Source organism: Salvelinus namaycush, chromosome 32 (assembly GCF_016432855.1).
Source record: "Salvelinus namaycush isolate Seneca chromosome 32, SaNama_1.0, whole genome shotgun sequence".
Classification (NCBI taxonomy): domain Eukaryota; kingdom Metazoa; phylum Chordata; class Actinopteri; order Salmoniformes; family Salmonidae; genus Salvelinus; species Salvelinus namaycush.
The window spans coordinates 3,237,577-3,309,665 of record NC_052338.1 but is presented as its reverse complement, the minus strand read 5'-3'; the positions used below and the strand labels follow the sequence as shown (position 1 = coordinate 3,309,665).

The 72,089-nt window shown below is 44.6% G+C and overlaps 1 protein-coding gene across 1 annotated transcript; it reads left to right on the top strand.

Annotated features, from left to right (window-relative positions):
- The first annotated feature begins 24,569 nt into the window (after window positions 1-24,569).
- On the top strand, window positions 24,570-56,972 carry LOC120026757 (sodium bicarbonate cotransporter 3-like). Its single transcript, XM_038971476.1, has 25 exons — window positions 24,570-24,735; window positions 27,688-27,834; window positions 30,869-31,007; window positions 31,757-31,917; window positions 32,315-32,503; window positions 33,827-34,207; window positions 40,030-40,112; window positions 44,221-44,378; window positions 44,614-44,701; window positions 44,936-45,082; window positions 45,562-45,674; window positions 49,928-50,102; window positions 50,781-50,914; window positions 51,601-51,846; window positions 52,099-52,204; window positions 52,311-52,472; window positions 52,870-52,983; window positions 54,296-54,457; window positions 54,741-54,866; window positions 55,178-55,303; window positions 55,527-55,595; window positions 55,844-56,017; window positions 56,235-56,402; window positions 56,584-56,684; window positions 56,909-56,972. Exons 1-25 carry the CDS (start codon window positions 24,570-24,572, stop codon window positions 56,970-56,972), a joined length of 3,699 nt encoding a protein of 1,232 aa, XP_038827404.1.
- The last annotated feature ends 15,117 nt before the right edge of the window (window positions 56,973-72,089 follow it).

Sequence of the window (72,089 nt, the reverse complement as noted above, 5' to 3'; positions counted from 1 at the left end):
CTAATTAAATTCCAGTCATGAGAATTTGATTGAGTTTTTACTGCACTGAACTTATTGCTTCGTCTAAGCACGATTTGTAGGAGTGGGGTCGTGAAGTAGGTACAATGGGGTATAAGCCTAAAGGAGAAACAGACCAAAATGATGGCTGGTGATTCTGGTCTCTACTCCCTACCACTGAGGTGTATTGTTCAATCTGATTTCATTGGGCTTCACCTATATCTGCGTGTGTCAGGATAAGCAGGACAGGTTATCAAATGAAAGGAAACCTCGAGAGCCCATGAAGCCCAGTAGTTAGTAAGCTTTGCCGGTTTGTGGAGACTTGATTCTGCAGTCATATGAATTTACAGGAGGTAGCTTAGTCTGAGGAGTCTGTATACTAGCTTCTCCATGTCTGAACATTCATACTGGAGTCTGGACAATAGCCTGTCTGTCTACGAGACTCAATTAGACTGAAACATTTCCTGCTCTGGATCTTTCCCAAGGTCAGGTGCTGAGAGGAGCCTGAGGACGGTGGTTTAGCCGTGAGCTGGAGTGCAGAAAGTCCCCCATCCCCACTCCAACCCCCCAAAGCAGTCAACCCATTGGTTCCAGTCCGACACCTTCAGTATACAAAAGTATGGCCCTATAAATGTGCGATACGGATAACATGGACGGGATCACAGAATCCGACATTGAAACGGAATTGTACAATATTCAAAAATGCATTTAACTTAGGGAATCAACTAAATGTATTGAAATGAATTAACTTGCCCAAGTTAATCATAAGACATGGACAAAATGCATCATTGATTCGTATTTCCTGCAACTTTCTAAAGAGACAATGAGAATTCCCCGTCTGTGTATGTGCGTTTACCACTTTGTGTAGCCGTTAGCGATGATGCTAATGAAAAGTCTTCTGGTAGATGGAAAGGCATTCAATTAAATGTTCACTACAACGTAGCCTATGCTTACCAGGCATAATGATACAATGATTATTTGCATCTATCCAGTGGCTATTTGTTTTGCAAACTCTACCATCACGTGTGCAATACAAAAACACAGCTTCACAACAGCCTCTTGCTGGTGCTCACTGGAATTTAAAGGGTTACTACACCTCAAAATCTAATTTCACAAATTTTTGGACTCCTGATGTAGTTTAAACATTGTTGTGGACTTAGAAAATCGAATTTAGTTGTTTTTCTACATAAAAAACAGGGGGAAACGGAAACCTGGAATAACTGAAAGAAATGAATTTTAGGGGAAATTACGGAATCAGGCAAAACATTTTTACTGATTTTATAGGGCCCTACAAAAGGCAGTGTTTTTATGATTTGATTGTTGGACCTCATGTTTCGTAAGTTCAAAATGTCATGTCTGTGCAAATTATGTTTTTCGGGCTATGATAAAGTAACATAGTTGTACTAACATAGACCTAGTTCAGGCATTTGTCACATCCTCCAGAACTGGAGGGGTGTATTTCAGTTAGGGCTGGCACAATTAGTATAATCGTGGAACTGCCAATTATGGATGAAAATAAAATGACTTTAACCGTTTAATTTTTGTTTTTGTGGGGGACATCTGACTAAAGACGGGACAGCCGGGCATTTGTTCGGTTGAGTCCATTTCTGCGGTAACATAGGCTCTTTACATTGTGATGAAACTTTGTTGCTCCTTGCTGAAAGGAAAGTGTTGTAGCAAAGTCTTCTGTTGCCTAGGCATAAGCCATGAGAAAATTAGTTTTGATCAGCCTTGGAAACAAAAGATATGAAAACAAATTGGCTCCATATTTAAAAAGAAGATGGAGAAAAAACGAAAGAGAAATACAGGAGTTTTCGTGCAGGTTCAGCAAACTAGCGCAAAAATAATATTGCGATATTGTCAAAATGATATATTGTCAAAAAGAATAACCCGATATGTAACTACCTATTTTTTCCCCGCATCACTAAAAGATGGGGCCAAATCTGTGCTCCTGGCACCAGTTTTGGATGGGTACCATAATCTTTGCCACCTAAGTGACAAGGTGATTGCTGCTTAGTTAGATTAAGAGCGTAGCTAAACAAACAAGAGTAGGCTACTCTTCCATCTATCAAAAACATCCAGTTGAAAACACACATTTGGCTGATATTAGAGAAGTAAGCTACCTTTCTAGTTTAGATTATTTTAAGTCACGCAAGATCACTGTAATAGTGATGTCAAGCAATTGACTTGAATTAAAGTTGGGTGAAATGGCCAAAATATCATATCACTGTATTTTTATTTTTAAATGACAGTATTTTATGTTTTTGAATAATAAAAGTTTGACATTTGCTTTATGAGTAGTGCGTGAATCTAGGGTGCCAACACATACATTCTAAGTGATTTCAATGGGTCTTCCTCCATTCTGTGTTGTTTGACATGAAAATGCCAGGGAGGAGTTCTTGTGACAGGGTAGGATTCAAAGTGATGGTCAGTGTTTCCTAGGGGACCCTATAACCTTTGGCTACATTGAATGTTTCTTTTTAGTGTAACAGTATAACTTTAGTACGTCCCCTCGCCCCGACACGGGCGCGAACCAGGGACCCTCTGCACACATCAACAACAGTCACCCACGAAGCATCGTTACCCATCGCTCCACAAAAGCCACGGCCCTTGCAGAGCAAGGGGCAACACTACTTCTAGGTTTCAGAGCAAGTGACGTAACTGATTGAAACGCTAGTAGCGCGTACCCGCTAACTAGCTAGCCATTTCACATCCGTTACACTAGCTACTTCATGTAGGTAACATATTCATGCTTTGCGTATTCCTCTTTGATTTAGAAGATATTGTTGCACAAACAACATGCTGATTTAGGTCGCACCATCCTTGGGATTATCAGGCTGTATATAGCTAGTTACGTGTTCTCAGACTCAGTACATTTATTAGCTAGCTAGCCAGTCAGCTAGCTAGTGATTAGCTAACTAGCAATTAGCACGATTTAGGCCCAACTCACTAAGAAAAGACAAACTAGCTGTTTGCAGATGTAAGAAACACAAACTAATAGTGTAATTATAGAACGCTAGTCTAATGTATTTATATTACGAAGCAAAGTGAAAACATATGTTGTCATCACTTTACCTTCTATAACGGTATTTGAATGTTTGAAGTGCTTACTTACACCTGTTGTATTCGGCGCATATGACAAATAACATTTTATTTGATTTGAAGTGCTGCATTGACCATGCAGACTGAACGCAAGGAGCTAGGTCTGTGTGGAAAGCAGCATGAGAGATGACAGATGACTCAAATAGCAGAGTAAACTATAAAAATGGGCGTTATACATGGCATATCACATTTAACAAACAAAACATTAAAATACTGTTATAGAAGGTAAAGTAAACCGGTCTGTGCATCAATACGGCCTAGCCCTACCTTGAATGTGCCATTGTTGTGGCATAGTGAAACCTTCAGAAATGAGGCCTCTTCCTCTCTGTCTCACCCAAATAGGGTGTAGGCCTAATTGAATTGGTCAGTTGAAATCAACTTGAAGGACAGAGTTTTTTCTGCATTGGGCGGGCTGTTTTTTTTCGGGCCGCCTATTTCCTAACAGTACATGTAGAAAAAAAAATGTGGGAATGAAAAACATTTTCCGTGTAAACGTAAACGACTAGGCTAAAACCAGATATAGAGTATGTAGAAAACTAACTATATATATATTTTAGAAGATCATCTTTGAGAACAAAAAAAATCACACAAATATAAGATAGACAGTCTGGGAGAATCAAAAATTCCAATAATGTTGCATTCAGGAGTATTTTTGGTTAAGGCATGGTGCCCCCATTGATTTTGTTATAATGTTTGAGTCACTCAGATAGCATAAACCTTAGCAAATTGTGTAGAATTCAGGGCCTAACATTTACTTTTTGGTCCACCAGTCACTGTGGCAGGTAGATCTAAAAATCTACCAGCCACTCAGATTTTTTACCAGCCAAAATATGTTTTTTACAGCTAAAATTACACAAACAAAATACCGCAAATGGATGAACATGCTTTGTAATGTTTCTAAAACAATACATGTATTACTAGTTAGAAGTAATGTGGTATATCGTTTAATTTCATTTTTTTTGTGACCTGAGTCTTTTAACCAAAATATCACAGATGAGACAAACAATTTCACCTTCCCTTTTAAGGGTGAAAGGTTACCTTGGTAACGCGACATTAGTCATGTTTGCGACTGTGCGATTGAGAGTTTGAGTAGTTGCCCAATTGTCTTCTCTTGTCTAACAGTTGAAACTCAAACATTGAAAAACAACCTAGCTTGTGAACAAAACAAGAAGAAGAAACACAAGGACAAAGTCTCACGTCAGTAGACTTCCTTTCAAGTAAATTAGACCAACTTGTCTACCTGTGCAGAGCGCTTCTCAAAATGAATCTTTCACTCAGCTCTTCACCTGCGCACATCCCCCAGCCAGGCAGTGTTGCAGCGCGAGGCGGGATTGGCTATAGTAGGATTCGTAGTTCTTTGACTTTGTGCGTTTAAATTTACCAGCTTTGAAACAAAACGGAAGAAATAATTTGAGATCAGATACAGCAGCATTTATTTTGCTATACATGTGATCATACTTGACTATTTTCATTCACAAATGCTCGCACTGTGGAGCCCTGACCACCCGCCATCGTGGCTGGTGAAATATACATTTTACCCCGCCAATACAAAATCGACCCGCCTAATTTTAAGCCGTGGTAGAATTGCAGGAAATGTGCTTCAAAGTGCTTTAAAATGTTCTCAGTCACATGGCAAAATATGTAAAATTGCAGGAAATGTGCTTTAAAACAGCTACATTTTGTTACTGCTGCCAACAGGCGGGTTTAAAGAATGTTGGTCAGCAACCTCACCATTGGCCATGCCCATGGTCACCACTTTAGCCCCATTTTGATCCAGAAAAAACCCAGGAGTAAAATGATGCCCCAGGGGGAGCACAGCACACCTCCAGCCAGGGTGCCCAGCCTTCTCACGGATGATCTGGGGTAATCTAATTGATCATGGCTACTGGTCAATCCCACCTGTTGGCTTCATGTCTCAGCTCTCCAGCCCTCTACTATACTAATCCAATCTGGTTAATAATCCTCTCAGATTAAAAGACTTGAGTGAGTCTTTGCTTTCGGCCATGTGATCAGTCTCTCTCCGTGCAGTGGTGGATAAATGGTCTCCAGAGCTGGTGGTGAGTCCATGGTGCTTACAAAGAAGAATAGACTGCCTGTTGCAGGCTGAGTCCCAAATGGCACCCTATTCTCTATATACTGCACTACTTTTGACCAGAGCCTATACTTAATTGGGACTCATCTTGGTCAAAATGAGACACTGTCTTGCTGACAGTACACATAGTACAAGAACATCATTGGAGAGCCTGACCTTCAAATCTGGTTTAGAATAAATAAACTGAAAGGTCGCTGGTTCGAATCCCAGAGCCAACTAGGTGAAAAATCTGCCGATGTGTCCTTGATCAAGGCACTTAACCCTAATTGCTCCTGTAAGTCACTCTGTATAAGAATGTCTTCTAGAATCAAAAAATGTACTGTGTGTCAGCTGGCGTGCCAATGCTTTGCCTCCATGTGAGATTCAGAGTTGGCCATTAGGTGTCACCCTGCCCCCCGGCTTCATCAGAACTGTATTGTACGTGAGGCAATGATCAGATGTATGTCTTCTGTCCTGTCTTTAGCCATTCATTACTTGTTGTAGGCTAGCTTTCTGTGATTGCGACTAAAAGTTGAACATTTTCTTTTCTTTAGGCGGTGTAGGCATAGGCATCCCAAATGGCACCCTATTCCCTATGAAGTGCACTACTGTTGACCAGGACCCATAGTGCAGGGCACTACTTCTGTAGGGCTCTGGTCAAAAGTAGTTCCATTTGGGACAGAGACCTTGATTTACCATCTTCTGTCTATTACCATTGTATAAGTATGATGTTACACTGTTATTTCCCTATGTTTGACGACCTCATGTGGTCATGAGTCTCTATGGGATTAGAAGGTGCTGAAAGACGGGTACATGACCTTGAGACTGTGATAAAGATCACTAATGTATCAGAATCAAACGAGGCAAAGACATTTAATGAGTACATCTCTGTCTGTCCTTTTCAATTCTCTACGCCCTCTCGGTAATGTTTGTGTGTGTGTGTGGGCGGGCGGGTGTGTGCCCTGAATGCCATTGTGGGTGATTGAGTGTGTATGTGTGTGGGGGGGTATGTGTGTGTCCTCTGTGTCTGTGTATGTCCTCTCTGTTTGCGTGCACGTCTGGGTGCGCTCTTGGCTGGGCAAATTAAATATTCATGGTGGCGGGGGATTGGCTGCTGAGAAAGGAGCGGGCTGTCAGAGAGGAGCAGGTCTGTTTTAAGACAGGCAGCACTCTGCTTTCTCCCTCCGTATAAACACAGACGAGCAGGCAACAGCAGCCCAGTATTCCAGTGTCTTAGTCAGAGCTCAGACACACACACACACACGCTCACAGAAGCACGCACGCGCGCACACGCACACACACACACACACACACACACACACACACACACACACACACACACACAGGGGAGATAACAGAGAGACAAAGCCAGCTAACGCCACAGCTGCCTCGGCTACCGCTGATGTTTTAGCCCCGATGGAGGGGAACCATGAAGGGGAGCATGTGCTGACGGTAGGTCTGCTCTGTCTGTTTGTTTTGTGTGCATGTTCGTGTGTGTGTACGTGTGCGTGTCTTCTCCATCTCTGACATTGTCTTGCTGTACCATAGAATAGTGGTCGTGGTTACCGAATAGAATATTGGATGTAGCTCAGAGGGGGGTGGGGGGGAGTGATAGGGGGAGAGTCCCTGCCTGCCTCACCAACAAATGCCTCTTAGAAAGGAAATGGTCCTTCCTGCTCTTCACTATCCCTGAGGAGCCAGAATGGGAGAAAATGAGACAGGAACAGATATGGCTGCTTTAAAGAGCGTGAGAGAGAAGGAGTAGAGGAGGAATATGGGGCAGCAGACTAGAGTATGCTCCTTTGATAAAAATGTATAGATTATGTATATGATGTTTATTGTTTATCTATTGAATAGAAGTTGATGTCAGACACATTGAGGGAAATACAAAATGTTTGGCTATTGAAATAGCCTAGATAAGGCGAGAATGACATGGAAGGGGGAATATGTAGACACCTGTGGTTATTAGGTTGTACATACAAGGAGAGGAAAATGTGTTTTAGAGAGGAATGGAAATGGTTTCCGTGACTGTGTAGCCTATGCTTTAGCCTATTGTCTGGGGGCGGGGGGCATGCAATTTGCTGCTGGCTCTGGTATTGCGTTTGGCCCATGTGTGACGGTGGAGATACAACTCAGAGGACTGGTGTGTGTCTCTAGAGCTATGTGACTCCTCACTTACGTCACCCCCCCCCCCCCCCCCCCCCCCCCCCCCCCCCCCCCCCCTGCCTGGAACAAGGCCCAGTAACAACAGCCTGGAATAGAGGGAACCTGGCTGTCTCTGAAATCACTCCTACACCAAACACCAGTCATCCACACCGATTCATTTCACATTCACACACAGTCACGGTGACAAGCACCAGTGTTCAATGCTCAGTGAATTTAATTTCAAAAGGTAGCCCCCATTTTAACAGATATTGTAGACTATACAGTAACTGACCCTTTACACACAAATACAGTTTATTGGTCTAACATGTTAAGCTAAATCAAAACCATGGATGACGGTAATTGGCCAGCCAAATGACCGCGGTCTCCGTAATATATCTTTTTCGCTCCTGACTGCATGTGCCGTCATAGAAATAGAATGAATAGAACTGTCGGCCATTGCGAGTGTACCCAATAGGAGCAAAGCAGGAAGTAAAAGCTGGAAGTGTACCCATCAGTATGTGCTGTGATTTGTTAATTCAACTGAACTGACATTACCAAAAATACATTCCATTGCATGAGCCACATCGGTTTACATAATTTGAAAGAACATTCTACATTACCGTGGAAAGTATTGGATCACAATACCAGGCAGCCTTTGCGAGTGTACCCATGAGTTTACCAGTCAAATTGCCAGTGTTAGAGGTTCCAAACCCATTTGATTAATTCTATTTCTGTGTGTGCTGTTGCATTGTGGGGCGTTGCCTAGGCAACCAAAGTGTCATTTGCTAGTTTCTTGTTTCAGCAAGGAGCAACAAAGTATCATCACGTTTTTAAGAGTCCACGTTACCGCAGAAACAATCTCCCGTCTAGGACTGTTGTGGTGACCGTATTACCGCCACACCGGCAGTCATGAGTCACGACCGCAATAAAATTCCAAGTGATCGCTGTTGAGTCACGGTAATTTCCTTTTATGCACTCTGGACATGCGTTGGTAGTACCCAACTCGCTAACTACCATCAGGTCTCTAATGGCCTGGTACTCAGGGCTCTATTGTCCCAATAACCACACTGGCATCAATGCAATCGCAGTTGAAAATCACATCAAACACTTATCATCAAAACAGTATCATGCCTTTTAAAACTCACCTCACTGTGATGATCAATTTGGAGAAAGAAGTTCAACAGCAGGGTTGAAACAGTGTAAAACATGGTTGTTTGTGGACGTTGTTTCAAAGCCTAACAATAAAATGAACAGCGCTTTCTAAGGTGATGATGAATGCAAAAAACACCCATATGCATATTAGAGCTTATTAGGCTAATGAGCCCAAGCACGAAAGAAAAGCCTGAATTAAAATGTTGATTGTGCTGTTATACAACGCATAGCCTACCGCATATTACACATGGCAGAAAAACATAAAACAAAACTGATTTAGGATGTCTTTGTTCCATAACTGGTCAAGCCTATACTCCAAAATGACACATTGGAGTACTCGCCTTTGAGTGTGGACTGTATTATTGTGCATACTGGATGGACCTTACGCTACACTCCAAAATGTCTTTCCATGAGTCGGGGAGAGAACTAACCCGAGGCGATGCTGTTGGTTCATCGATTGTGCAGGGCGGCTTACAGTTAGCCTACAATTAGTGAATTTCTATTTGATTTTGAATAGACGAGTAAAAGAGAATTAATTGGGTAGCAAAAGGTCTGAATACTTATGTAAATGTGATATTTCAGGTTTTAAAAAATATATAAATTTGCAAACATTTCTAAAAACCTTTTTTCGCTTTGTCGTTATGGGGTATTTTGTATAGATTGATGAGTTTTTTTTTTTTAGAATAAGTGTCACACCCTGGCCTTAGTTATCTTTGTTTTCATTTATTATTTTAGTTAGGTCAGGGTGTGACATGGTGAATGTATGTGTTTTTTGTAGTGTCTAGGGTGGTTGTAAGGTTAGGGGGTTTATTAGAGTAGTTGGGTTTATGTTTAGTATAGAAGTCTAGCTGTGTCTATGGTTGCCTGAAGGGTTCTCAATCAGAGACAGATGTCATTAATTGTCTCTGATTGGGAGCCATATTTAAGGCAGCCATAGGCACTAGGTTTTGGTGGGTAATTGTCTGTGTCTATGTTGCATGTTTGCACTTAGTCTTTTGATAGCTTCACGTTCGTCTGTTTGTTGTTTTGTTTCGTTGTCCTTCTTCCAATTAAAGAGAAGATGTATTTTTCACGCGCTGCGCCTTGGTCCAATCTCTCTCCCTTCGACGATCGTGACAGAATTACCCACCTATCCAGGATCAAGCAGCGTGATAAGCGGCAACAGGAGCAGCGCAAGGAGGAATGGCAATGGGAGCGTAATCTGGACTACACAACGTGGGAGGAGATCGACAGGTGGGCGATCGACCCAGGGCGAGTGCCGGAGCCCGCATGGGATTCTCTGGCGCAGTGCGAGGAGGGATACCGGCGAATGGAGGCAGCACGACGACGCGGTAGGAAGCCTGTGAGTCAGCCCAAAAAAATTCTTGGGGGGGGGGCTTAGAGGTAGTGGGCAGAGGGCAGGTAGGAGACCTGCGCCCACTTCACAGGCTAACCGTGGAGAGCGGGAGTACGGGCGAACACCGTGTTACGCAGTAGAGCGCACGGTGTCTCCTGTACGTGTTCATAGCCCGGTGCGGGTTATTCCACCTCCCCGCACTGGTAGGGCTAGATTGGGCATTGAGCCAGGTGCCATGATGCCGGCTCAACGCGTCTGGTCTCCAGTGCGTCTCCTCGGGCCGGCATACATGGCACCAGCCTTACGCATGGTGTCCCCGGTTCGCCTACATAGCCCGGTGCGGGTTATTCCACCTCCCCGCACTGGTCGGGCGACGGGGAGCATTCAACCAGGTAAGGTTGGGCAGGCTCGGTGTTCAAGGGAACCAGTACGCCTGCACGGTCCGGTATTTCCGGCGCCACCTCCCCGCCCCAGTCCAGTTCCACCAGTGCCTACACCACGTAACAGGCTTCCAGTGTGTCTCCAGAGCCCTGTTCCTCCTCCACGCACTCGTCCTATGGTGCGTGTCTCCAGCCCGGTACCACCAATTCCGGCACCACGCACTAAGCCTCCTGTGCGTCTCCAGAGTCCTGTGCATCCTGTTGCTGCTCCCCGCACTAGCCCTGAGATGCGTGTCCCCAGCCCGGTACCACCAGTTCCGGCACCACGCACTAGGCCTAATGTGCGTCCCCAGGGTCCAGTATGCCCTGTTCCTTCTCCCCGCACTAGCCTGAAGGTGCGTGTCCTTAGCCCGGTGCCTCCAGTTCCGGCACCACGCACCAGGCCTACAGTGCGCCTCATCCGGCCAGAGCCATCCGTCTGCCCAGTGCCATCTGAGCCATCCGTCTCCCCAGCGCCATCTGAGCCATCCGTCTCCCCAGCGCCATCTGAGCCATCCGTCTCCCCAGCGCCATCTGAGCCATCCGTCTCCCCAGCGCCATCTGAGCCATCCGTCTCCCCAGCGCCGTCTGAGCCATCCGTCTCCCCAGCGCCGTCTGAGCCATCCGTCTGCCCCGAGCCATTAGAGCCGCCCGTCTGTCCCGAGCCATCAGAGCCGTTAGTCAGTCAGGAGCCGCTAGAGCCATTCGTCAGTCAGGATCTGCCAGAGCCGCCAACCAGACAGGATCTGCCAGAGCCGCCAACCAGACAGGATCTGCCAGAGCCGCCAACCAGACAGGATCTGCCAGAGCCGCCAACCAGACAGGATCTGCCAGAGCCGCCAACCAGACAGGATCTGCCAGAGCCGTCAGCCAGCCATGAGCAGCCAGATCCGTCAGCCAGCCATGAGCAGCCAGATCCGTCAGCCAGCCATGAGCAGCCAGATCCGTCAGCCAGCCATGAGCAGCCAGATCCGTCAGCCAGCCATGAGCAGCCAGATCCGTCAGCCAGCCATGAGCCGTACAGCCAGGATCCGCCAGAGCCGTCCAGCCAGGATCCGCCAGAGCCGTCATCCAGCCAGGATCCGTTCCTCAGTCCGGAGCTGCCGTCCCTCAGTCCGGAGCTGCCCCTTATCCTGGTGCTGTCCCTTATCCTGGTGCTGCCCCTTATCCTGGTGCTGCCCCTTATCCTGGTGCTGCCCCTTAGTCCGGTGCTGCCCCTTAGTCCGGTGCTGCCCCTTAGTCCGGTGCTGCCCCTTAGTCCGGTGCTGCCCCTTAGTCCGGTGCTGCCCCTTAATCCAGTGGGGTTAAGTTGGCGGGTGGTCAGTTGGAGGAGGCTACGAAAGCGGGTAGTGACTATGGTGGGGTGGGGACCACGACCAGTACCAGAGCCGCCACCGTGGACAGACGCCCACCCAGACCCTCCCCTAGACTTTATGCTGGTGCGCCCGGAGTTCGCACCTTAAGGGGGGGGTTATGTCACACCCTGGCCTTAGTTATCTTTGTTTTCATTTATTATTTTAGTTAGGTCAGGGTGTGACATGGTGAATGTATGTGTTTTTAGTAGTGTCTAGGGTGGTTGTAAGGTTAGGGGGTTTATTAGAGTAGTTGGGTTTATGTTTAGTATAGAAGTCTAGCTGTGTCTATGGTTGCCTGAAGGGTTCTCAATCAGAGACAGATGTCATTAATTGTCTCTGATTGGGAGCCATATTTAAGGCAGCCATAGGCACTAGGTTTTGGTGGGTAATTGTCTGTGTCTATGTTGCATGTTTGCACTTAGTCTTTTGATAGCTTCACGTTCGTCTGTTTGTTGTTTTGTTTCGTTGTCCTTCTTCCAATTAAAGAGAAGATGTATTTTCCACACGCTGCGCCTTGGTCCTCTCTCTCTCTCCCATTGACGATCGTGACAATAAGGCTGTAACGTAACAAAATGTGGAAAAAGTCAAGGGGTCTGAATACTTTCCGAATGTACTGTGTATACAGTACCAGTCAAAAGTTTGGACACACCTACTCATTCAAGGGTTTTTCTTTATTTTTACTATTTTCTTAATTGTAGAATAATAGTAAAGACATCACAACTGTGAAATAACACAAATGGAATCATGTAGTAACCAAAAAAGTGTTAAACAAATCAAAATATATTTTATATTTGAGATTCTTCAAATAGCCACCCTTTGCCTTGATGACAGCTTTTCACACTCTTGGCATTCCCTCAACCAGCTTCATGAGGAAGTCACCTGGAATGCATTTCAGTTAACAGGTGTGCCTTGTTAAAAGTACATTTGTGGAATATCTTTCCGTCTTAATGCGTTTGAGCCAATCAGTTGTGTTGTGACAAAGTAGGGGTGGTATATAGAATATAGCCCTATTTGGTAAAAGTCAATATTATGGCAAGAACAGCTCAAATAAGCAAAGAGAAACGACAGTCCATCATTACTTTAAGACATGAAGGTCAGTCAATGCGGAGAATTTCAAGAACTTTGGAAGTTTCTTCAAGTGTAGTCGCAAAAACCATCAAGCGCTATGATGAAACTGGCTCTCATGAGGACCGCCACAGGAAAGGAAGACCCAGAGTTACCCCTGCTGCAGAGGACAAGTTCATTAGTTACCAGCCTCAGAAATTGCAGCCCAAATAAATGCTTCACAGAGTTCAAGTAACAGACACATCTCAACATCAACTGTTCAGTTGAGACTGCGTGAATAAGGCCTTAATGGTCGAATTGCTGCAAAGAAACTACTACTAAAGGACACCAATAAGTAGAAGAGACTTGCTTGGGCCAAGAAACACGAGCAATGGACATTAGACCGGTAGAAATCTGTCCTTTGGTCTGATGAGTCCAAATGTACGATTTTTGGTTCCAACCGCCGTGTCTTTGTGAGACGCAGTGTAGGTGAACGGGTGATCTCCGCATGTGTGGTTCCCACCGTGAAGCATGGAGGAGGGGGTGTGATGGTGTGGGGGTGCTTTGCTGGTGACGGTGTCTGTGATTTATTTAGAATTCAAGGCACACTTAACCAGCATGGCTACCACAGCATTCTGCAGCAATACGCCGTCCCACCTGGTGTGTGCTCAGTGGGACTGTCATTTGTTTTTCAACAGGACAATGACCCAAAACACACCTCCAGGCTGTGTAAGGACTATTTAGCCAAGGAGAGTGATGGAATCCCCCTGACCTCAACCCAATTGAGATGGTTATGGGATGAGTTGTACGGCAGAGTGAAGGAAAAGCAGCCAACAAGTGCTCAGCATATGTGGGAACTCCTTCAAGGCCATTGGAAAAGCATTCCAGGTGAAGCTGGTTGAGAGAATGTAAAGAGTGTGCAAAGCTGTCATCAGGGCAAAGAGTGGCTACTTTGAAGAATCTAAAATCAAAAATATATTTTTTATTTGTTTAACGCTTTTTGGTTACTACGTGATTCCATGTGTTATTTCATAGTTTTCATGTCTTCACTATTATTCTACAATGTAGAAAATAGTAAAAAGTAGATATGACAGTTATTTTATTTCTTTACATGCTCTTAAACGTCAAGATAATAGATTTCCGTAGGCACTAGGTATATTTTAAGAGGCTTTGAACTGGTAATGAACCTGGAATAATCTGCTTTTCTCAAGTGTAAACGCTGGCTTAGTATAGCCTAGCCTATTTGATGCCTTGTATCCGGTCAATTTATTAAACTGATTCAGTCTCTAGCCTCCCCAAGTCCCCATCACAATGAACAGTCAACAACAGTAGTTATGCAGCCCACTGAGCCCAGCCCAGCATCATCACTCCACTAGTTCTGGCCCGCTATCAAACCCGTCTTTATTTCCTGGCTCACCTCTCACTTTTATTACCATTCCCCCATCAAGAGACTGTCAGAGAGCTAATTGCCGTGGAAATCCACGAGCAGCAGAAGAGAAGTCGGTTACTTGCCAAATGGCACCCTTTTCCCTATACTGTGCACTACTTTCGACCAGGGTCCATAGGGCTCTGGTCAAATGTAGTGCACTATGCAGGGAATAGGGTGCCATTTGGGACATCGAAGTCAGTTCAGCAGGCAGGTGCTCACTGTTCTCCCAAGGTGGTATTTCAAACGGGAGAGAAGTGATTATGGTAATGTATAGGTGGCGTGAATCTCAATGTCATCGTAAGACAGTCACATGGAAAGGAATGGAATAGATCACTGCTGCAGTTCCCTGGCCAGTGTGATGACTCTTGACATCGATTATGGATGCTATCTCTTGAGGGGTGAGATGGAGACCCAAAGGCCATCCTAATGAGTGTACAAAAGGTTAAGAACACTTTGCTAATATTGAGTTGCACCCACCACTTTTGGCATCAGAACAGCCTCAATTCGTCAGGGCATGAACTCTACACAAGGTGTCGAAAGCGTTCCACAGGGATGCTGGCCCATGTTGACTCCAAATGCTTCCCGCAGTTGTGTCAAGTTGGCTGGATGTCCTTTGGGTGGTGGGCCATTCTTGATACACACGGGAAACTGTTGAGCGTGAAAAACCCAGCAGCGTTTCAGTTCTTGACACAAACCGAGGCGCCTGGCACCTAGATGAAGGGTATGCCCCGTTCAAAGGCACTTCGTCTTTTGTCTTTCCCATTCACCCTCTGAATGACACATACGGAATCCATGTCTCAATTGTCTCAAGGTGTAACGTCCTGACCAGAGTCCTTATGTGTTTTGCTTGTTTAGTGTTGGTCAGGACGTGAGCTGGGTGGGAATTCTATGTTGTGTGTCTAGTTCGTCTGTTTCTGTGTTCAGCCTAATATGGTTCTCAATCAGAGACAGCTGTCAATCGTTGTCCCTGATTGAGAATCATATATAGGTGGCTTGTTTTGTGTTGGGGATTGTGGGTGGTTGTTTCCTGTCTCTGTGTTTGTGTTCTGCACCAGCTAGGACTGTGACGGTATGTTCTTTTGTTATTTTGTATAGTGTATTGTTTTGTTTTGATTAAATTCATTATGGAAAATTACCACGCTGCGTATTGGTCCTCTGATCCTTCTCGCCTCTCCTCGTCTGAGGTGGAGGACGACTTAGACTGCCGTTACACAAGGCTTAAAAATCCTTCTTTAACCCGTCTCATACCCTATATCTACGGGGATTGAAGTGGATTTAACAAGTGACATCAAAAAGGATCATAGCTTGGCCTCCCGGGTGGCGCAGTGGTCTAGGGCACTGCATCGCAGCGCTAGCTGTGCCACCAGAGTCTCTGGGTTCGCGCCCAGGCTCTGCCGCAGCCGGCCGCGACCGGGAGGTCCGTGGGGCGACGCACAATTGGCCTAGCGTCGTCCGAGTTAGGGAGGGTTTGGCCGGTAGGGATATCCTTGTCTCATCGCGCTCCAGCGACTCCTGTGGCGGGCCGGGCGCAGTGCGCGCTAACCAAGGGGGGCGGGTGCACTGTGTTTCCTCCGACACATTGGTGCGGCTGGCTTCCGGGTTGGAGGCGCGCTGTGTTAAGAAGCAGTGCGGCTTGGTTGGGTTGTGCTTCGGAGGACACATGACTTTCGACCTTCGTCTCTCCCGAGCCCGTACGGGAGTTGTAGCGATGAGACAAGATAGTAATTACTAGCGATTGGATACCACGAAAATTGGGGAGAAAAGGGGGTAAAATAAAAAAAATAAAAAAAAGGATCATAGATCACCTGGATTCACATAGTATAAGTCTTATGTCATGGAAAGAGCATGTTTTATATGTGTGTACTCTCTGTTTACAGGTAGACTAGCTGTGTGTGGTAGACATGTTTTTTCAAGACGCATGTCACTTGTGCTGTGTCTGATATGAAAAATACAATTTGTTCCATTTTAATTGACTCTTGTAAGACTTTTAGCTAGGCCTAGTTTAGATTTAAAACACAGCTTTGTGTTGGCAGTCCTAAGACACACTTGCACACTGATTGGCAGAATAGTCAGCTCTGGCAATCTCGTTTGTCTCTCAGACAGCGCTGTGACTGATATGAAAAATACAATTTGTTCCATTTTTTAATTGACTCTTGTAAGACTTTTAGCTAGGCCTAGTTTAGATTTAAAACACAGCTTTGTGTTGGCAGTCCTAAGACACACTTGCACACTGATTGGCAGAATAGTCAGCTCTGGCAATCTCGTTTGTCTCTCAGACAGCGCTCTCATTCACATTTTAGTCATTTCACAGACCCTCTAATCCAAAGCGATTTACAGGAGCAATTATGATTAAGTGCCTTGCTCAAGGGCACATACAACAGATTGTTCACCTAGTCGGCTCTTGGATTCGAACCAGCGCCCTTTCAGTTACTGTCCCAACGCTCTTAACCGCTAGGCTACCACCATGAAGTGTCCTTCAAACAGTGTCCTTCACCATGGATGCTCTGCTCCTTGGGGAACTGCCTTTGTGAGCACTGCAAATGTGCCTGTGGTGTACCTCTGTGTGTCTGTATCTGTGTCTCTCTTTGTCGTGGCTCGAGCATACGTGCTCTTCATGAGAATGGGGGCTCAGTGCAAGAGGGGCTTGTATACTTCAGTGGAGAGAGGGGTCGGGGCAAAAGGGACCCCAATGTCAGAGATATGTGCTCTGTGCATATCATGTTCCTATCCTCCTACTGTGTTTAACATCCTCACCCATTGTGTCAGCTCTCTCCGCTGCTTAGCAGCAGTGTTTCTTTGTGATTGGTGGGATATCTCAAATCCTCCTCCAATGGAGGAGATGTTGCATTTAAAGCCCTCAAATATACTGTTATTCTTCTTCATCACTTAACCAACCAAGTACCATATAGGCCTTAGGGCTGGGCGATATGGCATGACCCTAGGATGTCTTTCCCCATTCTGATTGAACAGTATAAAACAATCTCATTTGAGATAATTTCCACACTGTCATGTAGGGCTGCACAAAAATGTAGACCTTATTTTTGACCAAATATTGCATTTGCGATTTGACTTGGAATTTAGATCAAAACACTTGGGTGAAATGTTGGGCACTTTTGACATGACAATGGATGGCAAAACCAGGGAGGCATTCATAGAATTAGGAATTAGAATACTAATAGGATCTTTTTGGATGCGTTATTGTGACAGGGTAGGAAGCAAAGTGTTGGTCAGCGTTTCCCAGGGGTGTGGGACCCTATAATCTTTGGCTACATTAAATGTTTTCTCTTACTTCATGTAGCCAACATATTCATGCTTTGCCTGTTCCCCTCTCATTTAGAAAACAACATGCTGATTTAGGCCTACAACAGCACTGGTATCAGGCTTTATTAGCTAGCTACGCTTGCTCTGACTCAGTACATTTAGTAGCTAGCTAGCGATAAGCATTAGCGGCTAACACGATTTATTCGAGCCATAACTTGCTAAGAAAAGACGAGCTAGCTGTTTGCAAACAGTAAGATACACAAACTAATAGTGTAATTATAGAACACTTGCGGATTTATATTAAGAAGTAAAGTGGAAGGCAGCATGGTTGTCATCAACATATTGTTGCATCTGCTCCATTGACCATGCCGACCAAAGAGTGAACCAAAGACAGTACAGTAACTCTGAGTGAACTGTCTGCAAATGACCTTGTGATCGAGTAACAACAACTGCGCTCCTTGAGTGACAGGTGGCGGGGTTTGGTGAGAGAGAGAGACGACACAAGTAGCGGAGTAAACTATAAAAACGGATTGGTGTATCCGATTTAACAAACAAACATTGAAATACCATTATAGAAGGTAAAGAAAAGAAAAAAAACAGTCACTGCATCAATACCGGCATTTAGTAAAATACGGTATAGCACCCAGCCCTAATAGGCTTATTTCTATTGTATTAAGAATTTCTGAAATAACCTGTCTGTAATGACGGACTGGACAAGTCCAAGCACAGACAAGTGCTGCTCTGATGTTTTCTTAACCATAACTGAGCAGTCCAGTGGACAGCACTCCTGGTTTTACAGAAATAAAAGCCAGAAACACTAGAGAATTCTACTTCCAGCAACATTACTTTCCCCCTCTTTTAGCCATACAACATGTCCCCGTGTCCAACTTAATCCAGCCAAACTCCTCAGTATTTTAGACCTAAGCCAGCAGAGTTGTGGTTCACCCGGTGGTATTTTTGCATCCGTTATGGAGGCTCAGGCAGGTCAAAAATAGCCTCCTCTCCCAGTCACAATACCACATGTGGGGCTGAAATAGATTGAGAGACTTGTCTGTCTGTCTGTCCTCATCGGGGGGCCAAAGGAAACAGAGGGGAATGGTGTGAAACATCACTAATGAGGGCTAAGAGGCTTTGTATTAGGTTTGGTTGGATTCTGGTCACATATCAAGTGTAATTATTATTATCAGTATAGCACTGATTTAAAAAAAAAGAAAAAAAAAAAGGGTTTAATTGGACTTTGGGACCAAGAGGTTGTCACTATGAAGTGTGAACGTTTCTGTTAGGCAGTGTTGTTGCTACAAGGCGTGAAATATGAATACATTTTGGAACGGTGTAAATGGTCCTTTTGTCTAGTGCTCTGATGTATTGCCACGATCACGACTATTACGCTATTTAATTTCATTGGGCTCATAGTATTGCTTTATTTGTGGCGTTTCAATGTAACCATAGCCTGTCACAGACATCTTGGTGATTCATTTATTTTCCAAAGCCACCTTATTAAAAATTAAAGATGTTCTGCTGCATCATAGTTCAGGGCCCTGTTTCCCAAAAGCACCTTAAGGCTAAGTTCATCGTTAGAACCTTCACAGGAGCATCGTTAAATCTCCGAGCTGTTTCCTAAAACTATTGCTCTTGAAAACGCTTGTTATTTACCAAATCCGTTTGCCTTCCAGGCCAGAACAGTTAAGTGCGCTGTTAGAAAATGTTTGGCCCTTCCGTGTCACTTTATACACAGAAGATCTCCGCTAAAGATAAACATCTTGATTTTATCTGTCATTCTGTGACCGCTGATAACTTCAGAATGAATATGACTACAAATACAAAGATGCCGATTTCTTTGCAATTGTTAATAACAAGCTTATGATAAAATGATTATTCAATGAAAACCGAGATGACTGTATTAAAATATAAATACAGTATAGGCTACATAGACCCAGGGGTTGGAACCGGTTCAGGAAACAGAACCAAAAACTGGAGGAACAGAATCAGAACTAAAGTGATTTATACTGTTTTGGAACAGAACCAATATTTTAAAAGCATGGTAACCGATTAATAGCGTTGTTTTACTTTCCGGGCATTTTTTTCAGTCCCACAAAAAACACAACAAAGCCCTCTCTTTGTCACTCAGAAACTTATTCCAGTGTCTGCCTGCCAGCTGAAAATCCTTGTGTGTGTGTGTTCGTGTGTGGGCTACCTGCCTCTCCCCTTCTGAAGCATAGGATACTGTAGCCTACTGACATTACAAGCGTGATTCAGAAATTAGGGAGAATTTTTAATTACAGAAGAATGGATGAACTTTTTCAATGCTAGTTAAGGATACTATAGTTATCATGTTTCACATTGGATTTATTAACTACAGGGTACTACACACAAGCTTGCTTTCGCTCTAGTCCAACGTTAAGCCAACTCTCGATAGTTCAAAGACATTCAAAGTTCCTCCATAGAAGCCAATCCTCCGTAGGTATAATTCCGTGGGCCTAATTCAAATAATGCATGTCATAACAAGATGCCAAGCGCTTCAAACCAAGCCTCCTTATCCACCCTCTCTTTCTTTTTCCCCACCTGCATAAATCACATATCTCGCCCTACATTTGTCTGTACATCGTGCATGTAAACAACTATAGCTTGCCCGCTCCTAAACTGCTCTATCAGCACTGATTGGTGAAGTAAATAATGTCGAGCTAAATGTAAAAAAAATATATATTTCAGAGGTTTAAAAAGGAACGATATAAACCGGTACTTTTTGGGTTCGAACCGGTTCAGAACTTTATTTTGCAGGTCGGAACAGTAGAACGGAACGAAAAGAATAGTGGTTCTGTTCAGAATAGAATTACTGTTCCAACCCCTGTATATACCTATATATTTAAATTATATTAAAATCAATTTCATGTACATCCAGTTGAGTTTGATTTAGCTATTTGTACATTACTGTCTGTAATTTTTGCCTCAATATATTTAATGATGCTGTAGCAGGCTCAAGGGTGTGGGGTTTCTGCGTCACCAAGTTCAATAACAAAACATGCACCAGTAGCACAACTAGAATGCAAATGGAAAGTTTAAGGGATTTCTGTACACTGGGGAAGAAGGGGGAATTCACTAATTACTTCACAGTCCACAAGCCGTTCTCGTTGTCCGTTCCGTTCTCCAGGGGTAATCCTGGTTAGTCAATATCTTGTCGGGAACGCCTACTCGGGAGAACAGCATAACCAACTCACGTGCGACTCCCTTGGTGGCCATGGTGTGCAGGGGAATGGCTTCCGGGTACCTGGTGGCATAATCCAGAATCAGTAGAATGTATTGGTGCCCTCGGTTGCTCTTGGGTAGAGGTCCCACCAGGTCCATTGCGAAACTGCTGAAAGGAACTGAAATAATGGGTAGGGGAATTAAGGGACTGCGAAAATGGGGGTTTTAGAGCCACCTGCTGGCACTCTGGGCAACTGCGGCAGTATTCTTCCACTGCTTTCTTCACCCCTGGCCAGTAAAATCGTGCCTTGATCCTGTCTAAGGTCTTTCCCACACCTAGGTGAGCCCCAAGAAGGTGGGAGTGCACCAACTGCAGGACAGATGGTACAAAGGGATGGGGCACCAACAACAACTCCAGACATTCGTCATTCTTCTTCACGACCTGATATAGCAACTTCTTCTTTATAGAGAAATTGGGGTAGGTTATTTGACTCACCCCCTCCACGGGCTCTCCGTCCACTACGGTCACCTGATAGAGAGCGCTGGCCAAGTTGGGATCCTCCAGTTGGGCCTTGCCGAACCGACCCACTAGAGAGACGGGCTCTGGTGCCACCTCATGATCCATTGGGAACATGTCTTCCAGACTCGCCACCTCTCCCTCCAGTCTGACTTCAGAGTCCCCCTCTGAGAGGGGATCGGTTGATGCCTGGGGGTCCACTTCCTGGAATCCACACATCCGGGCATCCCTCCTTCTGGTGTCCCTCCCACCTCCCTCCTCCCTTCTGGTTCCCTCGGTTCATCACATCTCCAAAAATATTGGTCCACAGTTGGCGGAACATCAGGAAATCCCTTCCGATATGGACCGGCACAGGCAAGTTTGGGACGACTCCCATTGTTCCCGTGTGTTGTCCCTTTGTGGTCTGTAGGTGGAGGAGTGTGGTAGGGTAGTCCTTGGTCTCACCGTGTATGCATGTGATGGCCACAGTGTCAGTCAGGTTCGGGGACAGGGCGAAGTCAGGTTGGATCAGGGTCACCATACTCCTGGAGTCCAAAAGTGCTGTGGTGTCCTTTCTGTTGGCTCTTACCGGGGTGACAGGGGAAGTACCACTCTCCTCAGCACAGTATGCCCTCAGTAAGCCGCAAGGACACCCGGTGGCTACCTCACTAGCTGAGGCCAAAGGCCTCGGGACATCGTGATTTGGACAGTCCCAGGTGATGTGTCCCGGCTCGCCACACTTGGAGCACTTCCTGCTGTCCAGGTTCAGGAAGAGGCATCGTCTTGGGAAGCTAGCTGTTGGCATCCCCCCCCATCCTTGGCTGGGCTCCCAGCATGGTCCTCCTTCCTTTTTTGCTCCTTCGGTCGAGTGGAGGGTTCCGCCTTCTTGATTGTCCACTGCGCAGGACCTCCAAGGCCACCTGTTGTCCTTCCACCAGTTCTACCAGCTGATCTTCACTCTGCGGGTTAGCTTGGCTGGATAACCTTTTAACTTAGAACAGGAGAGAGCGTATAAATGTATCTATGACCACTTTCTCGATGTCATGAGCGTCAGGGGTTCAGCAGTTAGCCAGCTCTTGGCCAGCCTAATTAGATCATGCATTTGTGATCGGGGGTTGCTGTAAGATCATACGCCCAATCATGGAATCTTTGTGCCCTGTTAATCAGGGTGTAACCATACCGGCGCAGGATTTCCTTTTTCAGCACCTCGTAATGCGTCGCCTGGTCAACCGTCAGATCCTGATAGGTCTTCTGTGCCGCGCCTGATAGGAAGGGTGCTAGCAGGCTGGCCGCATTGCTCATGGGGCCATTTCTCCCTAGCCGCCGTCCTCTCGAAGGCTTGGGAGGTAAGCCTTGATGTCGTCAGCCTCTGTCAGCTTCAGTATAAACCTGGAACGAGAGACTGCTGCGCCTGCCGCTATGCTGGCCTGGGCGGCTGTCAGCTGGCTGAGATCAGCTCGCAGGAGAGCGGTCTGCTGACGCTGTTCCTCCAGCAGCTCCCGATGCATAGCCTGCTGTGCTATGTTCGCCTCCAGGTCTTGGCGGATTTCTTTTGATTTTCCCCATGATGTCAAGCAAAGAGACACTGAGTTTGAAGGTAGGCATTGAAATACATCCACAGGTACACCTCCAATTGACTCAAATGATGTCAATTGAAATAATCTGTCTGTAAACAATTATTGGAAAAATTACTTGTGTCATGCACAAAGTGGATGTCCTAACCGACTTGCCAAAACTATAGTTTGTTAACAAGAAATTTGTGGAGTGGTTGAAAATGACTCCAACCTAAGTGTATGTAAACTTCCGACTTCAACTGTAACTGGCCTACAACAGTTTTTCTATTAACTTTCATCTTCAGGCAGAACCTCCTCTGTTCTACTGCACTAAGACCGTTTGAGCATGAGGCTAACTCCACTGCTTTGGTCCTGTAGCTATCACGTTGTAGCAGCGTGAAGCGCGCCCTTGCACATGCGCAGATATTCTGTGTGCCTGTGTGAGAGCAAAGTGTTACGTCGCGCTCATTTGAATATCTGCGTTGCTGCTCGTACCAACATATCGCTGAGACTCAGTTTAATATGACATTATTTTAAAGCCCATCTAGGAACTGATGTTTGTAACTCCCAAAGTTAAAAGCCAGTTACTGAGCATTGCTGACAGTGCTGGTTAATATTATATTATTTCAAAGTCCATCTATGGACTGATGCTGCAAATTCGAGCAAGCTTAAAGGACAGTTTAAAAAAAATAAAAAAAAATCTCTATTTTTGCTGAAAGGACACACATGCTTACACACTAAAAAGTATTGCTTGAGTTCAACAAAATAAAATCTATAATTGCGGATAGTTTGGAATGCCACAATTTCATTGTGTACAACATTTAAAGACCTGCATCACTATACTGGAAGCTTTGCCGTTTCTGAAAGGACGTATTTGGGTGTTTTTGGAGCTTTGTTCGTGTTTTCTGCGTGCCCACGTACTGCCGAATGAGCCTGAGGAGGTCTATCACTGGTGGGGTAAGTTTCTCAAAACCAAGTGAAATCACAAAAAAGTGTCTGAACACTTCTATAGCATGCTATTTACATCCCAAAATAGAGATTTGGTTAAAAAAAAAAAAAAAAAAGTGCTTGCCCTGACTAACGATAGGCCTAATTCAATGTGTCAATGTTTGAAACTGTTCCTTAACAAATAGACTTTATTATTAAATTGCCCCATTTCTGGGATGCCGCATTTTGCATCCCTGCATTAGTACATTTATGCTAAATGATACATCTACTTACTTACTCTTGCCAAACTGTGATTTATGTTACCTTATGCTTGTACTGTATCAGTACAGGTCCATGAAGAATACTTAAAGCAGATATATGCCTAATCCCCTAGTGTAGGGCTATTCAAATCATACCCTGCAAGTTCTGGAGCCTGCTGGTGTTCTTGTTCTACCTGATAATTCATGAATTACACCCACCTAGTATCCCAAGTCTAAATCAGTCCCTGATTAGAGGGATTTTTTTTTTTTAAAGCAGTGAAACTGGCTTCGAGGTCCAGATTTTAATTTGAGGGCCCTAGTGTATCTCCCCACGAAGACTCACTGAAACATCCTTGTGATAAATTACCATTACCTTTCCTCCAGAGGGTGACAAATCTTCATCCTATCCGATAAGCTACATTTCCCCTAGCTTCGTTAGGACCATGCTGATCTCACGAGCGTATGGTATTCTGTTTTGCTACACGGATTCAGTTAAGTGAAACGAAACGAGAGCACAGTGTTCTGGATGGTGGGATCAGGCTAACATTTCCTAGCCCAGGTGCAGGAATACTGTCAAATATGCCTATTCCCGGAGACAATATATTATAGTAGCCTGATTTTTTTCCCCCTGAATCCTGAAATCAAATCGAACACACTGAAATGGCGTGTGTGTCAAAGCAGCTTGTTCTCTGCGAAGGCAACAAAAGCTGCTGTTACACATGTTGTTCCCTGAATATCAGACAGACATCTATCTTGTCGGTGATTTCGGTGGTAAACCTAGACTAATGGTTGGATGTGCTGTTATTTCTCTCTGGCGGTCTTCTAAAGTCGTTTTCGATATGCCTCTGGCTCAGTCTTGGTTTCAACTGTCAGTTTATTGGTCCATTAAAGGTCTGCCACCTCTTTCCATCTCTGTCTCTCAGGGTCTTGACGAGGAGGCCATCGTTGACCTCGGGAAGACCAGCTCCACCACCCACACCAACTATGAGACGGAAGAGCTGGAGAGTAAGACCCTACAGTACAGCCCTACCCACTTACTGTAACGTTGTGTATGTCTAGTCCTGTGTGCATAGTGAATGTGTTGGAGTGGTGTAGCAGTCAGGATTGGGTGTCAATTCCACTTCCAATTTACTTCCTGAATTGATATTGAATTGACTCCAACCTTGGTATCAGTGTGTGTATAGCTACAGTATGTGCGTTTTCCTTTGTTACTGTTGTCTACATGCCTGTTTAGTTGTCTCTGTGTGGGCGCTTCCTGTCCATATATAGGCCTAGAGACGTGCTGTGAATAGAAAGAACAGGTGTTGCTGAGTTCTTGGCAAGGTTAAAGCCAGCCCCAGCCTGGCTCTCCACTCCTGTAGCTTCCCAGAAGGGTATGTTCATTAGCCAGGCGTACATGAGCCCACAGGAATATTGTAACTGTAATTGCACTTATCTGTCATGTACAGCTTTATTCAAGTTCAGCTGGAGACTCTTTGTGTGTGTTTTTTTTTAAACACACCTGTAGGGCTATATAAAAAATAATGATGTATAATTATGTCACAATTTTCCCGAATTAGCCTAGAGCTTTGGTTTCAATTACAAATAAGGATTTCCAATGGGATGAAATGCCTTGCCAGCGGGGAACAAACGTCTGAAATGATGTCATTGCAACCAGAAACTGGTTATGGGAGGATTTTGACCAGTTTTGCCCGCTGGGATAGTATCAGCTGTGGTATTGTAGTGTCATATCACATAAAACTACAGTACATAACAGTACGGTGGTGTCTCCTTACCGCAAACATTCTCTGGTTATCTAACTTTGATTAGCCGCACATTGGGAGATTAGGACATGATTAGCTGTCCACATGGCCTCTGAGTATCTCGGCTGTCTAGGTTACGATGCTAGCTTTCTCGATCGGAGCTGTACATTCAAGGGGATTTCAAACAGGACCTGTCATTATCTCTAATTACTAGGTACTGAGCAAAGACAACACATACCAATACCTGGCCCTGGCAGAAAAAGGCTGCATATTTCGTTTGAGGTTGCAGCGCAGTATACAGAATGGTTGACCAAGAGAGCACTAAATAGTCAGTAGGCTATTTAGGGTCATACAAATCAGTATGATGAGTCATTTGAAACATGAAACATTCACAGTACGTGCTCACAAACATTCACACCCCTAAAAAAAACAAATTAAAAAAAAAAAACATTCACAGTGCATTTTTCCAGGATGAGGACAATATTTAAGTTATATTCATTTTAGAAAATAACTCTGTGTTGCCTTGAAACAGAGCTGGCAGTGAGCCAGCTGTGATTGAGAGTGATCCTCTGTGGTCCATCTCCTGGGAACGAGGCAGACAGAGGAGAGATGTTTAACCCTTTTGATTAAAATAAAATTAGCATAATAAAACAATCCGCATAAAAATCGCTTAAGTCTGTTTAATCTAGAGATATGTTTTGCATGAGCTGCGTCTCAATCCGCCACATCCGCCGATATTGACCTTCCGTGTTTTGTCGGACCATGAGACATCCCGTAAATCGGTCTTCTCACGAAAACGTCTGTAGTGTCCGAACGGTTTAGCCTACAAACTATTATGACATGTCTATGGAAACACGTACATGTCAGTGGTTTTGCTCTACGACCCCCACAAGCGTCACAGGACTTGAAGGTAGCCCGGTACCAGTTTTTAAAAATAAATGGACGTATACACTGAGTGTACAAAACATTAAGAACATGACATAGACTGACCAGGTGAATCCAGGTGAAAATGATGATCCCTCATTGATGTCACATCCACTTCAATCAGTCTAGATGAAGGGGAGAGACAGGTTAAAGAAGGATGTTTAAGCCTTGACACAATTGAGACATGGCTTGTGTATGTGTGCCATTCAGAGGGTGAATGGGCAAGACTTAAGTGCCTTTGAACAGGGTATGGTGGACATACCAGCTTGTGTCAAGAACTGCAATGCCGCTGGGTTTTTCACGCTCAAAAGTTTCCTGTGTGTATCAAGAATGGTCCACAACCCAAAGGACATACAGCCAACTTGACACAACATGGGCCAGCATCCCTGTGGAACTCTTTCGACACCTTGTAGAGTCCATGCCTTGATGAATTGAGGCTGTTCTGAGGGCAACTCAATAAAAGGAAGGTGTCGTTAATGTGTTGTACGGTGTGTCGTTAAGGTGTCGTTAATGTGTTAATGTGTTGTACACTCAGTGTATATTGAAGTAGTTTAGTACCTAAAAAAAGGGTTTAAATGTGTGTCAAAGTATTTTTCTTCTATATCTCCCACACTTCAAAATAAACTTCCTCTTGATCTTTATTTTCTATTTTTCCATGTATGAATCTGTTATTCAATGCTATCGGCTAATAGCAGTACGGCTACTTAGACTCGAGGGTTAAAGGAAGTGTCAATTGAGGCTCACGTCTGGAGAATGCTGCTAGCAACAGTATCATTGCCACACGTATCTCCGATTCCTCCCTCGCTGTATCTGTCGTGTGTCTCTCTCTCTCTCTCTCCCTTCGTTATCTTTTCCCTCTCCCCCCTGTTCTGTTCTTGTATTCTCCGTCTCTGTATCCCTCTAAAACACTCTATGGCTCCTTCCCTTCATCTCTTTTTCTTTGTATATTCATCTGATAGACTCATGTCTTTCTCTTATCCTTTCCTTTCTCTTCTCCCCTCATGTCTTATTTTCGTTATTCCCTAACTTGAGAGTATCTCACAATTCAAAGTGCATCGACTCCTCCTCCAACGTGACTATTGGCACAGAAACTAGGACATTTGCATTTCAGAGCAACAATCTAACAATCCAGTGGAACAGAAACTATAATGAGGGATTGTGGAAAAAAGTAACAGCCGAAATAAACAAATGTGAAAAAAAGTGATGGTCTTTTCCTTCCCTATCTAAGTAGGTTATTCAGAGAAAATGGAAACCAGGTAATCTCTCTCTGGTCTGGTCTGGTTTGTCTTAGGCCACAGGGCGGTCTACGTCGGGGTCCATGTGCCCCTGGGCCGGGAGAGCAAACGCAGGCACCATCGCAGAGGCCACAAACACCACCGCAAGAGGCGGGAGCGGGAGGAGGACCATGAAGAGGAGGACCGTGAGGACCCCACTTATGGTAACCAACTTCTACCTTAAAGTCCAGTAGAAAGCTGACTGTTAGAAATGTTCGTAGAGGTGCTGACTAAAGGAATAGGAAACGGTGTAATACATTTATGAAGTCAGACACTTTATATGCTGACAACAATTTAATAAGTTAACCATTTTTACCCATTAGCTGACTAAAGCAATAGTAAAAAAAAAAAAAAAAAGGAAGAAAGTCAGACACTATATATGCTGACAACAATTTAATAGGTTAATGTAGTGTCTTTTTTTTTTTTTTTTTCACAATTAACTTCTATTCTACCTTCCGTGGTGGTCCTCGTTCATCTCCTCTTGCAATTGAATACATTTGTGGTGGCACATACAGTGCATTCGGGAAAGTATTCAGACCCCTTGACTTTTTCCACATTTTGTTACGTTAAAAATGGGTTAAATTGTTTTCTTCCCTCATCAGTCTACACACACCCCATAATGACAAAGCAAAAACAAGTTTTTAGAAAATGTTGCTAATTTATATATATTTTTAAAACAACTGAAATATCAATTTTACATAAGTATTCAGACCCTAGGCTGTGTGCTTAGGGTCGTTGTCCTGTTGGAAGGTCAACCTTTGCCCCAGTCTGAGGTACTGAGCGCTCTGGAGCAGGTTTTCACCAAGGATCTCTCTGTACTTTGCTCCGGTCATCTTTCTCTCAGTCCTGACTAGTCTCTCAGTCCCTGCCGCAGAAAAACATCCCCACAGCATGATGCTGCCACCACCATGTTTCACCGTAGGGATGATGCCAGGTTTCTTCCAGATGTGACACTTGGCATTCAGGCCAAAGAGTTCAATCTTGGTTTCATCAGACCAGAGAATCTTGTTTCTTATGGTCTGAGTCCATTAAGTGCCTTTTGGCAAACTCCGGGTGATCTGTCATGTGCCTATTTTTTCTGAGGAGTGGCTTCCGTCTAGCCACTCTACCTTAAAGACCTGATTGGTGGAGTGCTGCAGAGATAGTTGTCCTCCTGGAAGGTTCTCCCATCTCCACAGAGGAACTCTGGAGCTCTGTCAGAGTGACCATCAGGTTCTTGGTCACCTCCCTGTCCAAGGCCCTCCCCGATTGCTCAGTTTGGCCGGGCGGCCAGCTCTAGGAAGAGTCTGGTTGGTTCCTGTAACGTGTACGCTAGGAGTCGGGAAGCAAGTACAGGGAGTGAATTTAATAATCAATAAAACAAGAAACACAAGTAGCGTACCGACATAAAACACAGGAACAGAATCAATAACGCCTGGGGAAAGAACCAAAGGGAGTGACAGCTATAGGGGAGGTAATCAGGAATGTGATGGAGTCCAGGTGAGTCTCATGGGGCACAGGTGCGCGTAACGATGGTGGCAGGTATGCGTAATAATTAATAAACTGGCGACGTCTAGCGCCGGAGAGGGGGACCGGGAGTAGACATGATAGTACCCCCTCCCTGACACGCGGCTCCAACCGCAGGACGCCGACCAGAGGGACGGTCCCGAGGACCAGGAGCGGGCCGGTCGCTTCTGCCTATGCGCATTAACCTGTAGAGCCAACTGAGGTGCGGCAACATGTAGAGCCGGCTGAGGCCTGGGAGCCTGACGAGCCGGCTGAGGCCTGGGAGCCTGACGAGCCGGCTGAGGCCTGGGAGCCTGACGAGCCGGCTGAGGCCTGGGAGCCTGACGAGCCGGCTGAGGCTTGGGAGCCTGACGAGCCGGCTGAGGCCTGGGAGCCTGACGAGCCGGCTGAGGCATCCCCGGTTGCTTCGGCAGCTGCACTTAGACCCGATGTCACCAGTAAAAAATTTAAAAAACATCCCGGTTGCATACCTTTGGTGAGGCGTTTTTCTTTAACGTGTACGCTAGGAGTCAGGAAGCAAGTACAGGGAGTGAATGTAATAATAAATAAAGCAAGAAACATGAGTAGCGTACCGACATAAAACACAGGAACAGAATCAATAACGCCTGGGGAAGGAACCAAAGGGAGTGACAGCTATAGGGGAGGTAATCAGGAATGTGATGGAGTCCAGGTGAGTCACATGGGGCACAGGTGCGCGTAACGATGGTGGCAGGTGTGCGTAATAATGAATAATCTGGCAACGTCGAGCACCGGAGAGGGGGAGCGGGAGTAGACATGACAGTTCCAAACTTCTTCCATTTAAGAATGATGGAGGCCACTGTGTTCTTGTGGACCTTCAATGCTGCAGACATTTTTTGGTACCCTTCCCCAGATCTGTGCCTCAACTCAATCCTGTCTCGGAACTCTACGGACAATTCCTTCGACCTCATGGCTTGGTTTTTGCTCTGACATGCACTGTCAACTTTGGGACCTTATATAGACAAGTGTGTGTCTTTCCAAATCATGTCCAATCAATTGAATTTACGACAGGTGGACTCCAATCAAGTTATAGAAACATCTCAAGGATGATCAATGGAAACAGGATGTACTCGAGCTCAATTTCTAGTCTCATATCAAAGGGTTTGCATACTTATGTAAATAATGTGTTTCTGTAGTAGGCTACCATGGGCTAATTTGGATAACGAGTCAGTAGTGTAGCACTAGACATAATCATAGCGTATTGGAATCACATCAACTCAAAACAACTCCCACCCCAGCTGCTACCCTCAAGCATTCTCCCAAATAACATTTGGATTATTATTCTCAATTTGAATAGTGTGTTGTGTCATGCTTCCCAGAGGCAGAAACAGAAACCTGTAGTAGCCAGGGTACCTGGCAAAGTCTCTCAGGCATCTGTGAGTGTTTGGCTGAGCTCTTCAAATGGAGGCAGAAACATGGAGACCTATCTATCTGTCCGTTCGTTTAGAGAGAGTGTGCATGCTGTGAATGGAACGTCACTCTTAAAGGCAAACCCAGGCCTCCAGGAGCAAGCAGTGACACTGATGGAGGGCGAGTGTGTGTGTGTGCGTCTACATCTACGGGAATTCACAGCAGTCCATTCAGAAGCTAAGCGTTGGATCCTGCTCCTCGCACGCTCTCCTCCAGTCCTCGTCTCTATATCTCTGTCTTCTCCCCTCCCCCCTCCCCCTCTAGACACGCCCTCCCAGCGGGTGCAGTTCATCCTGGGTACGGAAGATGACGACGTGGAGCACGTCCCCCACGACCTGTTCACCGAGCTGGACGAGCTGTCCTTCAGGGACGGGAGCGCCACCGAGTGGAAGGAGACAGCCAGGTAGTTCACAGCCCAGCCCAGGGTCCAGCCTCCACACTCCAGGGTCCATGTGACTTCATCATGTCGTTCTTTGTTCGTTCAGGTCTAAATTCAGCGGCACTTTATTGCTACCGTAGGTTTTCCATGAAACGTCGATGAGTTTAGCTTTGCGTCTTAAGAATGTTGAAGTTGTCTTCTTGACTGTGGTAAAATATTCAGGGAAACCAACTTTTTAATGGCCAAAACGGTAGGCTGGTAAACTGTGGCCTTTTATAACCCCCTTGAAATTGTCTTGCGGGGGCTGGGGAACAGAGAACTATGAGATAGTGACGCGTCTTGTGTGTGAGTGGCAATGTGTTATCATGAGTAATGGGTAAGATTGACAGAGCTCTACTGCCTACAAGTCTGGCTGTGAGTCAATCTATCTTAGTCATCCTCCATAGCCATGGCAATATCACCATCCCAGACAATGTCAGCCTACGCTCACGGCTCAGACACAAATACACAGCAATTTACCTCTCTTAAAAAAACTGGTTGAAACTGGTTTCAGGCTGACAGGAGGTAAAAGCCGGAAAAATGTTATCAAACTTTTTCCATTACCTCTCAAAAGTGAACCACTCAAGGGAATGCAAATTGTCTGATATGTCCAGGCCTGGTCTTGACCTCTGGTCAAGCTGTTCTTAGTCAGCATTGGGGAAATTTGATTTCGAATTTTTTTATTGTGTGTGCTTGTCTGTGCGCGTGCGTGTTGTCTGTGCGCGTGCGTGTAGGTGGCTGAAGTTTGAGGAGGATGTGGAAGATGGAGGGGAGCGTTGGAGCAAGCCTTACGTGGCCACCCTGTCTCTACATAGCCTGTTTGAGCTGAGGAGTTGCATCCTCAACGGAACCGTCATGCTAGACATGAGGGCCACCTGTATCGAGGAGATTGCAGGTATATTCATATCAGAAGAGTTTGTGTGTATGTGTGCGTGTGTGTACGCTCATGTGCATGCTATTTGATTATTTCGATTTGGGTGTGCAAATGATAAACAAGGCAATAATGAAAAGTTGGTTGAATAAGGTGAAACTGAATTCATGTGTGTGTGTGTGTGTGTGTGTGTGTGTGTGTGTGTGTGTGTGTGTGTGTGTGTGTGTGTGTGTGTGTGTGTGTGTGTGTGTGTGTGTGTGTGTGTGTGTGTGTGTGTGTGTGTGTGTGTGTGTGTGTGTGAGCGAGTGCGTGAAAGCTCATTTGCAAGTGTGTGTGTGTACCAGTGGTGTAAACCTCCAAATGAACAACGTTACAAGGCAATACAATGCATACGTGTGTGTGTTTACATGTGTGTGTCCAGACATGCTGATTGACAGCATGGTGGCGTCAGGCCAGCTGCAGGAGGAGCTGTGTCAGAAGGTGCGAGAGGCCATGTTGAAGAGACACCACCATCAGAACGAGAGGAAGCTCAGCAACCGCATCCCGCTGGTGCGCTCAATCGCAGACATAGGCAAGAAACATTCAGACCCGTTGTTGCTTGAGAGACACGGTGAGATCCCCTGCACCACGCACAGTCCATTTCTTTTTCCTCCAGCCTCGAGGGGGTTCACATAATCTTTGCGATCCTTGGTATTCCAAAAAAGGAAAGGTGACAGCATCTCCCACACACACTCTTAGGAAAAAGCCTTCCAAAAGGGTTCTTCGGCTGTCCCCATAGGAGAACCCTTTTTGGTTCCAGGTAGAACCCTTTTGGGGTCCATGTAGAACCCTCTTTTGGAACCCTTTTCCCTAAGAGTGTATGTTTGGAGATGCTATGACCACAACAATCATGTATGTAATGTATGCCGTGTAGCCGACACTTTTATTTAAAGTGACTTACAGTACAGTGAGTGCATACATTTTAGTATGTGTGGCCCCAGCGGGATTTGAACCCACGACCCTGGCGTTGCTAGGCGCCACGGTCTTACCAACTGAGCCACACAAGACCAAATCCACCATGGCAGTTCAGGAGGTGTCAAACTAATGAAGTGAGTAGATGCTACAATGAGGACATAAGCCTCATAGAGACAACTACTACTATCCACCCCACGGTAAAAGATACATCTGGGTGCGGATGGTGCGTGTGGCTGGCCTGGCTCAGGGTTTGGCCTCAGAATTAACAATGGCTTCTACTCTATGTCGGAATGGTCGGGGTGATGTTCTTCTTGCAGTTTGAAATGTTTCGTTTGCTGAGCATGACCTTAGGGTGTGATGTGTACGATGAGTATGGTGTGTGACTATTTTATGTGACTGAAATAACGAGCTCGTGCTACAGTTGTAATGGTCTCTGTCCTACTGTCACATTTTGTTCTATTGAATGCATTGAATGCAATGTTGCCTGGGTATAAAATACGTGTGAAATGTCATATATTGATGTGCTACACAATCATAGTAAGTTATTGCACAGATATGAAATATGTCTGGTTTGTGTGTGGTTCTGTATTTGTATGCACAATATACTGTACCCTGACACTATGCTAACCAGCCCACACCTCTTCTCCTGCTTGCAAGCATCTCTCTATCCAAAATGCTCCCCCTCAGTCTGTCACTGTGTGATTGGTGAGTGGACAAGCCTATTGGTCTGTTGTGGACACCTAACCTTTCCCCTGCAAGAACCTCTTGACGCCTCTGTCTCTCTCTAACCACACTCCTCCCAAGCTCCCACCACCTTCTCTCTCTGCCCCCAGAGAATGCACCCCTAAAACCACCTCTCTGATGACATTCTCCCTCATATGTTCCTCCTTTTACCACCCCCCCCCCCTTTTTCCTCCCTCCTCCCGTTCTTCTCTCCCTCTTTTCCCTTCTTTGTTGTTGTGTCTTCCCGCCGCTCCAGGGGAGGGCCTCTCTGCCTCCCGCCACTCCCTGAAGCCGGGGGCCTCCGTCTCCAACCTGTCCCAGAGGCGAGAGTCCCGGGTCTCCGTCCTCCTCAACCTCCTCCTGCCTAACTCCTCCTCCTCCACCTCCGCTGGGGGGCCATCCCCCGGACCCTCGCCCCTCACCACCCCCCAGAACACCCCCCCTACTCCCCGCCGCTCCCCAGACCCTCCCCGTGCCCCTGGCCCCGCTCCGGTCCCCCAGGCCATCCCGGAGGTGGTGGTGTCACCGCCTGAGGATGACGAGTCGCCACCCACCGACATTACAAACGATGAGGAGGCGTATACCAATCGGCAACCGTCGCTGCAGACTAAAGGGCTCCAGCAGCTGCCCTTAGAAGGCAAATATATGTGTAGCCTGCCAGTGTGAGTCACGGCTTGAACAGAGAACACTAGCACCAGCATGCTGGCTGTGCCTTCCTTCCCTACCCGACTACAAATCCATGACAAACCCCCCAGCAAGGTTCACTTTTTATACCCCTCCTCTATTAATAACTCAACAAGACCTCACACTGTTTCCCTCTACCTTGTTCTTTTCTTGCATACCTCTCTGTCTGTGTTTCTCTAGTTTAGTCTTATCAAATACATTTGTCTGCACTCTCTCCTTTTCTCTCATATCTCGCGCCATTCCTAGGCTATTTATTGTTCACGTTCCTTTCTCTCTCTGTCTCCACCTTTCTTCATCCAGCCCTTCCACACTAACCCCACCTTGCTTGGCTTGGTCCCTCCACTTCTCTCTGCTCAGTGTGTGTGCATGGCTCCCCTCGAGAATGTGTTTCATAATTTACCATACCATAGTTCTGCAGGGTCCGACATTAACAATGGCCCGCTGCGGCGGGGCCAGTAAAAACATGTCGAGCCAGTGGATCTCCTCAGTCACTGGGCTGACCGGGCCAGTAACTTCTCAGTGCATTTTGGCGTTCCAGTTGACATTTACCTGCTATGTAATCTCTAATGGACAGATCTACGGAAACATAACTGGAACCTTAGAATCTGTTGGGAAGGAATGGGATGTGTGGGATAGCAGGGAGCAGTAGTTCTGGTGTTAGGGTTTTCCGTCACTGGTTATTTCCGTCACTGACAAGTCAGGATCTCGTAGGTAAGGGAATGGTAAGGGAAAATTCAACCCGTGACTTGCAAAGAGAGTCATTCCGCTCCTCGTTCTAGCATCGTTCTAGCACCTGGATGGCAGTGATGTACTGGGCCGTACACTCTACCCTCTGCAGTGCCTTGCGGTCGGAGGCCGAGCAGTTGCCATACCAGGCAGTGATGCAACCAGTCAAGATGCTCTCGATGGTGCAGCTGTAGAACCTTTTGAGGATCTGAGGACCCATGCCAAATCTTTTCAGTATCCTGAGGGAATATAGGTTTTGTCGTGCCCTCTTCACGACTGTCTTGGTGTGCTTGGACCATGTTAGTTTGTTGGTGATGTGGACACCAAGGAACTTGAAGCTCTCAACCTGCTCCATTACAGCCCTGTCAATGAGAACGGGGGCGTGCTTGGTACTCCTTTTCCTGTAGTCCACAATCATCTCCTTTGTCTTGATCCCGTTGAGGGAGAGGTTGTTGTCCTGGCACCACACGGCCAGTTCTCTGACCTCCTGTAGTCTGTAATAGTTTGCAAGCCCTGCCACATCCGACGAGTTTTGGAGCCGGTGTAGTACAATTCGATCTTAGTCCTGTATTGATGCTTTGCCTGTATGATGGTTCGTCGGAGGGCATAGCGTGATTTCTTATAAGCTTCCAGGTTAGAGTCCCGCTTCTTGAATGCGGCAGCTCTACCCTTTAGCTCAGTGCGGATGTTGCCTGTAATCCATGACTTCTGGTTGGGGTATGTACGTACAGTCACTGTGGGGATGACATCATCGATGCACATATTGATGAAGCCAGTGACTGATGTGGTGTACTCCTCAATGCCATCGAAAGATTCCCGGAACATATTCCAGTTTGTGCTAGCAAAACAATCCTGTAGCTTAGCATCTGCTTCATCTGACCACTTTTTCATTGACAGTCACTGGTGCTTCCTGCTTTATATTTTACTTGTAAGCAGGAATCAGGAGGATAGAATATGGTCAGATTTGCCAAACAGATGGCGAGGGACAGCTTTGTACGTGTCTCTGTGTGTGGAGTAAAGGTGGTCTAGAGTTTGTTTCCCTCTGGTTGCACATTTAAAATGCTGGTAGAAATTACGTAAAACGGATTTGTTTCCCTGCATTAAAATCCCTGGCCACTAGGAGCGCTGCCTCTGGATGAGCATTTTCCTGTTTGCTTATGGCCGTATACAGCTCATTGAGTGCGGACTTAGTGCCAGCATCGGTTTGTGGTGGTAAATAGACAGCTACGAAAAATATAGATGAAAACTCTCTTGGTAAATAGTGTGGTCTACAGCTTATCATGAGATACTCTACCTCAGGCGAGCAAAACCTTGAGACTTCCTTAGATATCATGCACCAGCTGTTGTTTACAAATCTACATAGACCGCCACTCCTTGTCTTACCAGAGGCTGCTGTTCTATCCTGCCGATACAGTGTATAACCCGCCAGCTGTATGTTATTCATGTCGTCGTTCAGCCACGACTCTGTGAAAAATAAGACATTCCTGTTTTTAATGTCCCGTTGGTAGGATATACGTGCTTGTAGTTCGTCCACTTTATAATCGGAGGGGATGGCTGAGATTACCTGCCGTGTTGCAGTCTTGAACACCATTGAAGACTACACGCGGAAAAGTCATGCTGTTTTGTATTTGAGAAATATGATTGGCCATTCATTCAACCACGCTGACCGCGACTCACAACTTCTCGAGCAGTACATAAGTTGATCCGCTCACGCGGCACACGCGAGCCGTCCAGAGTAAAAAGAAGAGCTCACCAATCCATTTACTTTAGGGAAATTGATTTACAAACGTCAACCTTCAATAGTGAACATGCTAGCAATACGCTGGCTACTGTTGATAGTCTGCACAAAGAAAGCTACAAAAAGACACCTAGCATTTGTCTTGGCTAGCCTACTGTGGCCAGATCAATATCTTCTCTTTTGAAACACAGTCGTCTTAAAGGGGCACTGTCCTATTTTGAGATGTAAAAAAAATATTCTCAAAATGAAACAAAGCGAATGCGGCAGGTAGCCTAGTGGTTAGAGCGGCAGGTAGGCTAGTGGTTAGAGCAGCAGGTAGGCTAGTGGTTAGAGCGGCAGGTAGCCTAGTGGTTAGAGCAGCAGGTAGGCTAGTGGTTAGAGCGGCAGGTAGCCTAGTGGTTAGAGCAGCAGGTAGGCTAGTGGTTAGAGCGGCAGGTAGCCTAGTGGTTAGAGCGGCAGGTAGCCTAGTGGTTAGAGCAGCAGGTAGGCTAGTGGTTAGAGCGGCAGGTAGCCTAGTGGTTAGAGCATCAGGTAGGCTAGTGGTTAGAGCGGCAGGTAGCCTAGTGGTTAGAGCAGCAGGTAGGCTAGTGGTTAGAGCGGCAGGTAGGCTAGTGGTTAGAGCAGCAGGTAGGCTAGTGGTTAGAGCGGCAGGTAGCCTAGTGGTTAGAGCAGCAGGTAGGCTAGTGGTTAGAGCGGCAGGTAGCCTAGTGGTTAGAGCAGCAGGTAGGCTAGTGGTTAGAGCGGCAGGTAGCCTAGTGGTTAGAGCAGCAGGTAGGCTAGTGGTTAGAGCGGCAGGTAGGCTAGTGGTTAGAGCAGCAGGTAGGCTAGTGGTTAGAGCGGCAGGTAGCCTAGTGGTTAGAGCAGCAGGTAGGCTAGTGGTTAGAGCGGCAGGTAGCCTAGTGGTTAGAGCAGCAGGTAGGCTAGTGGTTAGAGCGGCAGGTAGGCTAGTGGTTAGAGCGTTGGGCCACTAACCGAAAGGTTGCTGGATTGAATCCCTGAGTTGACGAGGTAAAAATCTGTTGTTCTGCCCCTGAGCAAGGCAGTTAACCCACTGGTTGCCGAAGACAAGGATGTTGATTATGGCAGCCCCCCCCCCCCCCCCCCCCGCACCTCTGATTCAGAGAGCTTGGGTTCAATGCAGAAGACACATTTCAGTTGAATGCATTCAGTTGTATGACTGACTAGGTATCCCCCTTTCCCAATTCATGCAATTCTAAATAATTATATCGCTAGATTCTATTACACAGCGTTTTGATACATTCCTTAATAACCAAATGTAGCCTAATAATAGCTGAATATAGAGAGGAAGCCTGCCATTGCCAGCTTGGGCAATGCATTTTAACTACACAATGTCCGGGCCTGTAGAAATTCTGTTCAGGCCAGTATATTTTTGTCCAACAGTAAGAAAAAAAGACTGTAACTGTTTGTCAGGAGCGTCATGTAAGGGTTTCCATGGCCGGACAGCCGCACACAAGCCTAAGATCACCGTGCACAATGCCAAGCGTCTGCTGGAGTGGTGAAAAGCTCGCTGCCATTGGAGTCTGGATCAGTGGAATCACGTTCTCTGGAGTGATGAATCACGCTTCACTATCTGGCAGTCCGATGGACGAATCTGGTTTTGGTGGATGACAGGAGAACGCTATCTGCCCCAATGCATAGTGCCAACTGTACAGTTTGGTGGAGGAGAAATAATGGTCTGGGGCTGTCTTTCATGATTCGGGCCCCTTAGTTCCAGTGAAGGGAAATCTTAACGCTACAGCATACAATGACATTCTAGGCGATTCTGTACTTCCAACTTTGTGGCAACAGTTTGGGGAAGGACCTTTCCTGTTTCAGCATGAAAATGCCCCTGTGCACAACGCAAGGTCCATACAGAAATGGTTTGTCGAGATCGGTGTGGAAGAACTTGACCGGCCTGCACAGAGCCCTGATCTCAACCCCATCGAACACCTTTGGGATGAATTGGAAGGCCGACTGCGAGCCAGGCATGATCGCCCAACATCAGTGCCCGACCTCACTAATGCTTATGTGGCTGAATGGAAGCAAGTCCCCGCAGCAATGTTCCAAGATCCAGTAAAAAGCCATCCCAGCAGGTGACGAGCAGGTGTCCACATACTTTTGGTCATGTAGTATATATGTAGTGTGTATATATATATATATATATTTATTATTATTTTTAAACCTATTTTAGAAGAAATAGAGAATTATTTATGAAAAGTGAAAGGGTGACAAATTATTTGGCCGAAACTGTATATACAGTACACCTACTCACATTTTGATTGCCGGATTCTCTGGTAATAACTGTCTAATGAACTGTCTAATGCCACGGAAGCACTCATGCCACAGTACCACACATAACATGTAGTGTCAGCTCTTAGTATGCAGATGAAGGCAGATTATCATAGAGTCAGTAGTTTTTGTCCTCAGTGTGCCCCTGGTTTTGGAACGATATGATTTGATTATTGGGACTCGTTTGCATATGGACCATGGCCTGAGGCCAGCGTGGAGCCCACATTCCGGGCTTTATCTTCCTGAACGCAACCTCCACTAATCCCCGTCACTCCCAGAGGCTTTGTAAGGAATGTGAGCGATGGCGCTTCTGTTCATCCAGACATGGCTGCCTAGTAGCCCGCAGGGCCGGGTTACAACAGGTCACAGGTCAAGGATGACCACAAGGAAACTCACCCATTCATATTCATTTTCAACATTCATCTACGTTCTAGGTGATTGAGACAGAGGGAGGGGAGTGTGTGGTGTCGCTGTGTTACAGTTCATTCATTTCTGTGGTCATTTCCTCAATGCATGTCTCCCTCGCTGAAGTGCTGGCGTTTCCTGTGTACGGCTCACCTCACATGGCTATAGGGTGCATTGAAGTGGGGAGGCGGATGTGCCATATCTTGAACCCTTATCACTGCAGGCCATAACGAATTTTCATTATGTTAGCAATTTGTTAAGGTCTTTGAGAGTGTATAAATCAAACTATGTATCAAATACTATTATATATGCATATGTAGTCTGGGCCTATACAGAGAACCTATTGAAAAAGATTTGCAAATCAGTCAGAGTATAGCTACATGATTTCTGAATACATTTCAAACGAAGAACCTGTATTGTGTTTTGATGCTTTGCAAACTCTGCATATAAATGATATATGAAAAACACAATGTAATCAAATGTAGGCATTCTAATGTATCCACGAGAATGCACTGAGCAGCAGGTGCCTCGGTCCTCCAGAGCTGAAATTTCTAACACTCTTCTGCCGCTATCCCATGTCTGTCTGTCTCTGTCTGTCTGTCTGTCTGTCGTTACAGGGCCACTGATGTCCACGCACTCTGTCCCCAGTAACCTGGATAGCAGCAGCAAGACTGGAGACAGGAGGCCCTCCAGAGCTGGGGTCAGTAAAGAGAACAGCAGTGTGGACTTTAGCAAGGTAACCCCTGCTACTGGGCAAAGAAACCCCCCCATCATCAGCCACTCTCATCCAGACATCCAAGACAACCATCATCAATCACAGCCCTTACTCTCTAAGCATAAGAAACTTCACCCACTCCCTGCCTGCTAGAACCAAGAGCCAGTCTCAAAGTGAACTGTACATAGTTTTAATTCAATAACTGGGTTTGGTTAAGTGAGATCTTATCCCTCATTATATCCATTTATGACTCTTGTCAGCCATGAAATAAGTAGGCTGGCGGCCGTGAGGAGTCATCAGCTTTCATTTGTTTGCCAAGAAGCAAGCTCATACTTGACTGGGGTAGTCTAATCAAAAGAGGGAGAAGGAGACAGAGTGTTTGTGGAAGAGAGAGAGATGCAGATATTACCCATCTCAGTGGGCAAGGTCTCCCAGCTCTGTTACATCGTTCAAACAACCGACCTTGTGATGAAAGGGACTCCTTTGCTCAGTACTGCCCCTTATAGCTTCCCTCTACGCCACTAACACCGTAGCTTCCTCCAACCCTAGCGTCCATCTGCCACTGAGCATGATCCCTCCATCCCCATTCATTCCTTCCTTTCATTTGAAGTCTCTCCCTACTCTGTTGTGCCAATTGGGCTCCAGGTAGATATCATGTCACAATAACGTATATATTTTGCTCGGCTTGATTTGTTATACCAGTGTTTCCCAATATAGGGCCGCACTGCCGTGTGCATCCCGCGGGACCTATGGTCCCCGACAGATCATAGCATAGGGCGGGCGGTCAGACACAACTTTGCGATGAAAACATGTTACAGTCCCACAGATAATTTTGAACGGTTGTCTTTCTGTGTTGTATGTGTTATCTATTGTATAAAAAACACCTTTTTGTGTCACAGTTCACAAACTCGTATAGGCTAGTTCTGCTTCCTCGTTTTTGTTGGGCGCGCGAGAACAAATGCGCCTATGTGTGGTCTCAATTAAATAGCCTGTAGCCTATATGCATGGTCGGAGAAGCACGGCGCAGTTGTCTTTCCATGGAAAATGACTTCCTAAATAGGATTGGCTATAGTTTAGGCTCCGACATTGACTGGAAATAAACATTGATGACGCATGAATTTGTCTGCCTGCGAATCATCCTGCTTCTTTTAAAGTTGTGCAAGGTTATTTTCGAAACGGTTAGTCTTTCTGTTTTGTATGTCATGTGTTATCTAAATTGCTGGGACCGGGGATGCAAAAGCAAGCTGTGTCCCATACACCTACATTGCGGGCCTGGGGACAGATTTGGGACCAGTTCTTGTGGGAGTGGGTGGGAGTCGGACGAGAAGTCAGCAGGAACGGGCGGGCGCGTAACCTTTTCTCAATAGGGGGGGCTGTTTTCACTTTGTAAAAATTTCGTTCCCAAATTAAACTGCCTCGTACTCAATTCTTGCTCGTACAATATGCATATTATTATTACTATTGGATAGAAAACACTCTCTAGTTTCTAAAACCGTTTGAATTATATCTGTGAGTAAAACAGAACTCAAGTTGGAGCAAACTTCCTGTCAGGAAGTGAGAAATCTGAAATCAGGCAGTCTGTTCTAGGGTCAGTTTATTAATTTGCATGTCTTCTATTGGTCGACATGCACTGCATACGCCTTCCCCTAGATGTCAGCAAGTAGTGAGAATTTGAATGGAGTTGCTAGGCAGATCTGAGGCCATATAAAGGGTCTGGGTACGTGGGGTACACTCTTTTCAACATTCGCCATGACGCAAGACAGACCTCAGGATGGCGTTCTGGAAAGCTCTCGTTATAGGCCTTAGATATATCCGGCTCTGATTTTATTCGATATAGGTGTTAAAGACATCATAATGTAGTTATTTTAAACCGAGTTATATCAGTTTATATCAGTATATTGCGATTTTCGGATATTTCTTTGTGCTGCGTTATAGTGAGTTGGGCACGTCTTCGCCACATGGCTAATGTTTACTGCTAATTCCAAAGTTGAAGGTGACAATCTACAACCGAGCAACGATTCTTCTGGACAAAGGACAACTTGCCCAAGATTCTGATGGAAGCTCATCAAAAAGTAAGAACTATTTATGATGTTAATTCGTTGTTCAGTTGAAAAATGTCAAACTACTATTCCGCCATTAATTTCGGTGCGGTCTCGCTTTAACGCACGCTGTATGTCGTAGTAACGTTAATTTTAAAAATCTAACACAGCGGTTGCATTAAGAACTAATGTATCTTTCATTTGCTGTCCAACCTGTATTTCTTAGTCAAGTTTATGATTAGTTACTGATTAGATTAGGTGCCTCTCCCAAGATTTCTCCCGACATTTTGTTGGCAGCTTGGCTACTATTCTCATTGTATAACCACAATTTGTGCCGCTAAATATGCACATTTTCGAACAAACTCTATATGTATTGTGTAATATGATGTTATAGGACTGTCATCTGAAGAAGTTTGAGAAGGTTAGTGAAAAAATTAATATCTTTTGCTGGTTTATTTGTTATCGCTATTGTTGGCTTGAATCAATGCTGTTGTGTGGTTGGCTATTGTAGTAAGCTAATATAATGCTATATTGTGTTTTCGCTGTAAAACACTTAAAAAATCTGAAATATTGGCTGGATTCACAAGATCTTTGTCTTTCATTTGCTGTACGCTGTGTATTTTTCATAAATGTTTTATGATGAGTATTTAGGTAATTCACGTTGGTCTCTGTAGTTATTCTAGTTGCTTTGGTGAGAGTTGTGATGGTGGCTGCAATGTAAAACTATGATTTATACCTGAAATATGCACATTTTTCTAACAAAACATATGCTATACAATAAATATGTTATCAGACTGTCATCTGATGAAGTTGTTTCTTGGTTAGTGACTATTTATATCTTTATTTGGTCGAATTTGTGATAGCTACCTATGCAGGAAAAAAATGGTGGGAAAAAAAAGTTGTGTCTTTTGCTATCGTGGTTAGCTAATAGAAATACATATTGTGTCTTCCCTGTAAAACATTTTAAAAATCAGAAATGATGGCTGGATTCACAAGATGTGTATCTTTCATCTGGTGTCTTGGACTTGTGATTTAATGATATTTAGATGCTAGTATTTACTTGTGGCGCTATGCTAGGCTATGCTAGTCAGCTTTTTTACTGATGAGGGTGCTCCCGGATCCGGGATTGTGACCAAGTAGAAGTAAGAAAAGTAGTGGGTGGGAGTCGGACGAGAAGTCAGCAGGAACGGGTGGGCGCGTTAAGAAAAGTAGTGGGTGGGAGTCGGACGAGAAGTCAGCAGGAGCGGGCGGGCGCGGTAAGAAAAGGAGTGGGTGGGAGTCGGACGAGAAGTCAGCAGGAGCGGGCGGGCGCGGTAAGAAAAGGAGTGGGTGGGAGTCGGACGAGAAGTCAGCAGGAGCGGGCGGGCGCGGTAAGAAAAGGAGTGGGTGGGAGTCGGACGAGAAGTCAGCAGGAGCGGGCGGGCGCGGTAAGAAAAGGAGTGGGTGGGAGACGGACATGAAGTCAGCAGGAGCAGGCGGGCGCGGTAAGAAAAGGAGTGGGTGGGAGTCGGACGAGAAGTCAGCAGGAGCGGGCGGGCGCGGTAAGAAAAGGAGTGGGTGGGAGACGGACATGAAGTCAGCAGGAGCGGGCGGGCGCGGTAAGAAAAGGAGTGGGCGGGAGCGGGATTAAGAATTCAGTCCGGCGCTGTCCTCTATTTCCCAATCCTGGTTCTGAAGACCTAAAGGGATGCAATTTTTTTTGTTTTTTTACCCCCTAACACTAACATGTTGTATGTGTCGAATTGCTATGCTTTATCTTGGCCAGGTCGCAGTTGCAAATGATAACTTGTTCTCAACTAGCCTACCTTGTTAAATAAAGGTGAAAAATAAAATAAAAACTAACACACTTGATTCAACTAATCAACTCATCATCAATCCTTTGATTATTTGAATCAGGTGTGCTAGTTTTTATTTTATTTTTAATTTTCACCTTTATTTTCTCGTCCACAGGACCAGGATTCCCAGAAACAGAGCCAGGATTGGGAGACACTGTCTCATATAGTTGTTACTTCCTAAAGTCTCTCTCTCTCTCTGTCCCATTCCGCTCCTTTTAGGTGGACATGAACTTCATGAAGAAGATTCCTCCGGGCGCCGAGGCGTCCAACGTGCTGGTAGGGGAGGTGGACTTCCTGGAGAGGCCCATCATCGCCTTCGTACGCCTGTCCCCCGCCGTCCTCATCACAGGGCTCACGGAGGTGCCCGTGCCCACCAGGTAGGTACACTACATCTCTTCACCCACTCTTTCACTGCTCTTTCCCTGCTGTTTCTAGGTTTTATTCATGCACCTGCTCCCCTACCAGTAGCCTAAACCATTTTGTATTTGGAGTCATATCACCAACTATACTAAATTATGTTGGGTTTTGAATAATACACAATGTATCTGCCTATACCTGGCCATCGACATTGCGTTTAGTCTAATGCGTGAAAATGGTTTGTGTCCCCTACAGGTTTTTGTTTCTGCTGCTGGGTCCACACGGTAAAGGCCCTCAGTACCATGAGATTGGCAGATCCATGGCCACACTGATGACAGATGAGGTGAGAGGACGGGAGACGTTTTACGTGCTGCTGTTTGTGCACTTATCCTTATAGTCTTATGAAGATTGGTAACATTCAGTCATAAACATGAATTAGCTCCCCCCGAGAGGCATAGAATAGACTAACTCCTTTGAGTAACTTTTTCCCCATCAGGGGGATGGGTGTGGCGTTCAGACTAGATACATTTTAAGATCAAAACGTAAAAGCTATACTCTTTCCTGCATTTCTCTGTAGATATTCCATGATGTGGCGTACAAGGCCAAAGATCGGATGGACCTGCTGTCTGGGATAGATGAATTTCTGGACCAGGTGACAGTCCTGCCCCCAGGAGAATGGGACCCCTCGATACGAATCGAACCCCCCAAGAACGTCCCATCGCAGGTGAGGGTCTAAGTTGACATATATAAACAGAAACAGAAAATCAACATGAAGTCTGAAGTCAAGCCTGATTTCAGATGATTGGTCACATAGTGCTCTTCAATCTTGATCCTGGAGAGCCACAAGGTTTTTTTTGTTTCAGCCTAGCACGAGCACACTTGATTAAATTAATCAAGGGCTTGATGATTAGTTGAATCAGATGTGTTGGAAGTATAGTCTACCCTGTACCACCAGTGGGTCTCCAGGATTGAAGAACACTGGCTTGCATGTTCGTTTTCGATGATGTTTCCATGATGTGTATGACTGTGCCTCCTGGTGGCAGTAGAGGATATAACAGCCCTGTAATAACTTAGTCATGCGTTCATGCGTGCATGTATTTTTCGTATGGATGGCCCCAGCGGGAATCAAACCCACGACCCTGGCGTGGCCAACTCCATGCTCTACCATCTGAGCCAAACCTATAATGGCTCTCTCACTTGTAGTTGAAGAGGAAGATTCCCTCGCAGCCCAACGGGTCGCCCTCACCCTCTGGGGAGATGTTGAAGGAGGAGGACGAAGGCCACGGAGCTGGGCCCGAGCTGCAGAGAACCGGACGGTGAGCTATGCGTACGAATTCATAGGGGAGGTTTCCGGGGACACAGATTAAGCTTCATTCTGGACCTAAAAGCATTTTCAATGGAGATTCCCCACTGAGCTTGCTTTTTATTCCAGGACTAGGCTTAATCTGTGTCTGGGGGAAATTGCCCCATAGAGAAGAGTTGATAAGGGTAAATCTCAAATGACACCCTATTTCTTACAAAGAGCTGTGATCAACAGTAGTGGACTACCATACATGTGGAATAGGGTATCATTTGAGACACTGCTTAAGACTTTGTTTTAAATACTATGGTATGACATAGGCAATAGGTTGTAAAACTCTTTTTTTTTTTTACTGTTTTGATGCTTTTTATTCTTGATGAAATTCATTAAACATGTATAAGGTAATCCATTATTGAGACTGTTTATGAAGACAAAAATGAATAACATACCATGCCCACATACTGTGACATTACCAATGCACTGCACATGTTACAATTACGATGCTGACATAAGTAAATACTCAGGGTCTCCGGGTGAAAGCCTCTGAGATCGCGTGGCTGCCCTGCTGGTAGAGTGTGATTATTTGTGACCTCACTCCCCCAGGACACACACACCTCGCAGACTGGGCACTGCATTATTTACCCCTCCGCAGATCCACTCTCGGCGTGCTGCTATAAAAAGCAGCATGCCGGCAGAGAACGACTGAGAGAGAGGTAGAGGGGGGGAAGGATAAGGGGATAGGGGATAAGGGGATAGGGGATAAGGGATAGAGAGAGAGAGGGACTAAGGTAGGGATAAGGGATAGTCTTTACGGGGTGTTATGCAGTCCCTGAACACACAAAGGTGTGGTGACTTAGACCTGAGACTGGTAGGTTGAGTGTGTTTGTGTAAGTTAGCGGAGTGTGTGTGTGAGGTAGGAACCTGGGTGTGAATGGGTTGAGTGGTGTCTGGGTCAGAGAGCAGGAGTGTGTCCAACCTCGGTGGGAAACTAACAGGGTTCCCCTCAGCAAGGAACCTAGCTCTAAGCATCACAGTTAGGAAATTACCATTAACCAAAGATCTCTAAAATGTCAATTAATTCTTGTAGGAAGTGTCTATAAATGTGTACCACATTTGGGGGCTCCACATTTTTTTCTGGCAGACCCTATTGATGGTAGTGTTGTCACGATACCAGAATTTTGACTTCGATACCAGGTTTAGTATCATAATACTCAATATCAATACTCGATACCAAGGCAAAAAAAAAAGTGGATTAGCCAAAGTCACAGAATAACCTATGGGCATCTTTTGAGTTTTTGTCGTACTTTGTGTGAAGGAAGTTCTAAATTCTAGCACAGAAGTAATGGTAGGCTGACTCGTTGTAGCTGATGTGTGGACATTAGTGTCACGTTCCTGACCTGTTTTTCCTTTCTCTTGTATTATTTTAGTTGGTCAGGGCGTGAGTTGGGGTGGGTTGTCGATGTGTTTGTTCTATGTTGGGATGTTTGTGTTCGGCCGGGTATGATTCTCAATCAGAGACAGCTGTCAATCGTTGTCCCTGATTGAGAATCATACTTAGGCAGCCGGTGATTCACGTGGTTTTGGTGGGTGGTTGTGTCTTCCGTGTCTGTATGTATGTTCGTACCACACGGGACTGTAGCTTTGGTTTGTAGTCTGTACCTGTTCGTGCATTCTTCGTGTATTTGTAAGTTCTCATGTTTTAGGTCAGTCTACGTCGTTTTGTTGTTTTGTAATTTTCCAAGTGTTTTTCGTGTTCGTCTTCGTCTTTGAATAAATTCATTATGTATTCACAACCCGCTGCATTTTGGTCTGATGCCTACTCCTCCTCTTCAGACGAAGAGGAGGAGAGAAACCGTTACAGAACCACCCACCAATCTAGGACCAAGCGGAGTGTAAACGGGCAGCGACAGCAGCAGAGACAGACACAGGAATGGACATGGGAAGACGTCTTGGACGGCAAGGGTTGTTACACATGGGAGGAGATCCTGGCTGGAAAGGATCACCTCCCATGGGAACAGCTGGAGGCAGCGAGGAGAGCGGAGGCAGCCGGAGAGAGGAACCGGGGTTATGAAGGTACGCGGCTAGCACGGAAGCCCGGGAGTCAGACCCAAAAATTTCTTGGGGGGGGGGGGGGGCACACGCGGAGTGTGGCAAAGCCGGGTAGGATACCTGAGCCAACTCCCCGTGCTTACCGTGGAGTGAGAGGGCGTCGTACTGGTCAGACACCGTGTTATGCGGTAAAGCGCACGGTGTCCCCAGTACGCGTGCTTAGCCCAGTGCGGGCTATTCCACCTCGCCGCACTGGTAGGGCTAGGTTGGGCATCGAGCCGGATGTCATGAAGCCGGCCCAACGCATCTGGCCTCCAGTGCGTCTCCTCGGGCCGGCATACATGGCACCAGCCTTACGAATGGTGTCGCCGGTTTGCCAGCATAGCCCAGTGCGGGCTATTCCACCTCGCCGCACTGGCAGGGCTACGGGGACCATTCAACCTGGTAGGGTTGGGGAGGCTCGGTGCTCAAGAGCGCGTGTCCTCCTTCACGGTCCGGTATACCCGGTGCCACCTCCACGTACCAGTCCTCCGGTGGCTGCCCCCCGCACCAGGCTGTCTCTCTGGGTTCTCTCTCCAGCTGCTCCCACCTGTCCAGCGCTGTCAGAGCCTTCCTCCTCTCCAGCGCAGCCAGTGTCTGAGCTGGCTGCCTGCCCAGCGCTGTCTGAGCTGCCTGCCTGCCCAGCGCTGTCCGTCTGTCCCGAGCCGTCAGAGCTGTCCGTCTGTACTGAGCCTTCAAAGCCGTCCAGCCAGGACCAGCCAGAGCCGTCCAGCCAGGACCAGCCAGAGCCGTCCAGCCACCGAGAGACTGAAAAACAGCTTCTATCTCAAGGCCATCAGACCTTGTTAAATAGCCATCATTAGCCAGCTTCTACCTGGTTACGCAACCCTGCACCTTGGAGGCTGCTGCCCTATATACATAGACTTGGAATCACTGACCACTTTAATAATGGAACACTAGTCACTTTAACAATGTTTAAATAATGTTTACATACTGCTTTACTCATCTCATATGTATATACTGTATTCTATTCTACTGTATTTTAGTCAATGCCACTCCGACATTGCTCAATCTAATATTTATATATTTCTTACTATATATATATATTACTTCCATACTTACTTTATATATTACTTCCATTCTTTTACTTTTAGATTTGTGTGTATTGTTGTAAATTGTTAGATACTACTGCACTGTTGGAGCTAGGAACACAAGCATTTCGCTACACCCGCAATAACATCTGTGTGACTAATACAATTTCATTTTATATATTTATCTTGGAAAAGGAGAAATTCTCACTTACAGGGATTTAAACAACTTTGTGGACACAATTTGAGAGATACAAGCTTTTTGTACGTTTGGAAAATTTCTTCTATCAATTATTTCAGCTCATGAAACATGGGACCAACACTTTACATGTTGCGTTAATATTTTTGTTCAGTGTACTGAGCTGAAACAAAAGATACTAGAAATGTTCCATGGTATGGGCAGGCATAAGCTATGGTCAATGAACACAATTGCATTTTATTGATGGTAATTTGAATGCACAGATATACCGTAACGAGATCCTGAGGCCCATTGTGAGGCACGTTTTCTTTAAGGTGTCTGTGACCAACAGATGCATATCTGCATTCCCAGTCATGTGAAATCTATAGATTAGGGCCTAATGAAATTATTTAAATTGACTGATTTCCTTTATTGAACTGTAACTCAGTAATATCTTAGAAATTGTGGCATGTTGCGTTTATATTTTTGGTCAGTATAATTGTCGAACTGGAACGCCAAAGGCGCTGAAAAGTTAGGCTGCTGGCCCAGTCGTCATGTTACTAGACAGGCTTGATCATCTCAGTCAGTGAACCGTTTCTCATGTTACAGTATCAGAAAGTACCTAGGTTATGGTGTACCGTACAACACTGATGTTCTGAAAAAGGTATCTGTGGGTCCTAACAAATCTCTGGGAGCCCTATAGATCCAAAAGAGTTATCTCGGAGTCCAATAATGCGTTCCCACTGGGCACAGACGTCAATAACGTCTATTCCACGTTGGTTCAATGTCATTTCATTGAAATGGTGAGGAAAACGTTGACTCGACAGGTGTGTGCCCAGTGGCTTGTATGGTCCCCTGTATGGTCCAAAAAACCTAATCCAGATGTCTAATGATGTAATCTGGGATACTTTAGTTAGCCTGCTGTAAAGCGTTGTGGTTTTGCCCTTCCTCTAGGATCTTTGGAGGCCTGGTGATGGATATAAAGCGGAAGGCCCCGTTCTACTGGAGCGACATCCGGGACTCGTTGAACCTGCAGTGTCTGGCCTCCATCCTGTTCCTCTACTGCGCCTGCATGTCCCCTGTCATCACCTTCGGAGGGCTGCTGGGCGAGGCCACTAAGGGAAACATAGTGAGTGGGTCCTTGTCCATGAGTGTCAATGAATGCCACTCCGATTACAGCAGTCTCTCTTCTATCTGTGCAGTATCCCTTAATGTATGCAAGTCACTTAGAGTTTAACAAGTCAATGTAAGCCTTGCACTAATTATGTATACGTTTAACAAAAGGTCTTACCAAAAGGTCTTACCCTATTTGCTTATTACTATATACAAATATCACTAAAAGCATATAGGATTCATATCACTATAAGCACATCGGATGTGGTTAGACAGTGTCCCTCTTCCTCACTGCGAGCTACTCAGAATACTGTCTCCATGCTTTGATCCTGACAATGAGTTACACACACAAATCCTACAGTAACTCCAGAGGGAGACTGTTGGCGTAGCTAGCGTCAGCGTGCCGGGGTGTGTGATGCGTCTGAGTAAACTAATTAGAAGGCCAGTGGCGGAGGGATATAAGTACAGACAGGCCGACGGGGTGGATGAAGTAAAGCAGTCTATCTACACTGTCTGATGCTAGGCAGCCTGATCTGGAATGTCACTTTAAACTGATGTGCTATGTTATGTGGGGTGTTCTGTCCGCTTTGCCTTATTCCCCTTAGTCTCTCCCTCTCTCTGGTTTCCTCTTATGTATTTACCACTTCCTCCCGTTCTCACTGCTTCTTCCCCTCCCTCTCTTCTTTTGCTACAGAGTGCCATAGAGTCTCTGTTTGGGGCATCCCTCACAGGAGTGGCCTTCTCTCTGTTTGCGGGGCAGCCCCTCACTATACTGGGCAGTACGGGGCCTGTCCTAGTTTTCGAGAAGATCCTCTTCAAGTTTTGCAAGTGAGTGTGCAACCATATCCTGGTTTCACTGTCATTTGCACTGTGGCCCTCTGGTGGTAACAACCTGCAAGTACAAGCTCACCTGCCATTTGGGGATTTCTAATTTGTTTCTGATCAGTAACTTCCTGAGTTTTATGTACTGTATACATGCACAGTAAATCAAGTGCCTGGAGTTTTTCTTGGTCAAATCACATGGTCAGGAAAAACTCAGGGCCATAACTAGTTATGAAAGAAGTCGGGACAGGCTCAAGGTCATTCAATCATTTCATAAGGCATGGTCCGAGTGATTGCTCCTCCCCTACAACTGTCATAACGTTTATATGCTTTGAGCTCACTGCTTGCAGTATCTAATAAGATATGAATGTGAAAATACACTGAAAACATCCAAAATACATTATATATACAGCTAAAATCGAGTACAATGCCTTGTAAAGTTGATATTGAGGTTAAATAAAGTGTGCTTTCTTAATTTACCAAATTTTTCTAACCGTTGCTTTAGATAAAATCAAGACATCAATATTCTTGTTATGTTTTCTTGTATGTAAAATCTTAAATTACAGCTCACTTTGAGCAAATTCGTAATTTGCGATTAATCGCAGAGAATCCCGCGAGTCAACTCGATTGCATTGTTTAGTGATTTGACAGCCCCACTATTGAGTCTCGAACTCCTCTCCTCTCCTACCCAGGGACTACGGCCTGTCCTACCTGTCTCTGAGGACCAGCATCGGCCTGTGGACGGCCTTCCTCTGCCTGGTCCTGGTTGCCACGGACGCTAGCTCCCTGGTCTGTTACATCACCCGCTTCACAGAGGAGGCCTTCGCCGCTCTCATCTGCATCATCTTCATCTACGAGGCCCTGGAGAAGCTCTTCCACCTGGGGGAACACTACCCAGTCAACATGCACAACGAGCTGGACAACCTCACCCTCTACTCGTGAGTCTGGGTCAGAGAGCCTCGGCGGAGGGCAAAAGCCGCGGGAAGTGGGAGCTGCCATTTTTCCGCTGCCTTAAAAAAAAATTGCTGACCAAACACACATTTTATTCAGGAAATGTACCTTTTCTATTTGGATTGCAGTGTTTCAGATGATATTACCACCGACTCGCGCCCAAAGATGGAAAAGGGGAAATGATGGTTGTGTGGGGAGTGTAAGGCATGGAGTGTGTAAGATTTCTTCTCTTGACTCAGGTGTCAGTGTTCTCCACCGGCCAACGCCTCCACTGAGATCTTGCAGACGTGGAACCAGACAGGACACACACCAGACACTATCTCCTGGAACAGTCTCAACGTATCGGTCAGTCAGAGGACACACACACACACACACACACAAGGAACACACACACTGCAAAAACATCTGTTGAGCCTGTGTATTTCTCTGACCCTTTTACTCTCTTTGCCAGATGTGTAACCTGCTCCATGGAGAGTTTGCTGGTCCTGCCTGTGGTCACCACGGACCCTACATCCCAGATGTCCTCTTCTGGTCCATCATCCTCTTCTTCACCACCTTCTTCCTCTCCTCCTTCCTCAAGGAGATCAAGACCGAGCGATACTTCCCTACAATGGTGTGTTATTCACTTGCGATCAGGGCGTACAGCTAGAGTGTGTGTGTGTGTGTGTGTGTGTGTGTGTGTGTGTGTGTGTGTGTGTGTGTGTGTGTGTGTGTGTGTGTGTGTGTGTGTGTGTGTGTGTGTGTGTTTGTGTGTGTGTGTGTTTGTGTGTGTGTGTGTGTGTGTGTGTGTGTGTGTGTGTGTGTCCATGTTCCTCTAAAAGTGTATTGTGCTGCAACAACATTCACAGTTTCATTTCAAGGTCGTCACATTCTTCCCACACAATATGTCTCACGCTTTGCTGTTACCATTAGCTACTGTGTGTGGGTGTTCCCACTGAGGGAATTACAATGGATTTGTTGTTTACACGTTACCACGTTTATGCAAAATGTCATTATTATGGGTTGTGCAGGTACGCTCCACCATCAGTGACTTTGCCGTGTTTCTGACCATCATGATCATGGTGCTGGTGGACTATCTGATGGGCATCCCCTCTCCTAAACTCAACGTACCCGACCGCTTTGAGGTAGGACTCTTTTGATACTGTATCTCTGTGTAGGCATTCAAAAGACGCCGTACTGCCATATGGCATACTGATCACATCAACATGTCATGTGATACTGATGACAGCAATGATATATATATATCCTGGGCTGATACTAGAGGCAGTAGTGATACCAGTAAGCTAATGTGGACACTGACCTATTCAGATCTGTCGAGCGCAACGGGATGGCTTTCTTTTAGCCTTAGCGTTGAAGCTAACTCTCTGCCCTGCTGCAGATCCACCTCCAAGCACCACGGCAGGTGTAATAGTGTAATGCGATAGCTAGCTACTAGCCTTAGCATTATAGCTAAAATCAATCAAAGTCACACAGGATACAGTAAAGTGTACACAGGACAATGTAATGTACAGTGAAAAACATCATGAAGGACCACACACAACCCAGCCACGGACTGTTCACTCCCCTACCGTCTGGCAGACGGTATCAGAGCATCGGGTCTTGGACCACGAGGCTCAGAGACAGTTTTTACCCACAAACCAAACACTTGAACTGGAACTGACCATTTACACTGACTCTCCGTACCTTAGCACACCTGCACTCACTCAGTCAGTCACTCAGTCACTAAGTCAGTCACTGTCAGTCACTCACTCAGTCACTAAGTCAGTCACTCACTCAGTCACTAAGTCAGTCACTCACTCAGTCACTAAGTCAGTCACTCACTCAGTCACTCACTCAGTCACTCACTCAGTCACTCACTCAGTCACTAAGTCAGTCACTAAGTCAGTCACTCACTCAGTCACTAAGTCAGTCACTAAGTCAGTCACTAAGTCAGTCACTAAGTCAGTCACTCAGTCAGTCAGTCAGTCAGTCAGTCAGTCAGCCACTCAGTCACTCACTCAGCCACTCAGTCACTCACTCACACAAGCCCACACATATGCAGGTACACACACACACACACACACACACACACACACACACACCACTGCTGCTATTGGACTTCTGTTTAATATTGCACAACACACTTCATATCTCTCCCGGCACACGTGTAAATATTGTAATGTGCCTTCCTTGTATTTATACCTCTGCTAAATATCTATTCTATTTTATTTTAGCTTCTATTGAGCTTCTACTCTTTTTATACATTTGCATTACTTAATTATTTTCTATTCTTATTGTTGTCGCATTGTCGAGAGGGGAACCTGCAAGCATTTCATTGTACTGTTTACACCATGCGTTCCTGTGCATATGACAAATAAACTTAACTCGAACACTATAGCCTGACCTCCAGCTATGAGCATTATAGTTTAAAAGCTAACTCTATGCTCTGGTCTACAGCCTACCTCCAAGCATCGCGGCTGGCTGATCTCCCCGCTGGGCACCAACCCCTGGTGGACCCTGCTGGTGGCGGCGCTGCCCGCTCTGCTCTGCACCATCCTCATCTTCATGGACCAGCAGATCACCGCCGTCATCATCAACCGCAAGGAGCACAAGCTCAAGGTGAGCCGGCGCTGGTTTATGGCATCGACTTCCGTAGTCTACAGACTCCATTCACACCATCAAGGTGGGGTGGAACAGACGCATTTCTTACAAGGACGTTTTGTTCTGTCACCTTGTCCTGTCCATTATATTATCATTCACTGTGTTGAATGTAGCTAGTGTTTTCATGAAGCGTATTCACTGTGTACAATTCGGTGCTCCCAACTACAGTATACTATAATCACTTTTTATCCTCGTCTTTTCCTCCCCTGGTTTCCCCCCCCCCTTCTTCTCCGTCATGTAGAAAGGCTGTGGCTACCATCTGGACCTGCTGGTGGTGGCGGTAATGCTGGGGGTTTGCTCCATCATGGGCCTGCCCTGGTTCGTAGCCGCCACCGTGCTCTCCATCTCCCACGTCAACAGCCTCAAGGTTGGCAAGCCTGCTGCTGTCTTTTGTTTATTCGTTCTAGGTCAGCGGTGTAAAACGCAATTCCCTTGTACCTCATTGATCAATTAAGGTCATCAATTAGTTAGGGACTGCTCTCACCTGGTTGTCTAGGTCTTAACTGAACATATTGATAGGAAATGACAAAAACCAGCAGACATTCGGCCCACCAGGTATTAAGTTTGACACCTCTGTTGTAAGTGATTAGTTGTGAGTTGGGTTTTTGTTAGAAAAAGAATGTATTTCTCTTGAGTATACTAGACATTCGTCTAATGTGATCGAATCAAATCTAAAAGGTGGAGTCGGGCTGCTCGGCGCCAGGAGAACAGCCCAAGTTCCTGGGCATCAGAGAGCAGAGGGTCACCGGCTTCATGATATTTGTCCTCATGGGCTGCTCCGTCTTCATGACCTCCGCACTCAAGGTGACACCTCTTTGGGTTTCAGAAAAGTGTTATAAAAAATAAGATGGGTTATTAATATAAGACGATGGGCGCTGGACCCATAATGCAATGTGAATGACTCTTATGTGTTCACCTTACAGTTGAAATGTTGACATGGATGATTTTTTAAAAGGCGCTTGAAATTATTATGATTATTATTATTATTATATACTGTAATGTCCAACCTTTCTCCCCCAACCTCCAGTTCATTCCTATGCCGGTGCTGTACGGGGTCTTCCTCTACATGGGAGCCTCTTCACTCAAAGGCATTCAGGTGAGATTATATTCAATGATTAGTTGAAGATATGATCAGAGATTTGGATCTTTAGACAGTAAAGCAATGCAATGCTTTTGTCTGTAATGATGAGCTTACTCTTTTTGTAATTAAACTCCCTTTGATCAAGAAAACATGTCATTGCAGTTGAACTCTTTCATTTCAAATGTGTTTCCTGACAAAAAATGCGAAACGGATGATGAAATGGTGCTCAGGACAATGTTCACATCTCTCTCCCTCTCTCTTAGTTCTTTGACCGTATCAAGTTGTTTGGTATGCCAGCCAAGCACCAGCCTGACCTGATCTACCTGCGCTACGTTCCCCTGTGGAAGGTCCATGTTTTCACCCTGGTGCAGCTCACCTGCCTCATACTGCTGTGGGTCATCAAGGCCTCCGCGGCCGCTGTCGTTTTCCCCATGATGGTAATACCCATAGAGCGAAATGTTTTATAGTAGTACTGCCATCACTCTATCTCTCCATGGTTAATATCACTCTCCACATTTACAAACTGGAGAAATGTGATATCTTGTCTACCAACAAGGGTGTTTGTAAACTTGAAAATATCTAAAACCGTCTATGTGCCTGTGTAGTTCTTTTGCTTCCTCTCTCCCTCTTAAAATATCCTGTTTTTGCGTAAAGGTGCTGGCCCTCGTCTTCATTCGGAAGCTTCTCGACTTTTTCTTTACCAAGAGGGAGCTCAGCTATCTGGACGACTTGATGCCCGAGAGCAAGAAGAAGAAAGAGGATGACAAGAAGAAGAAGGAGAGGGAGAAACGGGTAACAGACAGTAGCACTTTAAAGCCATTAGTTCCCCCCCCCCCCGACAACATTCACCGTCTAGCACGCTAACATGACTTGCCCCCCGCAGAAATCCAACTAGCAAACTATCCAACTATCCAACTAGCAAAGCCGCTCAGACGATGTCAATTTGACTGCACTCTCATGGGTACACTCGATTGTAATTCTCCGCTTGTCCCTTTGGTCCCAGGCTTTATTGCTCATTGAAGAACAGGTGGGCGCGAACGCTGTGAAGGTCCATTATGACGGTGGGAACCTGCTCAAGATCCCAGTCAAAACGTTCTCAGGGAGGTGAGTGGCGCCCACCGCGCAACAGGAGTACAATACGAAACATTACACTAGATCAATAAATGAAGGGCACACTTTTCTTTAGCTTTATCTTTGTATGATTTGACGATATCATTTTATTATGGTATAAAACAACAACAAAAAAATCTCCATCTCTACATTCTCGGTGTTGCAACGTGAAGGTAACCGTGACGATGTTAGTTCGGTAACGTGTTTATCTTGAACAGATCGTACAGAATAATCGCTCATACCCTCCCAGTGGATGAAGAGGCGGTAGGGGTGGGTGTCTGATATATCTAGCCCACGTGCTGAGTTTTAACCCTACTCAGGAATATACAGTAACGTCAGTGAGCGCATGGCCAAAATCGTAACTTGGCTATTTACTATACCTGTAGATAATGCCTTTTTATCGAACACACACACTCCCTGCGTGTTGCGTTTGTGTGTTGGGGAGGGATTGTTATGATGATACATACTGCTCCATCGTATCATGGCAAGGTAAAAAGGCTCTAAAACCATGTGAATACTAATGACTAATGTACACATTGATTACATAGAGAACTCACCCCAGACAACCATCCTCCAATAGTCACAATTGCCTCCAAAAGCAATTGTTACATATTTTCAGTGCGAGATACCATGACAGAGAAACGTTTTTGACCGAGAACTGGTGCCAAGTAGCCCTTGTTTGCTTCAATCTTTTGTTTGTTTACCTTATCCATATGCATGCATGTCTGTCTCCCCTCCCTTGTTCTGTCCTGTCCCTCGCTGCATGTAGCTCATGTGACCTCGGCAATGTTAATATCTCTGAGGAAATGGCCAAAAGCGGGGCATGCAAAGCAGTGGCGTTGAGCGCCGACTTCGGCCCGTCTATGAAGCGTAGCCAAAGGTAGCTATGCCGACAACGACTCGTCTTTAGCTGTCACCCCTTTTTGTCCTGAAAATGGAGGGGCCTTTTTTCCCAGGCACACCTCAGGTCTACTGAAATCTCATTAAGACAAGATCACATTGATAACTTACCCCTTGTAGATCATATAATTCTATTATATTCTGTGACTATTCTTATGTACAGTAACGAATCTAATATAACTAAATAATCGACTTAATTCTGTGACTAGCCCATGAATTAATTAATAGGTATGATAAGGACAATCTATCCATTCGTATGTAACGAGAGTATTAAGATCTTGCTTTTGCTGTGTCATAACTTGCATCATGTTCAGTCGCTTGTATGTTGTGAGATCTGAATTGTGTGTGGATATTTCCATAAAACAAGGATACATTCTATTTTCCTGAATATTGTATTTGCCTACGGATATATTTGCCTACGATATATAAAAGCAAAGCGTTGAAGAGGCTTTGCCCTGAGGTTCTTACATGTCCTGAGGATCTAGCTGGGTGCTGCCACGTTTTATCCTTCCGTCCCAATTATAATAGTTAAGAACAACATAATTTAACACATGAGCCCGCCATCTTCAAGTCTAGGGTGTTAACAACCGTATATTCTTAGAGCATGATATGAGCTTTGAGTTTAATTTTAGCATTGCCGTCTGACACTTTCACAGACAGCATTGCACTTGCATCAGAAACACATTTCCTGCTCATCCTTGACACATTGATATCCTGGCCCAGCACAGCACAACCAGCCCATTGATGCCTCTCTTCCCATCTGCTTCCCTCCCTTGTCTCTGGCAGCCAGGAGAAAGTAGCCTGTGTTAGAGTCAACATGGACACTACCGAGGCAGGAGGAGAGAGTTCAGCCTTAGAGACTGCCTTGTGATGGAGGAGACCTTGTCCTACCCCCCACCTAACCCCACAGAGGGCCACCCTGGTACAGGGAGCAAGCTAGGACTTGAGCAGAGCAATCAGACTGGTCTCTGGAAAAGAAGCCCCTTTTGTGGGTCTGCTGGGTCAACAGTTGAGCTCCAGTGACCTCCAGTGGTCCAGTGTAGCTATGGGGGTCTTGAGGCCCCCCAGTGCACAGAGGACTGACTGCCCCGCAGTGGCGAGCACATTGCCGGGACATGAATGAACCAGACTCACACTGCCTACCGAAACCCCGTGTCAACCAATCATTTCCCATGCCAAAGGATGGGGCCACCACCGTCACACATATGCGGAATCTTCTTCAATTGTTGTGTATGCGTAAATTTACTTAATTGTACTATATAAGGTATATTTTCTCATGTACATTTTAAGTTATATTTTATTACCAATTAAGAGATTCACACTTGCATCCTGTTTTTTTGGGGCACATGTCATGTGTGAGCTATTCTGGTTTGTCTACATTTTTTAAATAATATATATTTCCTTTCCAAAAATGTACTAAACACAAACCGGCTACACCAGCTCCAGAAACACATGTCAGTCAAGCCATGATGATTCAAGTTGTTATTTCTGTGATTTTCATCAGTGCAAACTGGTTACATCATGACTTAACACGGGTAATCTAAATCTAAACTGTTGCAAACCAAACGAAGAATGTAGACATTCGGACGCCTTTACCCCCATAATCTGTCTTGCTTGTGAAACATTGACAACGGTTGTAGTGGCGACATCTTTTCACTGCCCCTGTACTGTATCTGTACTGTATACTCTGCAAGTTGCATTCTCACTATTGGTATTGCTGCTCAGATGAAGTTGTTCAACTGAGAATATTTTTTGTTTTTAAGTATATGTTGTTATGCTGTTTCTGTGCTTTCTGTTGTATGTTTCTATGGAACATTTTCTGAAATACTAATTTTAAGGTTAAGAAAGTGATGGGATGAATAGTACAATAAGCACTTTAGATTTGTTTGCCAGTAGGAATTAGTGCACAGGCCTGAATTGAGTTAAAAAACCATTGAATCTGAAGATCCACAGAACTGTTGCTCAAATGTCTAGAAAAAGTTACAACTTTGAAATCAACATGATTTCTGATTGTGTGAAGTTTTTTTACACTCATCGCTTGTCTGTCACTATTCGCACAGTATTTCACTATTATAACCTATTTGTGTATTATTGTTGGATTTATTATTCTCGGGACAATTATTTTTGGTAAACAGGAAAGTGAACAAAAAAGTAATGTGCCGTTAGATTTCTTCTAAAAGCAATGAACAACGTTATTCTGTGCAGTCAAATTGTATTCTCACAATATTGTACAATTTATGCTGTACAAGTTTTGATACTTGTGTGTCACAATGTACACCGTATTAGTAGGTTCAATATTGCAGATGTCATTTTTATGCTGAAAAATATTTCCAAAAATGATCTGTAAAATGCAATTATATATTTCTCATTTGCTTAGCACACATGCTCCTGTTTTAGCAATAATATACGAGTTTTCAGTACGATACAATGTCTGGAGTGATGCTTCTATTGAGCTGTCTAGGGGGAGGTTGTCAAACCCCATCCACGTTGTGTGTCTCCTCTATTGACTATTAGTGTGTAGCTGATTTATACAGACAATAGCTTACGTGCCTTGTGAATGCTCTTTGTTGGTCTTTTATTCATACTGTAGACATAGTGTTAATGTTCAAGTAGTACACACACACATTGCCCAAAATGCGTAAGAGAGACGAGCAAGCTAGGACGGCATATCGACAGGCTGTTCATATCGGTTGAAACTGAAGTGAAATATGAATGTAGTAGTGCTCTGAATGTTTTTGTGAAAGTCACGTCCTCCTCAACCCGACAACCAACCTGATGTATTACATGACAAATATGAACTCATTAGTACACACTTCATCATACTAATTTGTCAATAATGCACTGTATGTGTTTGTATGTCACAGATGTAGTGTTTGTTCACGAATGGGTATGAACTGTAATTTTTGACATGCAATATCAGTGAATGTGCACAGAATTATTGTAACTTCAATATCACTAATGAAATTTACAGAAATCTAATGCATTTCGCCAAACACCTATCTTTTAACAAAAATTTAAATGTGCATTGTTGCAATTCGTTTGAACACAATTCTGGTAAAATGTTGGCTATTTTAAGTCATTACAAATGTTGTTTTGGTATTTGTGATACTATATGTATGCAGTAGGTACAATTCATTGTAGAACACAAATGGTATTGCAGTGCAATGGATTCCATCTGTATTATATGATCTTTACCATAAATAATATATGGCTCTGATCTGTACCATAAACAGGGTATTCTTTAGGACCATGTATTACACTGACCTCACTACTGCTGTCAGTCAAGCACAGAACATTCTCCTGTAATATGTTGTTGAATACGATAAGAACATGTAGGATGGAAACTATTTTTTGTAAGTGTTGATGGAAAGCAATTAAAAGTAAATGAAATGTCTATTGTTCCTCTCTGCATATTTAAGCCAAGTGCAAAGCACAACATCAGTATGTACAATACCTACGGTGAATCCCAAACCCCTACCAACTCTCTCGGAGGGCTCTCCGTTGTCACGTGTTGCAGACGAAACTCGCAGGGTGACTTCAAGAGTGGCGAAGGGATCAAATAAACCCATCAACTCCAGGACACACCCTTGACTTGAATGATGCAATTCATGTTCAACATTTAAATAATAAAACAAGCATGAAATTCAAATGAAATAATTCCCCCTGTCGTTTTACACGATAAAAACCTTGGTAACAGTTTAATGTGGGAAGTATTTCAGATGTAAAGTGTCATGTCTCGAAATCAGACACAAATAAATACAGGTGACTCATAATTAGGCAAGCCGATATTAATTTGTTAAATTGCGCAAACTCAAAAATAATGCTGTGCGTTATGGGATACCACTTCGCTCTGAAGCCGCAGTGGTGGGAAAAGTATCCAATTGTCATACTTGAGTAAAAGTAAAGATACCTTAATAGAAAATGACTCAAGTAAAAGTGAAAGTCACCCAGTAAAATACTGCTTGAAGTATTTGGTTTTAAATATACTTAAGTATCCAAAGTAAATGTAATTGATAAAATATACTTAAGTATCAAAAGTAAAAGTATAAATCATTTTGAATTCCTAATATTAAGCAAATCAAGACAGCATCATTTTCTTGTTTTTATTTATTTATGGATAGCCAGGGGCACCCTCCAATGCGCAGACATAATTTACAAACAAAGCATAGGTTTAGTGAGTCCACCAGATCAGAGGCTGTAGGGATGACCGGGATGTTCTTTTGATAAGTCTGTGAATTAGAACATTTTATTGTCCTGCTCAGCATTTAAAAATGTGTAACGAGTACTTTTGGGTGTCAGGGAAAATGAAGGGAGTAAAAAGTACATACTTTTCTTTAGGAATGTAGTGACGTAAAAGTTGTCTAAAATATAAATAGTAAAGTACAGATACCCCAATAAACTACTTAAGTAGTACTTTCAAGTATTTTTACACCACTGGAAGCCAGTGTAGCAGATTCTGTCAAAGTGGCTATCGGAGGGTCCAATTAGCTTCTACACCCCCCATAATTTTCAGTCACTCAGTTTTGAGACACTTGTGCATATGGTGGAGGCGCGTGTGAATGCGCAAATGGAGGGGCGAGGGAAACAGGATGATTTGGGATTCAGCTAGAGCTTTTTAAACTGTTCAAGAGATAAAATGCATTATTCTGTAGTGTAGAGATTAAAGAAAAACACCAGACTAAATAAATTGAGATTGAAGGTGAAATTTAACATGTTTAATCAAAATGATATCCCTATATTAAAAGGTCATATTTGGCAGCTTTGGGGATTTTCAGCACTTTGTAGACTTTGTTCTGGAACATTGTGGTGAAGTGAGGTCGGGAGTTGATGGACAGGAGGGTACATAGCGGCAACTTTCCCGTTCTCCTGATCCTCCACGTCCCAGATCCCAGAACTGTGAAGTGTAGCACAGTGGGAATCAGTGTGAGAGAACAAAGTACAGGGCTTTCTTCATAACGCACCAAATGGAAGAAAACGGACTGAAACAGAGGGAAAGTGACCAATAACAAACTTGTTTTCATTTTCTATTGCAAAACGTATTTGTCACATGCTTCGTAAACTACAGGTGTAGACTAACAGTGAAATGCTTACTTCCCAACAATGCAGAGAAAAATATATAGAAATAGAAAAATAATAACAAGGAATATATACACAATGAGTAACATTTTATTTATATACAGTACCAGTCAAAAGTTTGGATACACCTACTCATTCAAGGGTTTTTCTTTATTTGTACTAGACAAAGGGAAGACATCAAAACTTTGAAATAACACATATGGAATTATGTAGTAACCAAAAAAGTGTTAAACAAATCAAAATATATTCCATGACAACCGAGGTAGAGCCAAGGTCAAACGCAGGTGGTGGTAAAAGCTCAGAACCTTATGTGTGGTCAAGGGAAACGTGTGTGAAAGGAAAATAAATGACCTACAGTGCCTTCGGAAAGTATTCGTACCCCTTGACTTCTTCCACATTTTGTTACGTTACAGCCTTGTTCTAAAATTGATTAAATATTTTTTTCCCTCATCAGTCTACACAAAATACCCCATAATGGCAAAGCAAAAACTGGTTTCTAGAATTGTTGCTAATTTATTAAAAATAAAAAACAGAAATATCACATTTACATACAGTACTAGCCAAAAGTTTGGGCACACCGACTCATTCAAGGTTTTTCTTTATTTTTACTATCTTCTACATTGTAGAATAATACTGAAGACATAAAAACTATGAAATAACACATTTGAAAACATGTAGTAACCAAAAAAGTGTTAAACAAATCAACATATATTTTAGATTCTTCAAAGTAGCCACCCTTTGCCTTGACAGCGTTGCACACTCTGTAAGTGCTGTTATTGTGAAGTGGAAACGTCTAGGAGCAACAACGGCTCAGCCAGGAAGTGGTAGGCCACACACGCAGAATGGGACAGACGAGTGCTGACGCGCCCAGCGCGTAAAAATCTGTCCTCGGTTGCAACACTCACTACAAACTGTTCGTTCCAAACTGCCTCTGGAAGCAACATCAGCACAAGAACTGTTCGTTGGGAGCTTCATGAAATGGGTTTCCATGGCCGAGCAGCCGCACACAAGCCTAAGATCACGATGCACAATGCCAAGCGTCGGCTGGAGTGGTGTAAAGCTCGCAGCCATTGGACTCCGGAGCAATGGAAACGCGTTCTCTGGCGTGATGAATCACGCTTCACCATCTGGCAGTCCGATGGACTAATCTGGGTTTGGCGGATGCCAGGAGAACGTTAACTGCCCTAATGCATAGTGCCAATTGTAAGGTTTGATGGAGGAGGAATAATGGTCTGGGGCTGTTTTTCATGGTTCGGGCTAGGCCCCTTAGTTCCAGTGAAGGGAAATCTTAACGCTACAGCATACAATGACATTCTAGACCGGTGGTTCCCAAACTTTTTATAGTCCCAAACATTCAACCTCCAGCTGCGTACCCCCTCTAGCACCTTGGTCAGCGCACTCTCAAATGTTGTTTTTTGACATCATTGTAAGCCTGCAACACACACACTATCCGATACATTTATTAAACATAAGAATGAGTGTGAGTTTTTGTCACAACCCGGCTCGTGGGAAGTGACAAAGAGCTCTTATAGGACCAGGGCACAAATAATAATAATCAATCATTTTGCTCTTTATTTAGCCATCTTACATATAAAACCTTATTTGTTCATCAAAAATTGTGAATAACTCACCACAGGTTAATGAGAAGGGTGTGCTTGAAAGGATGCACATGACTGCAATGTTGGGTTGTATTGGAGAGTCTGTCTTAAATAATTTCCCACACAGTCTGTGCCTGTATTTGGTTTTCATGCTAGTGATGGCTGAGAATCAACTCTCACATAGGTATGTGGTTGCAAAGGGCAGTGTCTTAACAGCGAGATTTGCCAAGGCAAGAAAATGAGAGCAGACCTATCCAGAAATCTGGCAGTGGCTTCTGATTAAATTCAATTTTCACAGAACTGCTTGTTGCAATTTCGATGAGGCTCTCTTGTTCAGATATCGGTAAGTGGACTGGAGGCAGGACATGAAAGGGATAACGAATCCAGTTGTTTGTGTCGTCCGTTTCGAGAAAGTACCTGCGTAATTGTGCATCCAACTCACTCAGGTGCTTCGCTATATCACATTTGACATTGTCCGTAAGCTTGAGTTCATTTGCACACAAAAAATTATACAATGATGGAAAGACCTGTGTGTTGTCCTTGTTAACTTCTTTGGTATAGGGAGCAGCATTTTCACTTTTGGATGCATTTCGTGCCCATAGTGAACTGCCTCCTACTCTGTCCCACATGCTAATATATGCATATTATTATTACTATTTGATATAAAACACTCTGAAGTTTCTAAAACTGTTTGAATGATGTCTGTGAGTATAACAGAACTCATATGGCAGGCAAAAACCTGAGAAAAAATCCAAACAGGAAGTGAAAATTCTGAGAGTGGTCGTTGTTAAAGTCATCGTCTATTCAATTCCCTGTAATATATGGATCTGTTTGCACTTCATACGCCTTCCACTAGATGTCAACAGTCAGTAGTATGTGTAATGAAGCTTATGCTGTGTTGTGGGACCGGATGGGAGGGGAATGAGTCAGTGGTCTGGCAGATTGCCAGTTCTTGGTCACGCGCTTTCCTCATTATACCGTCATGCGTTCCATTACTTATAGAGACTGAAAAGAATTCTCCGGTTGGAACCTTATTGGATATAAATGATAACAACATCCTGAAGATTGATTCTCTACTAAGTTTGACCAGTTTATTCGACCTGGAATATAACTTTTTGAAGTTTTCGTCCGACGTTTGCCTGCATCTGCGCGAGCGTTTGGACACGTGTACTACACATGCTAGCAAAATTAGCTAATTGCAGAAAGAAAAGAGCTCTAACTTCTTAATCATAGCCTCAATTTTGTCCCGCACATTGAATATAGTTGCGGAGAGTCCCTATAATCCTAGATTCAGATCATTCAGACGAGAAAAAGTATCACCCAGATAGGCCAGTCGTGTGAGAAACTCGTTATCATGCAAGTGGTCAGACAAGTGAAAATTATGGTCAGTAAAGAAAACTTTAAGCTCGTCTCTCTATTCCAAAAAAAATTGTCAATACTTTGCCCCTTGATAACCAGCGCACGTTGTAAATGTTGTAAAAGCGTTACATGGTCTCTGCTCATATCATTGCATAATGCAGAAAATACACGAGAGTTCAGGGGCCTTGCTTTAACAAAGTTAACCATTTTCACTGTAGTGTCCAAAACGTCTTTCAAGCTGTCAGGCCTTGGCAGCAAGAGCCTCTCGGTGGATGCTGCAGTGTACCCAAGTGGCGTCGGGAGCAACTGCTTACACGCGCGTTACCACTCCACCATGTCTCCCTCAAATCAAAGTTGGCCCAGTCTCCCAGTCCCTGCCGCTGAAAAATATCCCCAGAGCATGATGCTGCTATCACCATGCTTCATCATAGCGATGGTGCCAGGTTTCATCCAAACGTGACACTTGGCATTCAGGCCAAAGAGTTCAATCTTGGTTTCATCAGACCAGAAAATCTTGTTTCTCGTGGTCTGAGAGTCCTTTGGATGCCTTTTGGAAAACTCCAAGCGGTCTGTGATGTGCCTTTTACTGAGGAGTGGCTTCCATCTGGCCACTCTACCAGGCCTGATTGGTGGAGTGCTGCAGAGATGGTTGTCCTTCTGGAAGGCTCTCCCATCTCCACAGAGGAACTCTGGAGGTCTGTCAGAGTGACCATCAGGGCCTTCTCTGCAAATTGCTCAGTTTGGCCAGGTAGCTAACTCTAGGAAGAGTCTTGGTGGCTCCAAACTTCTTCAATTTAAGAATGATGGAGGCCATTTTGTTCTTGGGGACCATCAATGCTGCAGACATTTTTTTGGTACCCATCTTCAGATCTGTGCCTCGACACAAACCTGTCTCGGAGCTCTACGGACAATTCCTTTGACCTCATGGCTTGGTTTTTGCTCTGACATGCACTGTCATACCTTATATAGACGTGTGCCTTTCCAAATCATGTCCAATCAATTGAATTTACCACAGGTGGACTCCAATCAAGTTGTAGAAACATCTCAAGGATGATCAATGGAAACAGGATGCACCTGAGCTAAATTTCTAGTCTCATATCAAAGGGTCTGAATACTTATGTAAATAAGGTATTTAATTTTTTTATATTTTTTATAAATTTGCTAAACTTTCTAAGAACCTGTTTTCGCTTTGTCATTATGGGGTATTGTGTGTAGATTGATGAGGAAAAAAAAACAAATTTCATCAATTTTATAATAAGGCTGTAATGTAACTAAATTTGGAAAAAGAGAAGGGGTCTGAATACTTTCCCAATAGTCTGTATGTAATTGCATGTTACCAGGTGTTACATTGGGGGTATAGAGTTGAGACCTTTGGGATGCTATCATACCATTGGAATTCAATAGATCTCTCTTGAAAAAGGTCACAAAAAAATGTCAAATTCTGAGGAACGTAATTTCACCAATTTACCACAGAATATAACTAAATAACTGCAATTGTGACGATTCCAGGTTTGCAGACTCGTGCGACATCGTTTCTCAGTGCGATGATGGCCTAGAAAACACCACCGTACAGGAATGAGTGTGACGAAATGACACTTGTCCCTGGGCATATACAACGCGTGTGACAAAACATTTATTTGTACTGCTCTAATTACGTTGGTAAACAGTTTATAATAGCAATAAGGCACCTCGGGTGTTTGTGGTATATGGTATATCAGACCGTATACCACGGGTATGACAAAACATGTATTTTTACTGCTCTAATTACGTTGGTATATATGGCCAATATACCACGGTTAAGGGCTGTGTCCAGGCACTTCGCGTTGCGTCGTAGTTAGGCCTAGTTTATCTCTGATGAAAACAGAGACGTCAACTCCCATCTTCTTTGGTTTGCAAAACTCAGTTGAGAGAAACACATTTCCGTGCCTGTCGTTTGTTGACATGACGGCCAAATTCAATGCAAATTCAATGCCTTTACCCTTTCCACCATTCCGGATGACTTCGGTTGATTGTAACAATTACTCATCGTCCCTTTCAGAACTAAAATTGGGCCTGATCGAGTCTTCAGGTTCAGACTCCGAGTCCGATAATGCCTCAAAGAATTACATAATTGCCAGAGATACCAGCTTGGCAACTCGTTTCAGTATTCTTCAACCGGCGTATTTTCTTTGTCAAACTTCGAAGTAATGAGCTAACGTTAGTTTGCTAACTAGCAAGCATTTCAGTCTATTTCCTAGTCTACTCACCCAACCAGCAACCAGGGAAGAAGTGTAAAAGGATGTCAAAGTGCCAAATTCCTAAACAACATAAAGCAGATGGCAAGTGAAGCCTAGAGAGAGAAATAAATAACATTTGATCAAATCAAAATACATTGATCCATCATCAAACCATCATTTATTCAAAATGTTAATGTTGGAACTATACTGATAATTTCACAACAACAGCAGATAACAGTATGTTTCTTAATCCTGTGACAAGTCTGTCTAAATATCAATTCAGTAGTAATACCAGGTGCACAACAAGTAGTGACGTCATCTTGGCAGTGGAGATAGCCCATCAAATAACAGGCAAACAGACATGCAACCTGAAGAGACAGACAACATAAGCATTTCAATGTATTGTCACGGAACTCTACTGTACAGCTGAGGATCTTCAGTACATAAACAGAATCTTGAAAATTGACTGGTACATCCCAGGTATGCGTTTTTACCTCAGTGTGTGGATTTATTTACCTGAGTTAGCAAAACAAATTGGGCAAATGGCCAAGGGGGAAGGAACAACACATTGCAAGCACCAAAAATTACTAGGGATCTTCCTCCAGGGTTGGAATGCCTACAAAATGGTGCAAAGACAACACTATTATTTGCATGAATCATCAGTGACATGTATTCATTTATCTAAGTGAATATATATCTAACTGAATATGTATCTATAAAACATAAATAGGGTTTTGAAAAGAGTGGTGAAGCCCAAGATGGTTATAAATAGTTAAGATGAATGGCATGTGAACTGAAAATACGTGTTCACAGCAGCATCTGCAGGACAAAGAAGGGATAGGAGAAGCTCTCCCTCAGCGGTGGAGTCCACATGACCCGAGTGCTCTGGAATACATAGCATGAGTTGAGATTATGCACTGATATATTTTTGGCCGATACCGATATCCAATATTTTCCTTGCCAAAAAAAATGATACCGATATTACATTTTTTTGCGGCCTTTTAAGCATTCTAGTACAGTTAAATAGTTAACACACACACACGGACGCAGCGGTCTAAGGCACTGCATCTCAGTGCAAGAGGTGTAACTGCAGTCCTTGGTTCGAATCCAGGCTGTATCACATCCGGCCATGATTGGGAGTCCCATAGGGCGGCACACAATTGGCCCAGCATTGTTCGGGCCGTCATTGTAAATAATAATTTGTTCTTAACTGACTTGCCTAGTTAAATAAAGGTTACACACACACACACACCACACTGACCAACAAGTTATTTGTTGGCATTTATGTACAGTATGTCCCCATTACCAGTAAAACATAATCAAAACCTATTTCTTTCACTTACTTGCTGTTCAGTCCTTTCATTCTTACCAGGATTTCTATGGAACACCGTTTGCTACTTTGCGCGTCAAAAAAGATACACTTCAAATAACACTATTTGAGTGTCAAATAAGCTTGTTGACATTTTTTTTAAACATTTTAGTCATTTAGCAGACGCTCTTATCCAGAGCGACTTACAGTAGAGTGCATACATTTTATTAATTTTTTTACATACTGAGACAAGGATATCCCTACCGGCCAAACCCTCCCTAACCCGGACGACGCTATGCCAATTGTGCGTCGCCCCACGGACCTCCCGGTTGCGGCCGGCTGCGACAGAGCCTGGGTGCGAACCCAGAGACTCTGGTGGCGCAGCTAGCACTGCGTTGCAGTGCCCTAGACCACTGCGCCACCCGGGAGGTACGACCAACCAGGACCTGAATATGACAGCACATCACATAAATAATTTAACACGTTCATAATTTTTTCACGTAGTTATTACACTATCACTCGTATTTCATATGTAACGATTCATCTATACATATGCTATGATGCTGGTAAAGTTGTCCTGCGCACCTATAGTGCTGGTCATAAAAAAAACCTAGCTAGCTCATGGATGCAAACAATGTTCTTCCCCAAAAACATATCAAAAGGACATAATCTGTTTCAGTAGCTATAGTTAGCTAGCTGACTATATAGCTAAGTGTCATCATCTAAAATAATCCTAATTTATAAAACAGTTCTTATTTGATTAATGGTGGTCGGACCCATCTATGTGAAGCTAGCCACAATAAGAATTAGCCACAATAGTGGAAAGTATGGCATAATTCTACTTTTTTTATTAATTTGCATCACTGTCAATGACATACTTTTATTTTGAAGGCAACCCGCAAATTCCACTATTGTGCCTAATCCTTACTGTGGCTAGCTTCACAACACATAACCTGGTCTGGTCGAGCATCACTAGCCAGATGAAGCTAGCTGGCTGCTTATAACGTTAGCTTTGGGCAACAGGGTTAAGTAGCTGGCTAGCTATTTATTTTCATGAACTGAAGTTAAATTTGACTGGGCAAACAACAAGTGGCAACCTAGCTAATACTTTCTCACAAGGATTCCTAAATCATTGATAAGAATAATGAAAATGACTGCAGTTTCTACTGGTCATTGTTTTCAGGCTGGTTGTATTGGTGCTAGCTAGGTATCAAGCTAAAGCTAGCTACCCCAGAAGTTGTGGTCGAACAAATTATGCTTTATTACCAACGCGGTATTGTAAATAACATCGTTCATGGCCGGTGTTTGCAGACTTTTTTGTACAGCTTTGACAGTGCTACTGTATCCTTTTTGATACCCAAACAGCGTTCCATAGTATGTATGTCGTGAAGTTAATAGCAGTGACGCTATTACTGTGTAACTCTGTTAGGGCAACATCTGAAAAATAGCGCACTTGGTAGTGTGCACCAGTGCTCGACCAGTCGGCAAAAGCCAACATCACCCACGACAGAGAACGGTTGATTGTCAAGGTCAACGAATTACATTATCTTGGCTTTAATGGATTTCGCCTTTGAGTTGTCTCACTGAAATGTTCTTACTCTTTCAAATGACTGCTCAACTCATTACGTTATGTACCTATGTTATATAGGTATGCACGGTAGATATTTAACATCGGCGTTAAACTAGACATCAGACCGATACCGATGTTGGCATTTTTAGCTAATATCGTCCGATTCCGATATGTTCACCTATATATCGTGCATCCCTAGTTGAGATAGCATTCACCACCAGCCAACCCCCATGAGGATCTAAGATAGAGTTTCCATACACTGTTTACAACAATCAATTTACATGAATCTCAACAAAACATGAATTTTTTCAATTTAATTTTACCTTTATTTAACTAGGCAAATCAGTTAAGAACAAATTCTTATTTAGATTGACGGCCTACCCCGGCCAAACTCTAACCCGGACGATGCTGGGTCAATTGTGAGCCACCCTATGGGACTCCCAATCATGGCCAGTTGTGATACAGCCTGGAATCGAACCAGGGCCTGTAGTGATGGCTCTAGCACTGAGATGCAGTGCCTTAGACCTCTGCATCACTCGGGAGCCCCAAGTGAGGAAACTTTCACATGGATTTCACACAGTACACAGCTCCAAAGTGCAAAACTCTCTCTTACTTCTCCATAGTTGAAGAAGAGACACAGGACGTTGATGACACCTCCAAGACAACTGCCACTGGAAAGGACCACCCCCCCCAAAAAAGGGGCACCAAAACAGCATGGATACCAAAGACCATGGTTTTATGGAGTACCATAGGGAGAAACTAGCCTGGGTACCTGTCTGTTTGTGCCATCATGCCACTACTTGTCATGGCTTACAACAAACCAGTGGTCATCGACTGGTCGATCTTCTAGGCATTCATAGTTGATCAACAAACATATTTTTTTTTTTTGCGCTGTTGGCGGTAGGTTCACTTGATTCAGAAGCCCTGCGCACCCGGTAAGCAAAGTGTTTCCCTTTTGGACCATTTCATTTGTCTGAAAAGACAAACTCTTTCGAGTGTGCCTACAGCGCTGGCCAATCGGATAGCTCAAATCACCATGCCTGCAGCTTCCACGACCCCAGCCAAAGCAAAGTTTGATACTAGACTGTGAGATTTCATAACCTTTAAAACCATGACCAGAGAGAAACTGTCAAAGCATACAGCAAAGAGCTGCACTTTTTACGAGTGAGTTCATGTTTAAGTTTTTATTCAGCACAGTCAACACTGTTTTACTTCAACACTATTGCAAAACATAAAACGCGCTTCTCCCTACTTCCAATTGTGCTGCCGCTGCAATGAATAAGTAGCCAAGTGTATCGATAGCGCTGCGTTTTCATTATTATTAGCAGTTCGTCGTGTCTATTTCAATATAGAGGAATATTTCACTTTCTC

Excerpts from the sequence above, each read along its gene's own strand:
- LOC120026757 (XM_038971476.1), top strand. The coding sequence starts at position 24,570 with ATGCCTCTGGCTCAGTCTTGGTTTCAACTGTCAGTTTATTGGTCCATT. Across the intron at positions 31,008-31,756 it reads GAGTGGAAGGAGACAGCCAG|GTGGCTGAAGTTTGAGGAGG; the intron begins GTAGTTCACAGC and ends GCGTGCGTGTAG. Across the intron at positions 32,504-33,826 it reads GTTGTTGCTTGAGAGACACG|GGGAGGGCCTCTCTGCCTCC; the intron begins GTGAGATCCCCT and ends CCGCCGCTCCAG.